This window comes from Rattus norvegicus, chromosome 6 (assembly GCF_021556685.1).
Source record: "Rattus norvegicus strain SHRSP/BbbUtx chromosome 6, alternate assembly SHRSP_T2T, whole genome shotgun sequence".
In the NCBI taxonomy this organism is placed as follows: Eukaryota; Metazoa; Chordata; class Mammalia; order Rodentia; family Muridae; genus Rattus; species Rattus norvegicus.
In genome coordinates, this window is record NC_141539.1 from 13,210,509 (window position 1) to 13,281,568 (window position 71,060).

Below are 71,060 nucleotides of genomic sequence, written 5' to 3' on the forward strand. Positions count from 1 at the left end.
GATGGCACCACCTGCAATGGACCTCCCCCCTCACTAATCACCAATTAAGAAAATGCCCTGTAGTCTTGCCTACAGCCTAATCTTATGGAGGTGTTTTCCTAATTCTGGTTCCCTCCTCTCAAATGACTTAGTTTGTGCTAACACCAAACTATGTAGCACACAGTGGACACAAAAACAGCACAGTCTGTCAGGCACCACCGGGAGGCACAGACGGATGACAGCTCCTTCCTAAATGTGGCAAGAATATTTACTGCTCTGCAGATTGATCGGAGTGATTGGGTCCATGGAGCATAGGGATGAACTAAAATCAAACCAGGAGAAGCAGGCCTGAGAACTCCCAGACCACAGCAGAAGGAAGTGTAGAGCTTGTTACCTACAGCCCAGCAAAAGGAGGCATCTGCACACTGTTGCAGTGATGTCACCACCGTGTCTCTTGACTACATGGTCAACAAGCAGAGACCTTTGGCTGTCCCAGGAACTTCAGCGTGGCTTGGTCCCCACCCCTTATGTGACCTGCTTGAATTACTGTCTGTCTAGCTACTCCTCTGTCCAAGCCTTCTGTTCCTTTCTTCGGTCTGGACCCAACTTACCCTTTACTTCTACAGCCTTCATGGTTCCATACCTGGCTTTGCAGCTGGACTGCACCTTAATGTCAGCTCAAACCTATGACCCAGTGGCTCAACTCACCACAGTGTCTCCAAGTTAGAGGACTAACTCCCAGATCTCTATCCCAGAGGCAGTCTTTACATGGAATTAGCTTCTCAGTGCATGCCCCCCACGGCTTCCTCAGAACTCCTTAAACCTTGTCTGCTGGGGTCTCTTTAATGCTACACACACACACACACACACACACAGATATGTTTACCCATTGATGTGTGATCTCTGAGTTGATATTAGTAATTAAGATTGGAACAAAAGAACCCGTGTTTTCCAACAGCTAGCTGTCAGGGGAATTGGCACAACTCAGCAAATTGTAGACAACAAAATTGATTTACTGTCAGACAACACATTCCGACACTGTGGAGAGAGACACATGTGTTCGCCTATGTTTCTGGCATAGCATACTCCCAACGGTTTGTTTGTTTGTGTTTTCCTTTTGTTTGCGGTTTGTTTGTTTGTTTGTTTGTTTGTTTTCCGGAGCTGGGGACCGAACCCAGGGCCTTGTGCTTGCTAGGCAAGCGCTCTACCACTGAGCTAAATCCCCAACCCCTGTTCGTGTTTTCCTAAAGGCACAGTGTTGGTGTCTGCTGTTGTATTTGACCAGGGCTGACGTCGTAGCTCCAACCTTTATGATTCGTTCATACAGTTATACATCAGAGCGAGAGTTTATCTGTCCATTTATAAAGATATTTTGTAACTGAGCTTTCTACGCCTGTGGTTGGGCACATAATTTGTTAAAAGTGCAAGGAAAGAAAAACCTTCTCTCTTGGCCTCCCAGGCTCTGTCTGGGGCCATGGATTCCATGACCAAAGACGGATTAACAGAAATTTAACAGAAGTGAGCAGGTATACAGTCTAACCGACGTTTTAAGTTTTATGAGCAAGAACTACACAGAAAATAGGTGAAATTCTAAAGAGGTAGTTAGGGTCTGGCTTTCATACCATTTTAGCAAAGGACTAGACAAGGGGCCCTGAGAGATGGCTCGGCAATAAAGGTACCCGTTACTGAGCCTGACACCTCAGACTTGATCCCAGGGACCCACACCGTGGAAGGAAAGAACTGAATCTTGCAAGACGCCTTTTTACTTCCACAGGCACACCATGGTGTATTTGAAAACACCTGCCACACCCACAAACACAATAAATATATATTTGTAATTGTAAGGAAAAATAAGGGGGTGGGCTAGGGCGATGGCTTGGTAGCTAAGAACAGGCACTGCTCATGCCAAGGGCATGAATTAGATCCCCAGCACCCACATTCAACAGCTCATGAGTGCTCGTAACTAAACGGGGCTCAATTATTATCCTCTAACTAGTGCTTTTCTGTGCACATGCCACCCACACACAGGCACACACACAGATAAATATGTTTTTTAAAGGAAAAGAGTTCGGGCTATGAAAGGCACTAATTCAGGGAATGTATATATGGGGCATATATAAAGGCATGTACGGCTGTTTTATAAGGTTTGTATTGGAGACTCAAGTCCCCACTGGGGAAAACAGTCTCAGGTCCCCAAGGGGAAAGGGAGAACTAGGAAAGAGATGAATGGGAATGAATGTTTCTTTTTTTTTGTTTGTTTTTTTTTGTTTTAAAGATTTATTTTATTTATTTTATGTACAGCATTCTGCCTGCATATGTGACTGTAGGCCAGAAGAGGGCACCAGATCTCATTAGAGATGGTTGTGAGCCACCATGTGGTTGCTGGGATTTGAACTCAGGACCTCTGGAAGAGCAGTCAGTGCTCTTAACCGCTGAGCCATCTCTCCAGCCCATGAATGTTTCTTTTACAAAGTAAAACGCACTGACTTTACAATGTAGGCAAAGTCTATAGTGTGCCTGCAGTCTGTCTCATCTTAATCACATTCATCTCCAAATAAGTCGGCTGCCACAGTGGCGGTGTTCATGTTCAGCGTGGTGCATTCTGGCCTGTGGGATCCGCCCGTTTGTTCTCGAGGGGAGAAAAGGAAATGCGAACAGGAAATGACTTTGGTCGTTTGTAGTCTGTTCTTTAAAGTACTTAGAGCTTGCCTTAATCAGGATGGGAGACAAACAGCAGGAAGGGTTGTGGAGAAGGAAGGGTATGTTCACAGACCTCTAGCAACAGGAGGCAAGGGGTGTTACAGAGCCCCATGGGAAAGCATCAGGAGGCAGGCGGAGACTCCAGACCAGCCATTTGCTGGGGTCTTCACAGGCAGGGATGGGTATGCAGGTTGGAAACATTCAGTCAGTTTAGGATTAGATGGAAGAACCCAGGAGGGGCCTCTGGGGTTGAGGAATGGTACCTGGTTGTCCCATACCTGACCTTAGAGTGATTTATGGCAGAAGGGACAGTGGCAAGAACATGAGGGTTGATGAAGGGCACGTGTGTGTTACTGGAATCCAAGTATCTCAATGGATTAGGCTTAGCCAACTGTCCCATTATGCAACCAAAGGGACAATCACTGGTAAGCAAGAGAAAGAGGTTTTCATAACTGTGACCATATCAGGAAGACGGGACAGCAGTTCAGTCTTCAGGGGCTGACAGAATTTCAGCATTTCCTTCCAAAGATGACCAAAGGAGATAACTGGGATACACGTGTCCCACAGGGAGCACACATGTCCCACAGAGGGTCACGCATGTTCCACAGGGCAGCTGGCCTCGCTCAGGCCAGTGAGTCTCATGCATCATTTCCTCAATCTGGGCCTGAGAGGCGCTTCTGGAGAAGTGGGTACCGCTGTCATCACTTGAAGGGAGCAGCCTGGTTCTCCTGAGGTGATGGCGGCTGCTCTGGAGTACAACCTCCGCTCCATCCTCGATGACTAGCTAGCTCTTGTTTTTCGTAGTCTCACTGCATGACCTGGTCACGTTGGGGTAGTTCCAGTTCCTTGTCATAAAGATGTGCATACATCAGTCCTAAAAGCCAAGCTGACTATTGGAGAAATATAAGGAAACCGTTCGAGGCAAAGTTGAGCCAAATGACGGGGTTCTCTGTTCCTTGGGGGTTTGGGATCTGAGTGGATTAGTTTGCATATCCCAGGCTCAGTTATGGGGAGTTGTTGCTCTCTAGAAACTACTGAGGCCTAGAAGGAGAAATCTTTCCTATATCAAAGCCCCAGATGCCAGAGAACTGAGTGTATAGAACATGAGGAGCTGGGCGTGTAGCTCAGAGCTGGTCTAGCTTTGGAGTCAAGCCCTGGCAGGATAGGGGGAAAGGGAACCTTACAAATGAAAATGAAGTGTGAGAGGCTGGAGGGGTGGCTCAGTGGTTAGGAGTGCCCTCTTCACTTGTCTGAAAAAACAAAAACAAAAACAAAAACAAAAAAAGAGGAGGAGGAAGAGGAGGGAGAGAAAGAAGAAGAGGAGGAAGAACAGGAAAAGGAAGAAGAGTAAAAGGAAGAAGAGGGGGAAGAGAAGGAAGAGGAGAAGGGGGAGAGGAAGAGGAGGAGGGAGGAGGAAGAGGGGAGGAGGAGGAGGTAGAGGAGGATGAGGAGGGGGAGGGGGAGGAAGAGGAGGAGAAGGAGGAGGAGGAGGAGGAGGAGGAGGAGGAGGAGGAGGAGGAGGAGGAGGAGGAGGAAGAGACAGCCCTCAGCACACCAGGAAGTGTTCTTACCAAAGACCAAATGTGTAGGCACTCTGGTTGTTTTCTTCCCAGCCACTTAAACTATCAACACCTAGGTCGTAGCATTCTTTGTTAGAGCAATACAAAATGAGTAAGCAATTAGAAACATCAATAATGATTAGACTCAGTATAAATAAACCCAATGTCTATCAACTAATGAAAGGAAAAAACAAAATGTGGCTATTTGTATAATGGAGCCCTCTTCACCAATAAAAAAAAAAAAAACTGGAGTAACACTTTACACCACGTGTGAATGAGCCTGGAAAACATGTTATATGAAAGACTGCAAAATACATGGTTGTTTCTGCATGACGTGTTCAGAACAGGCAAATCTCTAGAGATGGAAAGTGGATTTGGGGTTGTCAGGGACTGAGGAAGGGAGGACTGAGAAGACATGGCTAATGGTGTGGTGGGGTTTGGGGTGGCGGTGGAAGTGTGAAAGAATGTTCCAGAATTAGCAATGGTGGCCACACAGCTCTACTGATGTCACCACAGGGCACATTTTATTTGTTCATTTGTACTTTTTGTTTTTGTGGGTCAGAGTCTTATTATATGTCCTAGAACTTGCTGTGTAGACCAGGCTGGCCTTGAACTTGTGTTATCCTCCTGCTTCTGCCCCAGAGCCCTCAGATTACAGGCAATTACCACCATGTCTAGCTCCTACCTGATGATAGACTTTAATTTTGTTGTTGTTGTTGTTGTTGTTGTTGTTGTTAAGTTTGCCAAGGACCAGCCTCGACTTGGAGAGGGGTTCTGAGGAAGGGGTGTCTGGAGCGGCAAAAACAAACAACTTGAAGTCAAATCATGGGTCCAAGCTGGCGGCCTGTGCTCTGCTGGAGACAGCTTTCCAGCCTGTTTTGCTTTCTCTGGAGATCTCTAGATAGCGCTCTCTCTCTCTCTCTCTCTCTCTCTCTCTCTCTCTCTCTCTCTCTCTCTCTCTGTGTGTGTGTGTATGTGTGTGTTGTGTGTTGTGTGTTGTGTGTGTGTGTGTGTGTGTGTGTGTGTGTTCTACTTAAGACAGTTCTCTAAGCAGTTCTCTCTTGCTATTCTAAAACACTCTATGGATAGCTCATTTTTTGCAGATTTATTTTATTTTACATATCCATCCAGTCTTTTACTTCAGGTTTCCTTTCAATTATCCTAAGAATCAGCATCCGCTGATCCCAGCCCCTTAACTGTTAGGAGACAGCAAGCACACATTTTCTCATAACATTGCAAAAGAGTTCAGAGCTCTCGCTGCCACTGTTAATCACAGACGAGCTGGGAGAGGCCCTGTCCTGACATTACCACACCCGGGTTTGGAGCAGTGTCCCACACCGACCTTGAACTCAGGAATCTGCCTGCCTTTGTATCTTTCTGACAAGATGACTCACAGTGTAGCCACCACTGTTCCTTTAGGTCCAGGAAGCCCCTCATAATTCATATTGCGTCCTTATATTTTGCTTAGTTGGGAAATTATATGTATTTTGAGCTCATTTTTAAGAGTTCCTTTCCACAGCCTTAATGGAAGGACTGAAGGTCCCAGCGTTTACGATTTTGCTGAGATCTTAGCCTCACCTTCAGCTCCTGGACTCAGGCTGTCTCCTTATCATGGAGTTATTAACCTTAACTGGAAGGACACTCCTTAAAGAAGGAGCATAAAATATGTGCATTATTGTACACATACACTTATGCCCAGGGCAGCCATCAGGAGTCTTGGAGACCCAGCCTGCTGACCCTATCCTGGGGGCAACAACTGTGTTACTTTGACCCACCAAGGCCAAGCTGAATTGGCAACATTTATTTATTCTCTCTCTGTCTGTTCTCTCTCTCTCTCTCTCTCTCTCTCTCTCTCTCTCTCTCTCTCTCTCTGTGCCCCCTTCTCTCTGTCTTTATCTCTTTCTGTCTCTGTGTCTCTGTCTGTGTCTCTGTCTGTCTGTGTCTCTGTCTGTCTGTCTCTGTCTCTGTCTCTGTCTCTGTCTCTCTCTAATGGCATGCATGTGGAGATCATAGGATAACTTTTAGGAGTAGGAGTTGGTTCAGTCCTTCCATATCCAATCATTTGAGTCTATGGGAACACTTAACCATCTCAGTCAGCTGCAATGTAATTGCGTGGCAACTCCCTTCTGAAACCCCAACACAAACCCCAAAGGCTGGCTGCAACACTGCAAAGGAACTTAGCGCACCTCTCTGCAGAAGGTCCGGAGGAATGGCAGCAATTACACAATACACTGAGAACAGACAGTCCGAGTAGGATTCAGACCCAACCCTCAGGGCAAAAAGGGGACAGGCCATGATGGCAGTTTGTCAATCAGGAATGCACGGAGCTCAATTTCCTGAGGTACCAGAGAATAGCTCGGATGGGGTGAGTCTTCTCTGAAAGCCAGATTCCTATCGTCCCGGTGTGAATCTGACCCCTGAGGGAAGGACTGGCATCTTCCATGATGAACTCACAGTCCAGCCATCACGTTTCCATGTGCTCCTTGACGGTCCACCTAGGTGCGGCACCTGTCCTAGAGGTGCCACATGTACAGTTTCTCTCCTGACACCTTGTCCTTGTCCTGCTGGGGTCCCTGGAGGCCTCATTAGGACAAAGCTGCTGGAGGAATCTGGATGACTCCGCCCTGCAGCTGTACCCTCCAAGCTTGTTTCTTCAGTTAGGTTTGGTTCTGAGCTCTCCTGGGGGTGCGGAGCTCACAAAGTAGGGGGTGCGGGAGTGGGGGTATCATGGCAGTGAGGGTGGGAGGGGCACGGCGGAGGGGGGCTGGCTAACCAGGCAACAGCAGCATAAAGATCTAGCTCAGCTTTGGGGTGGGGGCTGAATCTCCCTCTTTCGTATGACTGTAACTTAAAGAGCCTAGTGTCACAAGGGGACATGCGACACTCTGGGCTTGTGGGCTTATCTATATGGTCCTCGACTCCACTCTTCTTGCACCACAGATGTGGCAGAAAAATTTTACCAACTGTGGTTGAGTGCTGTGTTCATGTTTGGGATAAATACACTGATTTGGAGATGTGACTTCAGAACAGAAGAGAATGGGGGTGGGCGGGGGTAGGGGTGAGCCCTCATTTTCCCCAGAGCTTTCGGACTTTTTCCATCCTGTGATTCCAGGTGCTGGCCTGCACCTTATGTCTGCATTGGGCTTGCTTGATCCTTGAGGTGCTGGGGTCTCAGCGCCTCTGGAAAGGTCAGAAGAAAGTCCTGGGCTTGGCAGCACATGCTTAGAAACCCAGCATTTGGGAGGCAGAGGCGGGAGGAGTACAAGTTCCAGGGCCCGCCTGGGCTATATATCAATGTCTTATTCAAAAAGTGGAAGGAAGGACAGAAAGAAGGAAGGGAAGAGTGGAGGAGAGGAAGGAAGGAAAAGATGGAGGCAGGAAGGACAGTTCTAAGTTCCAGTCCTGCTTCCTCTGCAAACCTGAGCAGACTTCTCTCTCAGCAGGAGGTAGGGTAGACTCACTGGGTCGGGTGTGGATGTATCGCTCTCTCTCTCTCTCTCTCTCTCTCTCTCTCTCTCTCTCTCTCTCTCTCTCTCTCTCTCTTTCTCTCTCTCTCTCTCTCTTACCAGGTAAGGATGAGTCAAGCCGCCAAGGCTGCAGCTGTGTATCTCGGAGTCATATCCCTCTCGATGGGAAGAACTGTCTGTGTCTGCCACCTGCCAGAGCAATGGCTGTAAGTCACAGGCAGCTAGCATGGCTGCATCCAGGATCTGTGAAGCATGGGCTATGGAGCGTACACATCTGGGGATGTCTTCTGTAAGGAAAAGGTTGTGACTGTGTGGCTTGTGTGTCTCCAAGAAGGACTCTTAGAGTTCTTTAGCTTCTTGGTGATTCTGTCTTTGGCATCTGGACTTAATTCCAGCCTGGGCCCAGAGAATCTCTGAGGGCAGACGAGCATCCAGGCAACGTTCCTTCCCCTGCAGTTTTCACAGGAGTTAATAGGTCCCACAGAGAGGCACGCTGAGCTGCCCTTGCCTGAGGGCTCCTTGTCTCACTGTAGGCTTCATCTTCTCTAGCAGTGAGGACACAAGCACTCTAGCCTAGAGGCCTCAAGCAAAAGCTCTCATTTCATATAGAGGAAATGGGCCCAGAAAGAGGAAGTGACTTACCTGAGGTCACACAGCCTGTGAAAGGCAGAGTTCCCAGAGGAATGTGGAACTCTTGAGTTCCACCCCTAGTCTCTCCTCTTGTAAGTAAAGTCTTCTTGAAGCCACCCTGCCTCACCCCATGTTGTCCACCACAGGTCTCTATGGCTGATCACCATACTCTATGGTATGATCACCATACAATGATCCCTTACTCACCCCACTGTCGGCTATAGGGTTCTATCGTTGTGATAAAAACACTGACCAAAACAACTTAGGGAGGATAGGGTTGATTTCAGTTTACATGGAAGTCAGGTCAGGAGCTCCAGGCAGGGACCTGGAGGCAGGAGCTGATGCAGAGCCCACGGAGGGGTGCTGCTGATTGGCTTGCTCCCCATAGCTTGCTCAGACTACTCTTTTGTACCACCCAGGACCACCCAGTGCGCCGGGCCCTCCCACAACAATCACTAATGACGAGGATTTCCTACAGTTGGCCATGGTGGCCTATACCCTTGATCCAGAGGCAGAGGAAAGCAAGCCTGAGTTTGGGGCCATCCTGGTCTACAGGGTGAGTTCAAGAACTACAAGAGAAACCTTGTCTGAAAACAAACAGAAAGAAAGAAAGACAAACAGACAGACAAACAGATGTACAGGCAGTCTGATGGAGGTGTTTTAACCAACAAACCAGGATGTTGTCCATCAGGAAGCCACTGTTTAGACAGCGATTCTCAGCCTTCCTAACGCTATGACCCTTTAATACAGTTTCTCCCTCATGTTGTGGTGACCCACCCCCAGCCATCAAATTTTTCCTTGCTACTTTGTGATCATAATTTTACTACTGTTATGAATCATAATATAAACATCTGTGTTTTCCAATGGTCTTAGGCAACCCCCATGAATTGATCACATACAGCAGTTTTTGCTTCTAACCAGAGAATGGTGGAATTTTCGTTGGCTTAGGAGGTCGGTCTTGTGTTTGACCAGATATGAACTCTTCTGGGTCAAGAGGACTGTAGTTGCTTGCTAGCTCCTCCAGGTCACCTCAGACTCAGCCAGGGGCTATGGTCCTTTCACTCCCGGGGCAGCTCCAGCTGCTGATACCACAGCTGCTGATACCACAGCTGCTGACACCGGTTCTGCGATGCCAACCCTCCCCACTCTTCCTGTTGCTGCTCCCCAGTGCTCTCGACCTCGAGTCAGGGCTTCAATACCTGGCCCCACATATCTCCAGTAAGTTCTGTCTCCCAGGTGACCCCATGCCTGCCTCTGAGCCCCAGCTAGATTCAGCCAAGACAGAAACTCTATAGCTCTCACAGGACTGTCCATTGAGGAACAGGGACATGGGTGAATGTGCACCTTAGTGGCTAGAACACCCATTGTCTGTCCCCTGCACAGGCTCAACTCTGCCCAGGCTATCTTAATGGCCCTAGGCTGTAGGAAAGTCAGGGTCCTCAAACACATTAGTGTTCAGGCATACTCAAACACCGCTGAATGACTTCAGTTATACAAAGGGTTATACAGACTTCTTTTGGTGACCCAGGGGGATTAGTTCCAGGATTCTTAGACACCAAAATCCAGGGGTGCTTACATAAAAAGGGATAGTATTTGTATGTGACATACAACCCTTCCATATATATTAAAGCTTCTCTATGTTATTTAGAATACCCAGGGCAGTGTAGAGGCTATGCAGACAGTGATACTGTGTTACTTAGGCAGACACAGGCAAGAAGAGAGCTATAGCTCTATAGGGAATTGAATCAGGGACCTCTGGGAGAGCAGCCAGTGCTCTTAACTGCCGAGCCATCCCTCCAGCTCCTCGATTTCTTCCTCTTGATGGACTGTGATTAAAACACATCCACAAAAGCAACTAAGAGAGAGTGAGTTTATTTTGGCTCATGGTTCAAGGGTCACGGTCCATGATGATGGGAAGGAAGTTCGAGAGGCAGGAGCTCGAGGTAACTGGTCACAGTGATCCACAGTGGCAGAGAACAACGGGCCCAGAGAACACAAACGGGCCCAGTCCAGTTAGCTTCTGTTTTCTTTCTTTCTGTTTAGAAACAGGGTCTCCCTATATATCCCTGCCTGTCCTGGAACTCACAATGTAGACCAGGTTGGCCTGGAACTCACAGCGATCCACCTGCCTGTCTCTGGAATGAGCTACCACGCCCTGCCTTCCTTTCCATGTGGCCTAAGACTGGAGGGCAGGGAAAGTACAGTCTACTGTTTTTGTTTTGTTTTGTTTTTCTTTTTTTTTTTTTTCCGGAGCTGGGGACCGAACCCATGGCCTTGCGCTTGCTAGGCAAGCGCTCTACCACTGAGCTAAATCCCCAACCCTACTGTTTTATTTTTCAAGCAGGGTTTTTCTGTGTGCCCCCAGGCTGTCCTGAACTTACTCTATAGACCAGACTGGCCTTGAACTCAGAGATTCTCCTGCCCCTTCCTCTCAAGTGCTAGGACTAAAGGTATGCACCACCTCCTGGCTTAATGTAGTTTACTTTTTTTTTTTTGGTTCTTTTTTTCGAAGCTGGGGACCGAACCCAGGGCCTTGTGCTTCCTAGGTAAGCGCTCTACCACTGAGCTAAATCCCCAGCCCCAATGTAGTTTACTTTTAAGGTAGGTCTTCCTACCTCAATTAGTGGAATCCAGACCATCTCTCTGGTAAGGGCCAGAGACTAACAGAATCAAGACAGTCCATTCAGCTGAAGAGATGGCTCAGTGGTTAAGACTGACTGCTCTTCCAGAGGTCCTGAGTTCAAATCCCAGCAACCACATGGTGGCTCACAACCATCTGTGATGAGATCTGATGCCCTCTTCTGGTGTGTCTGAAGACAGCTACAGTGTACTTATATATAATAAATAAATCTTAAAAAGAAAAAAAAAAGCAGTCCTTCATAGGTGCACCCAGAGGCTACCCTAGTGAAGAAAATTCCTCACAGATATGCCCAGAGATTTGTCTCCTAGGTGATTCAAGACCCTGTTAACATTGGCAATATTAACTCTCAGACTAAGACCTTGATATCCAATATTGGTTGAGTCCATGGGTGATGAACCTACATTTGGCTGGACTGAAATATGTCCTGTCAGTGGGTGCATGGCTGTCACCTACATCCTGGACACTATCTGTTGGTAGTTTTAAACCTTCGACCGACCATGAGGATTTTTCCTTTCTATTGTCTTCAAAGGGCTTCATGGTTTTCTTTACATTTGCATATGAGTCCATTATATAAAGTACTAAGAGGATTCAGTCAGAGTGACGGTCACCAGTGAGTGTGTGAGTGTGTGTGTGTGAGGGGGGGGGATGGAGAGTTATCATATTGATGAGTATGCAGCTTCAGTCCGGTATAATGAAAAGCTCTAGATCTGTCCTTCAGGAGCGCCCATACAACACGGTAAATGTGCTTACTGCCAATGGACTAACATGTCTCGAGTGGCAAATTGTATCACTTCAGAATGTCTGTTTAGGGATTCTCCTGTGAACTGTTTGCAACATGTTTCTAGATCACTCATTAATTGATGGGTTAAAGGCAGTCACTGACAGGTGCTCATTTGATATCTGCATAAGATTTATGATTTTTCCCTTTTAATAAGTGGTTAGGAGCTAAAGTATCTGCTGCTTAAGCTGAAAGAACAGATCAAAGGAAGGAGGGAAAGAAGCGAGCAGGGGCGGGGGTGGGGTAGAAGAAGCGGAGATAGGACAGGAAAGCCAAGAGGGTGGGATGGGAAGCGGGTGGACGAGCAGAAAGTGCAGAGAAAAGCTGGAGGGAGGGGCCGGGAGGAAGTGGGAGGGCTTCCCTTCTGACCCATACATGTGTCAATCCTCTCCCTTGGCTTGAAGGAGTCTCTATTTTGACTCTGCTTCGAATAACCCTCTCTGTCCCTCAGTCCGAGAATGAAGAAATTATTTTCTGCCTCTGCCGTTTCCCAGGTCACCAGTTATATTAAGCCGAAGTCCCTTGGTGGCTGCTGTCTATAATTTTCCACTCCACACCCTTTTGAGTCAGATTGCAAAATAAGGCCATTTTGAAACTTGGTTTCCTCCTGGTCAGGGCAGGGAAGATGTGACACAGGACTTTTGTGACCCTCTGCAGCTCAGGCAGGAACTTAGATTAGCAACTGGAAGAAGGGTAGGAGGAGGCAGCAGGTTGCTGGGACCCCAGTCAGACCACCCAGAGGTGCTCTATACAATTTCTAGCCTTTGGGGGTGGGAGGAGGGCATGGACCTGACGGGGGCATGGGCGGGGACTGGCGAGATGAGACGACACACCAGAAACGAAGGAGGCTCTTGGCGTCGTGGAGAACGGAGGAAATCAGCCACCATTCTTACAAATCTCTCAGAATCCAAAGTGCTCCCCGCGGTCCCCATCTCCCATTTGGGCTGCGGTGGAGCCGGCCTCCTGGCCACTCCCTGTTCTCCGGGTTGGAGCGCCTTCCCCTCTCCCCACCCATCACTTTGACTCACACTTTCTTTTTATTTCCTAATGGTTTACATCCTCCCTTGAGCACTCACGTGTACTTTATCTCTGAGCTGGCCACTCTGGCTCGTACTTCCCAGTGTGCTGCAGGGCCGGAGCCCAGGCTGATTTCTGTCTTAGTTAAGGAACAGCAGGGTAGACAAAGTGACCAGAGAGATGTGGGTGGTGGCCGCAGCAGGAGGCTCATAGGTGTTGTGGGTAGCCTTCAGTTCTGGCTTTTCTTGTGAGGGAAATGGGGAGCCATTGCAGGGGATGAGGAGAGGAGAGACTAGAGAGGTTTAAAGTCCCCATGATCTTAAGTGACATCCGGATATTTTCAGAGAGCAAACCGTTCGGGGCTCAGATTTCGGGGTACTCACAAAGATCTTCGGGAACATGGGACCAAATTCGCAGGGAACTTGAGGATGGTGGGAGTTTCTCCTTGACTGGTCAGGAAATGGGATGCTCTTTGTGTCTGTGTCTTCTCCTCCCTAGATATCAGCCGCGCACTGATAGGGCTTTCTGCCCCTGGACACAGAATAGGCTTAGAGTCTTTCAGGAAAAAAACTCATCAAAAATAGGCAGAGAACCCTGACCTACCAAACTGAGACACTGACACTGGCTGTAACAGAGGCTCAGGAAGAATAAGGCGGACTTCCAGGAGGAGGGAGGCTCCACTACCTAGAGATAAAAGACAGGCAGGAGAAAACCTTTCCTTGCAGCCCTCCCCCGGGCACAACTGTTGGCTCTGAGTCCCCTTCAGGCTTGCCCAGGCACACGAGCGCTAATTTAAAAGCCTCGCTAAGAGAAGTGAATGACTTCTTCAGTCGATGACATTTTCCAGGCTCTTTCCCCCAGCTCGCCCAGAAAACGCACAGCATTAATAACCAATAAAAGTTAAGAACGTCACCTCCCCACCCCTCGGTAATTCTTAAGGGTGAAATTTCTGGTCTGGGGACGTCCCGGGTTGTCCCCTCAGGTAGGGAACTTCCGGAAACGCCTCCACTCCCTAAACAACCGAAGGTTCCCCCCCCCCCACCTCCCACCTCCTCTCCTGGGAGGCGAGCGGCCGCAGGTGCGGAGGGCGGGGCGGCGGCGCGTGGAGTGCGGCCCATGGCCGGCAGGGGGCGCAGGGGAGCCGATGAATCCGGGGAGGGCTCCAGGCCCTCCGCCGTCGCCTGCCCAGCCCCCCACTGCAGCTATAGGTGTATTTACCGGAAGGTCACCCTAGTCCCTTCTCTCCGGCCCACCCTTTCCTCTCAGGTGTGGCCGCGGGAGAGGGATTCCTCCTGAGATCCTGCGGACGATTGTCAGGACCGTGAGGATCAGCGGCTTTGTGGCAGGAGAGATGCCAGAGCCTCCTTCGCCCCCCCTGCCCTACCATTAATAGCCTCAAAGTCCTGGGACTAAGCAAGAGGCTAAGGACCCCCGAAGTAGGACTCGGGCCCTATTTACTCCTGCAGAGCCTGGAGCGTGATAGGAACCTGTCCTGTTTGGGTTAAACGAAAGGACTTTTTTTGCCTAGGGGCTTCTTCTGCCATCCTCCTGTTCATCCAGCTGCTTACCTGTGTCACATAGTCCCGTTCCCCCTCCCTCCACCTCCACTCCCCCACATTCACCCACCCCTGCCCCAGGCCAGGTCTTCCCAGGCCTTACCTCGGGCTCTTTCACTGCTCCAAGGGCTCACTAGGTGGTCGGCCTAAGTCCCTTACATAGCCTTGAAGCTGTGCCCATCCTATTGAAGGGTAGCGAAACACACCACCCAGACACGGGCCACTTTAGCATAAGGATTATTTTGAGCAAAGGCAGCTGAAAAGGAACAGAAGCAAGAGGAACCCTCCCTCCCCCGTTTGCCTAAAAGCTGGATGGAAATGTACACGGATGTCCCTGTTCTCCGCTTTACCCGGAAGGTGGTATCATGGAAGACACTTGAGACCTTCGTCCGCCAGAAGTGGCACGCAGCAAGCAGAGATTGAAGAGTCTTTGTCTCCTGTTTTTTTTCCTCTCTCTGATTTGCCTTTCACAGTCGATACCTCTGGGGAGTGTAGTTCTTGTTTCTTCCGCCTTCCCCTTTCCTAAAATTGTACTGCTCTTTGTGGAAGTGTCATTCCTTCCTTTATCTCCCATGCGCCACACTTTTAATAAACTATTTTCCTCTTGTTAATCTTTGTTTAGAGATTCGGGCCAAGAACTCCCCACCACCACCCTATTTTAAGGCACTTGGCACATTGTTTTGATACATCTACTTGAGAGAACATAGTTTGATCTGTCCTTCCTGGGAGCTGCCTCTCCCACCTTTTCCCTCTCAGGCTTGAGACCAGATGGGCGGCAGCTTCGAATCCTTCAGGAAGCGTCCTTTGTTGGCCATCCTTGAGTTTTCTCAGCTCTGACCTGAAGCACATGCTCCTTGGATCTGTTTCTTGCATTTGTACCCTCGTGATTCTGGGGAAAATCAGTGTTCCCTTTTAGGATTCTTGGTCTCATTAACAAAAGAATTAAAGAATGGATTCAAATTGCAGGTTGAAGTTAATTTTTCTTAGAATTTAAAAGGAAAACATCCCAAGGCACACAAGCTGTAAACGCCAGGAGCTGCATAGAGAAGGAGGTAAGATGGAGACAGTCAGGCCACTCGAGCTGGCTTGGAGGTCAGCCACATGGGGGAGGGGAGCGGGGCATTATAGAAAGAGCAGGGATGACCACCCACAGTATCAGAAAAAGCTCTCTTGGTTCTGGCCAGTGTCAAAAGAGGGGTTTGTGGAGAGGAAGAAAATGGGAAGTTGTACTTTCTGGCTTACACCTCAGAAGGGTAGGCAGACCCAGAAAAGACTTATGGGTCAGCATTAGGGGAAAGAATTCTGGGAAGGAAAAGTACGGTGTCTCGTTAAAGGGAAAAACGTTCTGCCTATTTATCTAACATGGTTTAAGGTAAAGCTGTCTTCTCACCGGTGGTCTCTTGGCCCGGTGATTGAAACAGAGACTGGAATATCTGGAAAGTTAGGTCTTTACCCGTCACTAGTTCTCTTCACTTCCTCCCTCTGCATCCTGGTTTTGTTTGTTTGTTTGGTTGGTTTGTTTTGTTTGTTTGTTTGTTTTGTTTTGTTTTTCTTTTTTCTTTTTTTTGGAGCTGGGGACCGAACCCAGTACCACTGAGCTAAATCCCCAACCCCTGCATCCTGGTTTTTTGAGACAGGGTCTCTCTGTGTATCCCTGGCTGTCCTGGAACTCACTCTGTAGACCAGGCTGGTCTCACACTCAGAGATCCACCTGCCTCTGCCTTCTAAGTTCTGGGATTAACGGCGTGTGCCACCACACCAGGCTACTGATTCTATTCTCTTGACCTCAAAGAGTTGTTCCTTAGTGGATTCCATTGCAGTGTGATTTGACACATGTACATGGCTGTTATCATCATCTACTCGTTGTGAACATGGGCCAGTAGCATGGCTTACCTGCCACCAAGCCTGACCACCTGAGTTTGACCCCTCGGCCTCCCCATGTAATGGAAGGAAAGAGCAAACTCCCTCTACTGTGTGCACGTGTGCCATGACATACACGGGTTCCACTTCTACACGCATGTGTCCATGTACACACTTACAAATAAATAAATAGAATGAAAATTAAACTGTAAGCATGGGGGGTTCTACACACTGTTTTCTTTCTGTCTCTCTTTTTTTTTCTATTTTTTCTATTTTTTTTTTTTCCGGAGCTGGGGACCGAACCCAGGGCCTTGCGCTTGCTAGGCAAGCGCTCTACCACTGAGCTAAATCCCCAACCTCCCCTTTCTGTCTCTCTTGTTCACCACACTGCCTGCTATATTCCAGGTAGAAAGTTTAGCATGTGGGGTTTGCAAAGTCCCACAGTTAAGGGAAGGGAGGAGAGGTGGGAGGTGAGGGGGCTTGAGGAAAGGTGCATGTGGTCTCCTCATGGAATACTCTCCAGGGAGAGGCTCTCAGAGCCAGGTGACATCCTGGAATCACCGGGTGTCCAGGACTAGGAAGTGTTCTCATGCTCTGAGGCTGGGCTGCCCGTGCATTCACCAGCCGCTTCACTCTCTCCTTCATCTGATAAAGAGCTTACAGATATATGATTTATATTTCATTGTCATTGGTGTTTTGTCTGTACATGTGTCTGTATAAGGGTGTCCGATCTCCTGGAACTGGAGTTACAGACAGGTATGATCCGCCATGTGGGTGTTGGGAATTGAACTCAGGTCCTCTGGAAGAGCAGCCAGTGCTCTTAACCACTGAGCCAACTGCCCAACCCCATCTGATAAATATTTGATGATTCCTACTTTATCTAGGTGACTTATGAGATGGCTCATGCTATACCAGGGCTGACCAGCGTGCGTGCGTGTGTGTGTGTGTGTGTGTGTGTGTGTGTGTGTGCATGCATGCATGTGCATGTATGTGTTGGGGTACCAGGATCCTGGAAAGCTGGTGGTGAGTTGCTTCTTTGTCACTTCCTGTTCAGACGAGTAGCTTTTTCTGGAAATGGTCTAAAGGGAAATGGTGTGTTACCAGAGAGGCAGGTATTCTTGGAGGGCAGGAAGACGCCGGCTTCACCTGAGGTCAGAGAATGATCTCTGTGTGTCACTTCAGAGTATCATCCTCGGGTAAACATCATATTCACTTTGAAGTTATTCTTTCTGTGATCATTTGGGGTTTTCCAAATAGTCTTGGGAGGTCTTCGATGTATGTTTTAGATGGAGATTTGTGATTTCTTGGGCATCCTTATGAGAAGGGCTGGCCTAGACCTGGTATCCCCAGCCTCATCTAACAGACAACGCTTAGATACCTTTGGGACCCTGAATGCCATAATTGGCACATGAGATATGAGTCCACATATCCAGACCACCAGGCCTGCTGAAGAACCTGACACAGATGGACGTGATCTTTGGCTCCCCGTGCTGAGAGGGGTCCCTAGAATACAATGTTTTGTGTTTCAGATCTAACTTCTGTTGGCCTCCACTCCTCTGGCCCCTAGAAACTCCCATTCAGAAGTTTAGCTAACTAACTTCCAAATCTTAACTCCTAGTGTTTCCATGTGCTATTTTAAAAATATTTTTATTTTTGGGGACAGGCTCTCCTGCAGCCCAGGCAAGTCTTGAACTTGAAATCTTGACTCAATGTCTTAAGTGTTGTTATTAAAGGAAGCACCATCATGCTTGGCTCTAAACTCTAATATCGTTGCCCCAATTTTAACTTCATTTAAAGAATCCATTCCTTACTTCTAACTGGAGTATATCGCTCCTAAGGACAAATTGCCTCTCCCAAATTCTTATGGGGGAGGGACCTACACCTCTCTCTCTTATGCTTTGTACAACCAATGCGGTTTCAAGCATCACTAAGGAAGGGGGAAGGACTGAAGTGGGGGTACAGACAGCAATCCTTTCCCCTCTCCAGGCCCTTCTGGAAGGAAGGGGCAGGGGGAGACATTGTGTGACTTTTCTGGGTATTTTCTTGAGAGGCCTCCACAGACAAGTTTTTCCAGACAGAGGAAGTCCTCATGGAGACCTGTTCGGGACACAAGCATCCATTTATACAAGGAATATTACGTGAGCAAGCTGGGGGAATCAAATATGTACTTCCTACTGTCCATGTAGGGCAGCTGGCTTGTTCTGTTTTGTTTGTTTGTTGGGCATCTGCAGTGGCTAGGTTCTCAGGTAAAGTGCTTTTCCAGGTTATATTATATTGAATTGCTCTTACTCTAGGGTAGTGGATCTCAACCTGTGGATTGTGACTCCGGGGGTTGAAGTTGGAAAACACAGATACTTACAATTCATAACACTAGCAAAATTGCAGTTATGAAGTAGTAATGAAAAAAACTATGCCTGGGGTCACTCTGGCGTTAGGATCTGTTTTAAAGGGTCGCAGTGTTAAGAAGTTCGTGAACCACTCACTGCTCTAGAGAAAATGGGTCCGTTTTGTAGATAAAGTATCTTAAGTTCTGAGATTGGGAATGACAAAATTAACAAGTAACCACTCAGGTTCCTCTGCCCCACAGCATCTGGGTGGGCAGGGGAGTTTTCCTTACCCCTGAAGTCTGCTTTTGAACAAAGTTGCCAAGGCACATCTCAGTCCAGGAACAAGTTGAAGGGCTAGAGGATTGGTTTTATTTTCTCCAAGGCCCGCCCAGTAGGGCAAGCCTCCCTCTCAGGTTCTAAGACTGGGGTGGAGCTGTTAGCAGCCCCACCTGGCATGACAGGGCAGAGCAGTGGCTCCTGGAGGCTCCTGGTTAGTTTCTGTTCTTTTCTCAGGTGTCTTGGTGTCTTTCATGTGGACCACTGGAGTTCTGAGTCACAGTCAGGTCCTGGTGTTACCATGGTTTGTTCACAAAGCACAAAGCCGCCAATAAGCAATCCTGCTTCCTCTTCATGGTCCTTGACTTGTAAGTCAGGTAAGGAAGGAAACATTAAGATACACGGTGGTCATAAAAGAGGACCTAATAAATATAACACATGGCATCTGTAACAATAACAGCAGTCTGCGCGTTGACTTTTTAAAAGACAAAGTATGTCATTTAATTAAAAGCCATAACCTACTTTTATTTTAAGTACATCGGTATTACTTAAAATATTAATTATTATAATGTTAAGATATTAGCACGCCTGTGTGATATGGACACAGTATGTCTGTGTGCAACTGTCAGATCCCACAGAGCTGGGGTTAGAGACACAACTATCTACATGGTAAGTAGCCACACCCTTGTAGGTGCTGGGAATTGAACCCGGGGCCTACAAGGAAGAACAGCCTGTGTTCTTAACCGCTGGGCCATTTCCGAGTCATCTCTCCAGCTGCCCAGAAGACCTCATTTAATGCAGAACAGTATCTAGGCAATTTTCCTCTTGCAATAAGGGTTGGGAGGAGCTAGGGAGAAGGCTCGTTGACTTTTTTTTTTTAAGATTTATTTATTTATTATATATAAGTACACTGTAGCTGTCTTCAAACACACCAGAAGAGGGCACCAGATCCCATTACAGATGGTTGTGAGCCACCATGTGGTTGCTGGGATTTGAACTCAGGACCTCTGGAAGAGCAGTCAGTGCTCTTAACCACTGAGCCATCTCTCCAGCCTGATTAATTCATTTTAAAGAGGTGAATTTGTTTACTCTATCTTGGTACCGTCTTGGTCAAGCAGGGACCTGCTTGTGTTGTGGGTAGTGAAACAAAGGCCGCAAGATAAGCTAATGTGGTCAATGTGTGTGCAACGAAGTCTTATCCACATACTGGTCTTCTGTTGCCAACTTATTTATTCCCTCTCTCCCTCTCTGTCTGCCTCTCTCTCTCTCTGTCTGCCTCTCTCTCTCTCTGTCTGCCTCTCTCTCTCTCTCTCTCTCTCTTTCTCTCTCTCTCTCTCTCTCTCTCTCTCTCTCTCTCTCTCTCTCTCTCTCTCAGGGGCTCTGAGACTCCCAGAACAAGTTCCTATAGAGAACTCATGGAGGCTCCAGCCACTCCCATCCTTGGTGCCATCAACACAGGGGACGCTGAATGCTGAGAACGGGGACAACGCCCTCTGCAAGTGTAGACTCAGAGGGTGGGTCCTTGTTCCAGGGAAGTCGAGGCGCTGAGAAGTAAGTAGGGATGAGCTCGCCCTCTCAATGTTCCCATCACACACCTCAGCACCGAGAATCCACCCACTTGGGATTCTTTCCCTCCTACACTTTTCATATCCCTCCTTCCAAACTTACCCTGACTGAGAGCCTGCTGGGTTCTGTGCAGGGTGGGAAGAGCGGTAGGGATTGATGTACATGATCAGCAGGGGCTATAGCTGGTCTGTAATAAAGCCAGCCTGCAGTTCCATTAGCAGGCAAGTGAACTGGTCCCCAGCAAGTCAACCAACAGGCAAAGATGGTGTGCACGCGTAGTCACCACTCAAGAGTTAGCTCAGTACTCATGAGCAACTGTTAGGTCCCCAGTTCAATCCCAACCAGACCCACATGCATCACTTCACCCCACACATATCAAAGATGAAATGTCAAGCAATGGAGGGGTCATAGAATGAAATTTTTACTCTCTCTGCTCTGCAAATATATTAGGTGCCCATTAATAACTTTACTATAAGTAAAATAACCCAGGGAAACACCTCGCTTTGTTATCAGTGAAGAAAAGTTGGCCAGAATATAAGAGAAGGCCTCAAGAAGAGGAGGCTAGACCAGCTCTCTGCTCCACCCCCACACCATGGCCTCTTTGTCAGGGTCACCTCTCAACACCCGCCAGGGTTTCCTACTATTCCAGACTCTATCTTTTTCTCCCTGGTGTCCCCTCTTGGCACAGAGTTCTTGAGTGCAGTACTTAAGTCCGACAGGAGAAGGGTGTCTTAGAAGTCGTGGGCTTCCCTCTGAGACTTAGCCAGTGCTTTTGCAAAAGCTGCTCTGGTTAAACAAACCACTTCGTCCCTGTCTACCCCACCCCCAGCCCCCACCCCAGCTCCCACTCTCTCGGCTCAGTCATCAGTGCCTGTAGGAAGGCTTCCTGACTTCCAGGCTAGCCTCCCGCTGGCCCGCCTTCCCAGCGCCAACCACACACTTCCTTCTGCCGTTATTATTTTGCATTTATTTCCGTGATTGCCGGATGAGCGTCTTTCTCTATCCGTGCTGTCTCCCACCAGGATGGCAAGCCTGTCCTCTGTCGATGCTCCCTGTGCTATCTCTACCACCCGGCAGGCTCCTTGCCAGGGAACTCTTGACAAATACATGTTGATGTACAGATAGGTGAGTGGCAGATGAGCCTGCAGGGTGTAGCAGGCCCTGCAGGAGGGGGGTGATTACAACAGCCTTGCCTCTGAGGTAGAATAGGACTCTGAATCAGGGCAGGCTCTCTCTGTGTGGCTGCCTTGGTGTGATTTCAGGGTCACTAGAAAGGCTCTCCCCCACCTCCACTCCAGCCTGACAGAAGACAGGCCTTGTTGGCTAAAGCATCAGAGCTCTGGGCCTGAATCCCACGGTTTGGAGGGGCTGTGAGGCTTGGGTGCATTCACTTGTGCTAAGGCAGCCGGATAGAGGCTTTTCTCAGAGCAGATGATGGTGGGGGAAGGAGAAAGGAGGAGATGGAGTGGGGAGCTAGGATGGGGAAGAGACACAGAAAGGAAAGTCTCAGGGTCCAAGGCCAACCTTGAACTATAATGTTATTTTGTTTCTTGCACCCACCCCATTCCTAATGAATGTCAACAGCCGTTTGGGTAAATCTGATTCTGTAATGTTTTACATCTGGAAAACTTTCAACAAAGATGGCGTTCTGAAGCCTGGCTCGGAGGCCCCAGGATGACAACCTAATTACGTTCCTTTTAATAGCTCCTTCCCAAGTGCTCAGTCAGGGACATCTGCTGCGCTGCGACTGCACCTTCGGGGAGGAATATTTTTAACAGCACCATGCCACAAAGGGAAACTTCTGAAGGCCAGATGAAAATGGCCTCTGTGTTCCTGCCCAAGGCCCAGGTAGGGCCTGCTGTACCTTCGGCCCATCCCCCAACGGAGGCAGGCTCCTCTACATAGACAAGCAGGCACAGGGCTGTTAGAAAATGGTTGTTTTTCTCTTTTCAGTTTTCAGAAGTAAATTTAACATTCCGGGCAGCCTCACCCAGGTTTCTGCACAAGCAAGCCGGGTTTTTAAACTAACCTCCAAGGACAGAGGAAATCTTGAGCCCCCTCCTCCATCCCCTCATGTGTTCTCTGGAGCCCAGCCCCTCTAGGCCACATGATCTTACCTTGTAGCTGAGGGTGCCCACTCAGGCTCTTGTGTCAGAGCAGGAAAGAAATGTAAAATGTAGGAACTGAAGGACTTTAATAAATCTGCTTGCTAGGGAGGTCAAGGGCTGAAGGACTGAAGGAGGTGTGCCTTCATTTTGTCTGGATTTTATTTCTCAGACAGGAGGCCACTATGTAGCTGTGGCTGTCCTGTGTAGACGATCCTATGTAGACCAGGTTGTCATGGAACTCACAGAGCCCTGCCTGCCTCTGCCTCCCCAGGGCTAGGGTTAGAGGCATGTGTCACTGTGCAGTGCTCAGGACAAGGTCTTGCTATACATCACAAGCTGGTTTTGAACTAACAATCCTCCCTTCTGAGTGTTGGAGTTCCAGGGTGTTTGCCACCATGCCTAAGGGTAGAAGAATGTGTCTTGAGAAGCCTTGGGATCAGTAGTAACCGTGCAGGCAGCTGGAGAGACACGCCATTCCACATCTTCTCTTTCTTAGACCAGATGCTTGGGGGGGGGGGGGCAGAGAGGGCGAGATGCCTGCTCAGAGACTTGGGTCTTAGCAGTGCTCACACTTGTTTCAGCCACATGGTTCACTAGTTATTCCAACGTACTGGCAGACCCTTGGCTGAACAGTGACCTGGTTCTGTAGGAAGCTAATTTTCTTGACATGAATACCTGAGGTGCACTGGGGAACACCTAAGTTGATGGTCCCTGGTCCCAGATGGCCACATGCCCTTCAGGAGGGAGCGCCTACAGGATGAGAGAGCCGAGTTGTATGGCCACTGAGACCTTCCACTCACCCACCCTCCCACCCACCCTCCCACTGATTACTTTAAAGATAGTTCTGCTGCTGCTGCTGCTCCTCTCTACCTCCTCCTCCCCCTCCCCCTCTCCCTCCTCCTTCTTCTCCCCCTCCTCCCCCTCCTCCCCCTCCCCTCCCCCTCCCCCTCCTTCTCCCCCTCCTCCCCCTCCCCTCCCCCTCCTCCTTCTTCTCCCCCTCCTCCCCCCTCCCCCTCCCCCTCCCCTCCCCCTCCTCCTTCTTCTCCCCCTCCTCCCCCTCCCCTCCCCCTCCCCTCTCCCTCCTCCTTCTTCTCCCGCTCCTCCCCCTCCCCTCCCCCTCCCCTCCCCCTCCCCCTCCTCCTTCTTCTCCCCCTCCTCCCCCTCCCCCTCCCCCTCCCCTCCCCCTCCTCCTTCTTCTCCCCCTCCTCGCCCTCCTCTTCTTCCTCCCCCTCCCCCTCCTCTCCCTCCCCCCTCCTCCTCCCCCCTTCCCCCCTCCTCCCCCTCCTCCTCCTCTCCTGAGGTTTTATTGTGTCCCACGGGCTGTAGAACTAAGAGTGAGATCTGCTTTATGAGTTGTTCTGCTTCCAGCCAAAAGACCTGCATCTGACTCAACACAGTTTGCTTCATTCGGTGCATGTTGCTACCTCCTGGGCGATACACGGTCACCGTAGTCATTACTAACACCCTCACCTTCAGCTCCCAAGGCTATACTGCACATTCGAATCCTGGAGCAGGTCTCTAACGGGCTCGCTTTGCCTCTGGCTTCCCATGCCCAGCTGTTGGGTCAGGTGGACCTTTGGGACCAAACTTGTTCATCTCGAAAGAGCCTATGGTGCCTCCCCAAGGGAGCCCTGAGCTCCCCCAGACAATTCTACCGCTGTACCTGGGTGGCATTTGGGAACTTCAGGTGCAGGCCGCAAGATGGCTACCCTGGTGACCGCTGCCACACTAGCTCTCCCTGGGTCCATACCGGACTCCAGTCTAAGCACCACCCAGCCATTATCTCACGTTATTTTTTTTTTAAGATTTTATTTTATTTTCTATTCACCTGTGTGTGTGTATGTGCATGTAAGTGCACACGCATGCAGAGTCACAGAGGATATCATAGCTCCTAGATCTGGCATTGTAGGACCTGTGGGTCACCCCATATGGGCGCTAGGAACTGAACTCCAGTCCTCTGTAAGAGCGGCGAGTGTCATTAACTGCTGAGCCATCTCTCCATGTTCCGTTGGCATTCTGCTGTTTGTTTATCAAACATGGGACACATATGTACCTAAGGACCTCTTTACCCTCCTGTCTCTACCTCCCAAGTGCCGGGATTATGGGCGCACACTTTATCAAGCAGTGGGGATTGAACCCACGACTTTATGCATGTTGGACAAGCACTTTACTGAACTTTACCTGTCTCCAGCCCAGGGCAGCTCCTAGTTCAGTTGGTTGGCTTTTGTACTTTTGACGCAACACTGGTCTCCTGAGGAACGCCTAAGCTGATGGTCCCTGGACCCATGCAACCCAGGCTGGCCCCAAAGTCATTATTTCGTTGAGGGTGACCTTGAACTGTGTTCCTCCTCCTTCCTTCCAGATGCTGGGACCTCGGACAACCTTGTGCCACCATGCAATCTCTGCTCGCTTCTATTTTACACATTTTAATTTTTTTAATCTTTAAAAATGTATACTTATTTGCTTTCTGCGTGCTTTCTGACACAGGGTTTTGCTGCATAGGCTGCCTTGTACTTCAGCCTTCCTGATTCTACCTCCTACGTGCTGAGACGGAGTATGACCCACAGTGCCCACTGACAGTGAAGTTCCTGAGCTCTCCTTAGCATACATATCCTTCGAAGACGATGCTGTAGTCACCATCTGCCCAGACTACAGCTCTGGGAGAACACACTGGAGACCATGCTGTCAGGCTGGTAGGTTTCACTCACTCAGGGTCTATAAATCTAGAGGTTTTCAGGTGAGGTGGGTGGGAACCTCCGGTGTCCATCCATCTGTCTTTGATTTGCCTCAGCACTGTGCCACACACTAAACTCCCTCAGAGGACATAGTTAGTCATGGCCCCTGCCTGAGGGAAAAGTTTCAGCCATTCCCAGTCTATTTCATTTGTTCCTTACAGCAAGCAGCCCACAAATGGAGACAGAATTGATTCCTGTTTCCATTTTAGAAGTAGGAACATGGAGGCTTACAGAAGCGCTCATAAAGGGGTGAGTGTTCAAAGACAGCCCAAATCTTGTACCTGGGACTGACCCATGGCTGTCTGGCCTCACTCAGAACCTTTCCCTGCCCTGGTATCATTCCACCACCTGCCCTCACAGTGTGTCTTCCCTTGGACTTCCATTCTTTTTATTCAAATATTATCTCGATCAGTATTTAATATAGCCCAGTTGCTATTCAACGCCTCAATACACATGGCTTCCCCTATACGGACCAGCTGAACTGTCTTCCAGTCTGCCAGTCTCCACCCACTTGGGGTCCTGCCGCAGACCCCAGGAGACAGACTGGGAAGGAAGCAGCCCTCCATCCTGGCCACTGGGGGAGCCTGCACCCCAGCCCCGCTGACACCCTGATCTCAGCTCTATCCTGGTTTTCCATGGGCATCACAGGCTTGTCTTCTGGTGTCTGGAATTTAACACCAACCTCGCTCATTGGTTCCCCTGAATGCCAGTGACCTGCCTCTGCCCCTCAGGGCCCCACTCAAGTTTCCCATATCCCTGATCAGCACGGTTCACTCAGCTGCCCACATCAGTGGACTCGCTGGCATGGAGCCTGCCCTCCCGGATACATACTGTCCCTCCAGCAGCTTAGGGTCTGTGACAACAATTAGCAAGTCCAGGCTAGGTGGCTTTGGGACGTTAATGAGGCCTCCTGCAGTCTCCATCTGGGCTGGGGTGGGATAAGGTCAGTAACAGTGACTCTGCACTGACTGCTGGATGAGGGGAGGAGGGAGGGCGTCAAGCAGAGAGGGCCTTCAGGATCTCCCTGTCCCTCCAATCAGAGAACCCATTGTAGAGATGTTAATGAACTAGACGACCTTTTGTTTTTATTAACATATTTTAATTACATATAATAATATATTCTGATCCCAAGTACCCCATGATCCTTTGCTTCCTTCCTATGCTCATGGATCCCCTTCCTCGCCCTAACTAGGCCACCTTCTACTCACCGGCCTCTGTGTGGCGTGTGTGTGTGTGTGTGTGTGTGTGTGTGTGTGTGTGTTCCTGTGTGTGCATGTGTGTGTATGTATGCATGTGTGTTCCTGTGTGCACGTGTGTGTATGTGTATGTGTGCTCATGTGTGTGTACATGTGTGTATGCATGCATGTGTGTGCATGCATGTGTGTTCATGTGTGTACATGCATGTGTGTACATGTGTGTGTGCCTGTGTGTCCAATGAGTTGCTCATTGGTGATACTTAATTAGAATTTAATTAGAGTTGTTTGCAGGAACATGGGCATCATACCAGCAGTTACCCCAATGAAGAAAATGTCGGGGCTGGGGATTTAGCTCAGTGGTAGAGCGCTTACCTAGGAAGCGCAAGGCCCTGGGTTCGGTCCCCAGCTCCGAAAAAAAGAACCAAAAAAAAAAAAAAAAAAGAAAATGTCTTCCTCCTCTTGCAGCCATTAATGGCTTCAAGATCCTCAGGGTGGGTGGGGGTGGGAACCCTGTGAGCCTCTCCTCTTATTCATTGTGTGTGTGTGTGTGTGTGTGTGTGTGTGTGTGTGTGTGTGTGTGTGTTGAGCATGTATTAGAGCTGAAAGTGCATGTCTCAGCACATGCTTAGAGCTCAGAGGACAACTGTTAGGAGTTGGTTCTCTCCTTCTGCTGTGTGTTCTGGGAACTCACATGAGGCCTACATGACAATCGGTTTTTACCGTCTGAGCCCGCTCATCTGCCCCTTGTTTATTTGTTTATATTACATTTTAATTTTGAGACCAGAGTCTTGCTGTGTAGCACAGGATGACTTTACACACACACACACACACACACACACACACCACCCTTCACGCTAATAATAAATAAAATAAAAATACTCTTTTTTAAAAAGATACCATGGAATACAGAGGCCAGAGAGCTGGGCTAAATGAGGGGTGGGTAGAAAAGGGTGGCTCCCAGCCAGAAGCCATGGACAGCCCACAGCTCACAGCACGCAGCAAAGCTGGCTTGGCTTTGACCCCTGATATCTTATCTGCAGGGTCGGAGTGAGTAGCTGGGGAGACAGAACAGAGCTCACCCTACACTCATGACTCCTCTTTCCTCCTCTTGAACTGCTCACGTCTTCTTCAGCTGCCCAAAGAGTCTGAAGCTAGGAAGGGGGACCCCACAAACCAGCAAGCAGCTCGGCGGAGAAACATCCCCACCCTAGGGACTGGGGACCCAATATGAAGCTGCTCTCAAATGTTTCCTATGTCTCCAGGGAATCGGGAGAGAATTCCCAAGCCAGAGGCCATGTGTGGATCAAAGAGCACAGAGATCCAGTCTTGAAGGCGATGCGTTCAGGCAGGAGTGGGTCTCAGTGGGATCTCCAACCCCCAAGCCCTACCATTATGTACACAGCCGTGTATACGGAAGTTTGTCTGCGTCCTATGCCCAGCATTCCTGTTCAGCCCATTCTCCTCCTGACCAGCATCATTTCTGAGTCCCGTCTCCCAGTTACCATCATTTCTCTTCTCTCCTGTCTGACATCTGATCCTAAGTAAACAAGACACTAATATAACAATGATAGACTCAAATTATTTCAAGTAATGTGTGCACCGAGACGGTGTACACTGAAACTGTGTATACAGGGATACTGAAATTGTGCAAACCGAGTGTTGTGCTTTGTAAAAAGATAAGGAAGGAAGGAATGTGTTTGGTGGATGTGTAATTAGGTGTGGGGGAGGGGTGCCTCTGCAGGCCCATGCTGAAGCATCCTTCTCCCTGAGGGACCAGACACACGAAGATATAGTATAGAATAGAGTTTATTCTATTCTAGAGTTGAGAAGATAGTAGAGACAGAGAAAGGCAGAGAGAGAGAGACAGAGAGAGAGAGAGACAGAGAGAGAGAGAGAGAGAGAGAGAGAGGTAGAGGTAGAGGCCAGCCATGAGCACATTGGAGAGAGAGGGGAAGGGAATGGGGAGAGAGGTGGGGGAGTGGGAGAGAGGACAGAGTGAGAGCAGGAAGGTAAGAGAGAATAGTGTGGGCAAGGAGACTGTGTCCACTGAGTGTACAGGGATGTGGATACCATGCAATAGAGATCGATATACTTCATTTTTAAAGTCTTATGTTTCATATTTGTTTTTATGTGTATAAGTGAGTGTTTTTATGTATGTATGTGTGTATGTATGTGCACCACATGCATGGCTAGTGCCCTCAGAGGCCGGAAGTGTGTGTCAGATCTGGAGTCATAGGTAGGTAGGAACCACTGTGCAGGCACTTGGAAACAGACTCCGGTCCTCTGCAGGGCAGCGAGCATTTCTAACGGCTGAGCCAGAACGACCACAGCCCCTCTGTTCGTTTGTTTGTTTGTTTGCTTGTTTGTTTTGAAACAGGATTTCAGAATGCCCAGGCTGGTTTTGAAGTGACTCTGTAGCTGGGACCAGCTTACTCTTCCTGTCTCTCCTTTCCAGGTGCTGGGTGACCAGTGGCATGTGACCAGTGGCATGTGACATGTGACATGTGGCATGTGCCATGTGGCATGTGCCGCCACAATCAGCTTGCTATACTTAAGTCTTACAACAGCCATGGCTGGTCAACACCCATGCTTCGAAGTAACTCTGTCCTCCAAAGCAAAAGCACTGGAGGTGAAGCCCAGGGGAAATAAAGCACTTAACCTGGCTGGGTATTAATCAGTGAGGCCCTGGGTTCAGTCCACAAAGAGAAGGGGAGGGGAGGGGAAGGGAAGGGGGAAGGGAGGGGAGGGAGAGGGAGAAGGGGAGGGAAAGGAGAGGGGGAGGGGAGGAAGAAGGAGAGGGGGAGGGGAAGGGAGAAGGAGAAGGGGAAGGAAAGGACAGGGGGAGGGGGAGTGGAAGGGTATGGGGGAGGGAGAGAGAGAGAATGCTCTGGAAAAGAGGCTCACTTCAAAACATAGCCGGCTGGTGGCAGAGCTGGAATTTAAATCCAGGCCGTTTATCTGCTGCATACATTCCTTTTTGTTACTTGGTTTTATTTCCTTTAAATATTTTATTTGTATTTATGCGCATGTGTGTGCTGGAAGCTGGGCACAGGTTCTCTGGTGGTCATCTTTGCAGTCCTATGGTTTGCTTGAGTCAGGGTCCCATGTAGTTAGGGCTGGACTCTAGGTCTCACATCCTCAATGACGCTCAAGCTGAGTTTCTGCCGCCATCTGCCCCATTGGCTTCTGGGAAATGTGAGAATACACAGGGGTGTCCAGGACACGCTTGCAGATCAAAGGCCTTCCCAGCTACCTATCTGGAACTGTCTCCCCATGGTTTGGAAACCAGCCAGTACCACCTGGTCTTGAGACAGGCTGTGTTACTCCACCAGCTCCTGAAAGGCCTGGGGTCCCAGCTTACAGTGAACTAAACACTGTCTTAGCCCCTCTGGACAAGTGAATTCTCCAGAGGATCTGGTTGTGGGGAGGAAAATGAGAAACGATAGTTCTGACCTAGGGCAGGATGGAGTTTCATAGGCAGTTATAAATACAGAATTCCCATAAAGTAACTTTCAGGAGGTAGGGCCTATTCATCCTGCATTAAACTGTGTGTCTCTTGGCCTCAACTTGACATTTGAGCCCAGGCTTCGGGAGATTCAGACACTGCTGAGAGGACCAGAGGTCTAGCACAGGGCAAGAAGGAATGCCATCTCACAGGGCAAGGGTTTAACACCTGTCCCTTTCACATGACGCTGGGCCTTGCCACAGTCTTGGGGAGGGTCCTGTCAAAAGTTGGGCTTGGGGGGCTGGAGAGATGGCTCAGTGGTTAAGAGCACTGACTGCTCTTCCAGAGGTCCTGAGTTCAATTCCCAGCAACCACATGGTGGCTCACAACCATCTGTAATGGGATCCGATGCCCTCTTCTGCTGTGTATGAAGACAGCTACAGTGTACTTATATATAATAAATAAATAAATCTTTAAAAAAAAAGTTGGGCTTGGTAGCTATAATGGACCATAAACTGTTATAGAGCCTGCAAGAGCTTTGGATCAAAAACTTGACATGAAAAAATTGTTTTCTTGGAGTCTTGCACGAGACTTAGATCCTAGTATCCTAGTAGGATCAGATGGAGAACTTTCCAGAACCTTTACCCAGTCCAATTTAAATGAACAAAGACTGACTCAGCCTCTCCTGAGTGGTGGCACTGTTTCTGGAGACACCTCACTGTCCTCTGACCTTCTACCCATGCTGATAGCTGCCACGTTTCCTCAGAGGCTTGCAGGAAGACAGCCTTGACTCAGATTCCTCAGTGCTTCCGAATCTCATGAGAGTCACCATTCGCAAACCTCCATCTCTGAATCATAAGCTCTCAGCTTCCTAACGCTGGCTGTGAGAATTAAGTAAAACTGAATGTGAGTTTGAACCAGGGTCCATGGTCCAGGCCAGACTTTGCCCATGGTGACAATCAAACCAACAAGCCAACAAAACCTAAAGCCTCTTCTTTCCCCATCGAAATATTCTTTTCCTGGTACTTCCCAGAATCCCCTACCTCTCAAAGGTCAAAGCCTCGTCTTCTATAATTGGTATTCAAGGCCTTCCATGTAGAGGGCCTTGACAAGGCATGTAGAGGGCATGTGACAAGGGTTCAGTAGGCACCTATGGCTGCCATGTTGGGCAGCACAGAGCATTCTGTCTCCGGTGCAACAAGAAGCCTTCTGGCAGCCCACCACGGGAACAGCATGCCCAGAGCCTTTCTTATCAGACTTCACCGAGGGTGTGTGTAGGGAGGGGAAGGATGCCACGCCAAGCACAGGCAGTTCAGAATGCAGGAGTGGGCACTAAAGGCCAGGAAAGGAGTAAACAGAACTCAGAGGCCCAGCCTCAGCGCCCAAGGGTAGCCACCAACATCCTGCCCACAATACAGCACAACCTCTAAGTGACTCTTTCTCCCCTTCCCTAGTTTGTGCCCTCTCTCCCACCGGCTGGATGGAGTGCACTGTGCGAGCAGGCCTGGGACTTTGCGTGCCTCCCTAATTACTACACGAGGCCTTTCTGCCATCCCTAGTTTTCCTAACTTCTCCAAGTGTCGGGGTGAGTAAATAACACCATGTTCCTGCCCGGGCACATCAGGAGAGTCTAATAAAGAGACATTTCCCCCATTTTGGAATTAACCTTGTGCATGACAATGATCTGTGTCTGATAGAGAATAAAGAATTTTTATAAAAGAAAAACCCAATAAGATGTTAGTAGATTTTTCCTTTAGAAAGGGTGTTACATTGGGAGGACATTTTTCTGACCTTCCAGACAGCTTGGGAGAATGGGAGAAACGTTTAGCGTAAATTGATATATTGTTTTTTTTTTTTAAACTTATTAATTTTGAAACAGGGACTCAATGGCTCAGGCTGTCTTTGAAGTTGCTATGTAACTGTAAACTAGGGAGGATGGCCTTTAATTTGCCGTTTCCTTCCGAGTCACAGGGAGTGCCATCATACCCAGTGAACCCACAATTCGATACCAGAGAAGCCCTCTACCCACTGAGTTATATCGCCGGCCCAAAGTTAATTGTAAAAGTTCATTAGAGCCTTTTCATACATATATGTCATCACACACGAGTCTAATTTATTCCTTCTTAGTCCTCTGTGCATCATGAAGTAGTAAGTCTCGGAGCCCAGCTGAGGTAAAACGAGGATCCATGGTTCTCTCCTTACATGCCGATACACTTCACAACAACGACAACAAAAACTAAGGGGAAAAAAGCCCACTTTCCCACTGGGATACCCAAGTGGACCCCCGGGCCTCGAGCTTCTAGGGAGATCCCTTTCTGTAATATGAGGTGCGCTGCTCTTGATGAGGGGGGCAGTGAATGTGGGGAGTGTCTGGATGACCGACCGTTCAGCCTGATTCCATCCTGGAGTCTGCTTTACAGGGAATGTGAGCCTCTGGCGCCTCGGGTACTGCTGCCTATTTCTGATGAAGGGATCTGGGACTTGGGCCTTGGGGTTCAGGTGTCCTGGCCCCCTTTCCCAGTCACTTCTTGGTCTCCACTCCCTTTGGACTGGCCTGGGCCGAGAGCCACCCAGTCCCTCCTGGGTGCTCAGCTTCACAGCCTCTCAGCCTGCTTCTTCCTTTCTCTCTGCTAGGGCTTACCCCACTCACGACACCCACCGCCCTCCTCAGCCTGGCTGGCCCTCACTTTGCTGCCTTTGCAGGACACCTCCGTCTTCCGGGGCTTTTCTCGCTCCGCCCCCTGCCCCAGCCACAAAAGGTGCTCTAAGAGCTTGGATATCGCTGAAGAAACCCACTCTTTTCGGGTGCTTTGAGCTTAACGTTCTGCAGTAGTTCTCTCAGGTTCGGTTTGCTCTCTCTGGCTATCATGCCAATCCCAGGGCGCCTGACCTCAACCTCCTCATTTATGTTCACAGTATGATCATAAGGTTAGATAAACACTGACGGGAAAGGAATACACGGAACAGACGAATGAATAAGTGAATGGATGAATAAATGAATGGGTCTGAGGGGCAGTGAGCACCAGTTTTTCTTATTTGCATTCCTCTACCCTAACCAGGGATTCTGCGCTAACTTGGCTCAGAGGATGGATTCCCATTCAATTCAGGTAGGCTTGTGATCCAGACAGCAGGCAGCCAGTAACCCTGGCGTTCCTGCCTTCTGCCCGGGTGCCTGCCAGGTTGGGGGGCAGGGCAATAGTGGGAACCTGAACGACTGCAGGCTGTGGAAGGGCAGTGAGGATGTTCTCTCAGGCTGGGGGGTGGGGTGGGATAGCGAAAGAGGACCGGAAGAGAAACGGGGAGGGAGGCAGAGGGAGTGGGGAAGCCCAGGAAAGAGCGTGAGAGTGAAGGAGAAGAGGTCTCAAGAGATGCTTGCTTTGTACAGCTCCAAGCTTCTGACGTGGCTGGGCCGATATCCCCGACACTAATTGATTCAATTAATAATACTGCTCTATAAAATTTCAGCGGCCAAGAGCAAGCACAAGGAACGATGACATAACGCATTAATAATGCAGGCCGGGAGATGGGGTTGGGGAGCTCCATTAAGGAACGCTGCAGTGGCAGTGTGCATGGCTGAGAGGCCTGCAGCAGGGCAGCGTTTGCCCTTGGCTTGTGCAGACCACGGAACCGCGGAGCGTTGGGCCAATGGATAGAGAAGCTGGGGAAGGGGCTTACCTTCTCTAGAAAGCGCGGGTCCCATTTGGTAGGAACAACTGATGCGCTTTCCTCTGTAAACACTGCGCACCGCTCTGTGCCTTACCCCTCTCAGGGAGCCCCTATCGGATTAGCGGCCCCTCCCCCACCCTGCTGGTTCCTGACCGTTTTCGAATCCGTTTGAGCCGTTCTCTCCAGTGTTTCTGCCTTTTCGTGTGACTCTCTAGGTCCTTAAGCACTTTAGGGAGGAAAGCCTCTCTTTTGGGACAAAGATCATGGACCCACAACACGTGGAGCAGCGTCCTTCCAAGTCACCACCACCACCACCATCACCACCACCACCGTCATGCCTGCACAAGCATCTGTGTACACTCATTCTGTGCCCTGAACAACTCCTGACTCTGATGCAGAGCAAAAACAAAGGGGGAAGCAGCCAACGGTTCCATCCAGAAGCTGCAGGAAATCTATGCAAAACCACTCTGTTGTCATTTGCCTGCAGAAGCCTGCCAGTCAAGCTCCCTACAGTAGGCTTTCTCCAGTAGGTGATGCTTCTGAGTGCTGGGGTACGGGAATCCCCTCACAAACCACACAAACACCGATCTCAGTCAGACAGAGATAATTTACTGAGCGTACGCCCCAGGACTGATTGACCAGGGCTGTGGCCCAGATTCGGGAACTGAACCATGACACTGAATTAAGATTCTACGGGGTGTTTAAGCTCCAAATTCACAAATATCTGTGCCAAGTTATTTCACCAATCAGGATTTTGGAAATAAGGATTTCCTTAGGAACATGTCTCTGTTAAACATTTATCCTGCTCTCATTGGTGAAGATAGTCAACTGTAATATTCATGTTTTAACTTGTCTTCCAGGATGGGACTTGTCTAACATTCATGTCCTAACTTGCCAACCAGGATGTCACTTACCCATGTGCATGTCTTTTTTCACCAAGTAGGATGTCCGTTCCCAGGGAGGTCTTGGGAACTTAAAGTTTATTTGACCACCACTCAAAACGGAAGTCTTATTCCACATGGCTTCTTATTTTGGTGCAGGTTCTCTCTTCTGTTGGGGTCCATCCCAGGGGCAGGTGCAGGAAGTGCTGTTGGGTGGTTGGTTTGGGTCCAAGCTTAGTGTGGGTAACTACACAAAACAGTTCAGCTGACCTCTATTGTGATTGGTTTCCAAGGGCACGGAACAGAACAGAACATGTAGTCCATCGAAGTTTCCTAATAACAGTAGAAACATATGAGGGAATTTCCTTACAATGGCAGGATATCGGGGTAACAGTCACCTAGGCCTTAACATTTCTTTAGGCTTTAATATTTATCTAGGTCCTAACATGAGTAGCTTCTGGGGACTATATGTAGTCCTTTTATACTTCTGAGAAATTCTCCACTAAGGAGGTCCACAACATTCTCTAGTGTCCGTCTTTGCTCTCCTTGGGCATTTCTAGATGACAGGGCACGTAGATGGACCCTCTTTTGGAGTCCATGTGACCTTCCTATTTCACCCACAGTCAAAGTTTATGCTAACAGGAGTTAAAATCTTGAAACTGAGAAGGTAAGGGAAAACCCCATGTTCCTCCAAGACTCCAGTCACAATGAAAATGCATGCTCCAGTTTTGGTATCCATGCCCAGGCTTCTGAAGTTTGTGCAGACTCCCAAACAGGGTAGGGTGTTCTTGATCACATTCTAGGCACACAGCACCATAGAAGACCCAAAAGGACAGAATAGGGGTGTGAATCCAGGCCTTTTGCCATCAAAGTCCAAGTTCTAAGTCCTTCATTTCCTAGAGTTTGCTGGAGGCAAACAGTAGCTTTTGGAAGGCTTGTCTTCCTGCTACGTTCTTGATGTGTTCTCTGCTGGAGCAAGGAGAGCCAGGCTTGCTCCAGAGAAGGCTGCTCAGACATGGTTTAAGCCAATAGAAAGCCTTTATTATCTGGTTGGCAACAACACTGGGTGTTTAGGATCTCAGTGTGGCCTTTTGCCTTTCTCAGGGTGAACTTTCAAGCACGAAAACCACGTTCTGGCTTGACATACTTCAGTTAACAAGAACAGTTAGCCAGAAGGGGAACTACAGAAGCCTAACAGCAACACAGTATATTTAGAGACTTTCCCAGAAGTACATGGCCTTTGATGGAGTAGGTCTTTGTTTTAGTTTTGGCAGGTGGTGCTGTCTACATGCTGAGTCTTTACAGCCTGAATAGTCCTTCCATCATGGAGTTAGCTGGGCTAAGGTCTGGGACCTGTTGCAAAAGATGGCAGAAGGCATAGAAAGTGCTCCTTGAATTGCTGAACTGAACACTTCCCTCAACACTGCCCCTCCGCTATGACACAATCAGTTCCTTTGCTGTTGATGCTTATGTGGGTTCCAGAGTTTGCTACCTTCTGACAAAAACATCTCGGGCTGATAAATTCTCTCCTTAACACGAATCATCTGCCCTGCCCTTGAGCTTACCATATGGGGCCTCTTATCTCTTTTTTACTGTCACATGATGTTATTTTATATCTTGCCTACAAGGGATACACCGGCTCTCCAAACTCACATCAATGCTCTCTAAATCTTCATAGAGCTTCCAAGTAGCAACTAAGGAATATTGACTGAGTCCTATTATGTGCAAAGACATCAGCTAGAGCCATGAGCAGGGAAGATGCAGTGTGAGGGGCCCTCACAACAGCCTGTGTGGGAATGAGGGACTCAGATGTAGATCAGATAACCTGAGAAAGGAATCTGGAATGACAATGGGGAGGAGTTAGGAACCGAAGCTCCCAGCTCTGTGCCAGGGCACAGGAGAAAGACCTGTTGCCATCTAGGATTAGGTCATGTGTCCCAGAGAAAATGGAATCTGAAGGTTGCACAGGGACAAGCTGTGTGAAAAGCAGAGACCACAAATGCCAGTTGGCAAGAACGGCTTCTCTTCTCTCTCCCAGAAGCCCCTGCTTAGCTCAGGCCCCTACGGCTTCTGCTGTGGGCAATCTCTGTTGCTTCCCACCTCTTCTTCTTCTTCTTTTTTTTTTTTTTTTTGGAGCTGGGGACCGAACCCAGGGCCTTGCGCTTCCTAGGTAAGCGCTCTACCACTGAGCTAAATCCCCAGCCCCAGCCCCACCTCTTCTTCTTGTCCTGTTCTCCTCCATTCCTCTTCCTCCAAGTCCCGAGAGTTACCAAGAAGACCACTTTGGTGGCTTTGAACATCTGTCATAATGAGGGGCTCACTTTCCTTTTGGGGCTCTGTGTGATCCAGTCAGTCAGCCTTCTTTTCTACCCCTGAGAACTCCCTGCTATCCTTACCAATCACAGGAGACCTCTCCATGCTTCTGCCTCCCTCACATTGCAAGTTTCTTAGGACGATTGTGACTCAAATCCCAGTTCTGCCATTGCTGCGATCGGGCTCAGTGACTTTCCTAACAAGGATAATTCTCCAGCTAGAACCGGGTATTTCCAGTATAGGGACTGTGGGCAATTTATTTATTTTCATTAAAAAAGAAAAATCTTGTACCCTGTGAAGTAGTTTATCTCAGGAATCGTTTGTTACCCAGTTCTTCCACACTTCTTGTCAGACCGCATAATATGTGTGGTTCATTCTGTAATCCATGTTACTAGATTCTACTATTGACACCCCCCCGTGTGTGTGTGTGCGTGTGCGTGTGCGTATGTGTGTGTGTGTGTGTGTGTGTGTGTGTGTGCTTGCGCATGCGTGCTGCCATCTACTAGAACATGGAGAATCTGGGCAGCCAGGGCATTCCCAGCAACCTATCTCCTCTTGAGCCCCATGTTTGCGCCCTCAGGCAGGGATCTTGCTTTCTTAGGGAAGAAAGGCAATTCTCTCTTCCTCAGCCCGGCTGGATCTACTTTGCTGGAGGCCAGACAAGTCCTATGGGTCTCAGCATGACATCATCACAGCTCTGTGCATAGCTGGTCCCTCAGTAAGTAGTGAATTAATGAAGGGATAAATGCATGAATGGATGGATGCTGTTAAATGAAGAGCTCAACAGGTGGCTTCTCCTTCTGAGGAGGAACTTCTGCCGCCTGATCCTTGCAGGCAGGCCTGAGCAAACCAGGTATCCTGGGCCTCCTAAGCCTATTCCATTCTCCAGAACAAAGGGGAGAATAACAGGGGACTAAGGAGGTCCTTAGTAGCCTAACTTTTCTGGCTGGAAGGACCAGCTAGATCCGCAAGGCTTGCCCTCTAAGTAACTCAGAGATTATACCCAGACTCCCTTTTCTTCGGCAGTGGCGGCTTCTTCAGACCTCAGACTTGATCTGGAAGGCTGTCCCTGTAGGTCTGCACACTCTGGAAGCCTTGAGAGAGACAGATGTCTAGAGAAAGTATACAAGCTGCTTTGCTCACTTCTGGGATCTAAACTTCTGGGAAGCACTGAGCAGGCCTGATTTGAGGGAGTCCAGACAGCAGGGAGTAGGTATGTGGAGGGTTTGCTAAGTGGGCTGTACTACACCCAGGCCCCGGGAGGGAGGCAGGCCAGGAGGAGGAGCTGAGGGAGGGAGCAAATGAGTGCTCCCCGAGGTGGTTTCCTTAAAAACAAATCATCCAGGCCTATTTGCAGGTGGAGATGAGGCTGGCCGGGTGCTGGATGTGGAGAGAAGGCACCACCTGTGGCTGCCAAAGAGCCTGCATCCAGCTTTGCTTGGGCTTGAAAACTGACCCCTTAGTCAACCTCAAATGTGACTTGGGCTGCTCCTTATTGGCTCTGAAGCTCAAAGTGCCACAAGGGGGTGGGACTACCTATATTATTTTGAGGTCTCCTGTTCAAATAATTAGGAATTCCAGTATGCCAACATAATAGCGTTAAACCGAGCGTAACACCCATCTAAACTGTAGGATCACACGGGCTGTGGTTCTAGCCCGAGTGTGGGGAGCTCTAGCCAGGAGAGTGTGGGGAAGGGCATGGTTTGCCTCGATTGCATCCATGTTCCTTACTCTTCCTCTGTAGGGGACAAAAAGCTTTTCATCCATCACAACGGTCACAGTTGATCCTTCTGAAACAAAAGATTGATAAAAGAAAAAAAAAGGGATTTAACCAAAACTGTGTGTGACACTGAAGCCTTCAAAAATGAAGGCTTGGGGCTGGGGAGATAGCTCAGCGGGAAAAACTGTTGCTCTGTAACCTGATTGCTTGAGTTTGATTCCCCAGAGTCATGAAGTACAACAGCTGGATTGGCCGCACATCTGTAATCCTGGCACTCCTAGGTGTGATGGGAGAGAGAGAGAGGAGGATCAGCCAGCCTCACACATGCACTACAGCAGCAGAAACAGCAAGAGAAACTGTGCCTCAGTACAGTGGAAAGAGAGAGCCAGCTCCTGAAAGCTGTCCTGTGAGCCCTGCATGTATACCATGGTGCTTGTATGCACACACAAACACACATGTGTGAGTGCACATATAGTTTCCCATGTAGGTGCATTCATACATAAATTTCATAAGCACATGTGTGCATATACATGGATATACACATACCCACATGCATGCACACACATGCACGCATTTGCATAAGCACATGTCCATGTACATACAGTTACCTATGTATGTGCATGTGAACACACACTCAGATGTGTAAATGTAATAACAGTAAGACCCTGTTTTGAAGAAACAAAAATAAAACGAGAAGAGCCAAAGACCCAGGGAAAATTATTTTTATGCTTAGGTAAAAGACTGAACAAAAGGACTCTGCTTTACTGACAAGGATCTGGGACATTTCTGAATCTGGACTCCTTTTCTCTGAGCATAGGACCAGCAGTCTGTCACAGGAGAATCTTTAGAGGGAGGAGGGAGAGACGGGAGGTCAGAGTGGCTTCCTGCTTATGCTGAAGGATCACGTACATCTCTTGCTATCACCGTGTACGCCCTGGTCCTTCCTTCCTTGCTCAGCTCTCACTCACTGCTGACTGGATAAAACCGAGAGTTCTGGGTTGGTCAGTCTCGAATAGAGATTGCCTTCCTGTGCATGGAGACGCTAGGACTTGGAGTGTAAGTTGAGATCACAGTAGCCGGTTGTGTTATTGCTTCTGAGTTAAGGTATCTAGGAAGCTTCCTCTCAAAATGTTGATAATCAACAAAGAGAAAGCTACCACCACAGCAGGTAAGGTACCTGTGTTTGAGGCAATTTCTTTTAAGTTTAGACTGACTTTGAACTTCCGACTCCCCTACCTCTGCTTTCGGAATACTAGGGTTTCAGGCTAGTGCCACCATGCTTCAAATACAGTAAACCTTATGTTTTGTTTGCTCTTTGTTTGGGGGTTTTTGTTTTATGTTTTTGGCAAATAAACCTCCAAGGGAAGAAGTTAAGAACCGATCTAGAGCCAGGTGTGGTAGCATTTTCCTTTAATCCCAGCACTCAGGAGGCAGAGGCAGGAGGATCTCTGTGAGTTGGAGGCTGGCCTGGTCTGTAAAGAGTGAATTTCAGGACATCAAAACATGTCCCCAAAACAAACAAACAAAAAAGAACTAAAGTGGACAAGGGCGGCCTCAGCTATATAAAAGACTGTCTATAGAAGACTCTGCCTAGCCTGAGCTACATAAGATGCTATCTGTAAAGACTCTGCCTAGCCTGAGCTACATAAGATGCTATCTGTAAAGACTCTGCCTAGCCTGAGCTACATAAGAGGCTGTCTCTAAAGACTCTGCCTAGCCTGAGCTACATAAGAGGCTGTCTCTAAAGACTCTGCCTAGCCTGAGCTACATAAGAGGCTGTCTCTAAAGACTCTGTCTAGCCTGAGCTACATAAGAGGTTGTCTCAGGGGGCTGGGGATTTAGCTCAGTGGTAGAGCGCTTACCTAGGAAGCGCAAGGCCCTGGGTTCGGTCCCCAGCTCCGAAAAAAAGAACCAAAAAAAAAAAAAAAAAAAAAAAAAAAAAGAGGTTGTCTCAGTGGAATTTATGAAGGCTCAATTTTGTAAAGATTGAAGGGTAGAAGTATATTCACCCTCAAATATTCCACGTTGATAGAAGAATGATTATGAATTAAAAGCAAAAAAAACATTGGACGTAAGAAGGATTCCGATGCTGCATTTCCTTCCTGAAGGGAAGAGCCAACACTCCCATCAGAGGACCCTCTCCTGTGCTGGTCAAGCATGCGCTCTAAGACACAATCAAGGCTGAAAGAAACCTGTATGAAACCCAGCCACAAAAAGTACCCCTCACCCAGAATTGGCTCCCCCAGCCCACTACCCCTTGCCCTGGCACAGTTCCACAATCTACATAGAATCTTTGCCCAACCTGTTCCCAGCTTTCCCAGTGCCCTCTGCCTTTTCCTTGCGGGGTGTGGGCTCCGATGTCATGCAAGCCATCCTAAATATCGTTGTATGCCCTGCTTCAGTTCAGGTAATTTAATTCTCAGGCTCGGCTGAAATCCCTATGGGAGTAGAAGTAACAATTTTGTGTCCTCTGCAGAAGGAAGAATTTCCTGTGGGCTAATCTATTAATTGAGTGCAGCCCTAGCCAACTAGCAACAGGATTATCTTTGTTTTGAGCCTGGCAGAAATGGTAACAAAGTGGATTTGGAGGACTGGGCACGGTGTCACAAATCTGCAACCTCAGTGTGGGAGGCGGACTCCAGCCTGGGCTGTGCTGTGAAGACCAAGCAAATACAACTGGCAGAGGATTGCCTCTGAAATATACACAGAGAGGAAGAGAAGAAAACTTACAAGTCAAACCAATAAGGTATTTTGTTTGGTTTTGATTCATATTTTTTGAGACAGGGTCTCTCTCCATTTAGCCTTGACTGTCCTGGGACTCATTACATAGGCCAAACTGACCTCGGACTCACAGAGATCCTCCAGCCTTTGCTTCTGGAGTGCTAGGATAAAAGGTGTGTACCCCCATGCTCAGCTCAATAAGAATTTAAGGGGTTGGGGTTAAGGGTGAAGGGCTAGGAAGACAGTTCAATTGGTAAAGTCCAAAATTCAATCCCCAGATCCATGTTTGCTAAAAAGCCGTGCATAACCGCATGTGTAATTCCCAAGCTGGGGAGTCAGAGACAGGCAGATCCCTGGGGCTCATTGGTCAGCCAGTCTAGTGACCTGTCTCGAAACACAGGATGAACAGCTCACAGGGAACAACGCCCGAGGTTGGCCTCTGACCTCCCTGTTCATCTGCGTACGTGTGCACACGTATAAAAATAATAAAATAAGGAGGTGGGTTCGTAAAGTTGAAAAGGCATTCTGAAATGTTTGAAAGAATGTTCGGAACTTTCTAGACAACAAGCAAGTGGTGTCAGTTCAATGTGGGGGAGGGGCTTCACTTCCACTTCTCTGGGTGAAGTTCGCAGGCTGAATTCTATCCATCTTTGGGCATTTTTCAACGTCACTAACAGGGCAGAGAATGGGAAGGCAGTCTCCATTGTCCACATCGGGCTATGTCAGACCAAAGCACAACATTTTCTCCTAGTAGTTATTATCCTTGGCCTTTGTCTGGCTTGAATCTTCTATCCCAAATCCGAACCATGGATGTAGAGGGCAGGGAACAATTAGGATCAAAATTTGCTTAAGGGGCTAGAACACTAGCTGGTTGATAGAGTAAGTGCTTGCCTAGCACACATGGAGCCCTGGGCTCGATCCCCAAGGCCTCACAAACACAGCATGATGGCACAGACTGCCGTCCTACTAGCACTTGAGAAGTTGAAGGCAGGAGGACCAGAAGTTCAAGGCCATCCTCCACGACATAGCCAGTGTGAGGCCATCCTGGGATACATAAGAACCTATTTCAAAAACAAAACAAAACAAAAACCCTCCTTTTAGAGAAAGGCTGAAATGGGGGTGGGGGGTGAGGGTGAGGGGATGGGCGTGGGGTGTTGGGGAGGGGATACTGGCTTCAATGTCTCATGGGGTGCTGGCGACAGGAATCTTAACCTCTCCCCAACTTTTATCATCCCCACGGATGGAGAGTGAGACCCTTTCCAGAAAGCTATGGGGACTCCAGCCATGTGGACATTTTATCTCTACCACAGCCTTTCCCTGCCCTGGGCTCCATTCCCACCGTGGGCAGCTGTTTCCTCTGTGCCTCTGTGAATTTGTGTTAGGGGAAAATGGAGAGTTTGAAGCTACAGCACACTACAGTGCTTTTTGTTTGTGTTGGTTTTTTTTCTCCCCCGCAGAAGCTTCTTGGTTTTACCAGACACTGAGTACGTGAAACAAATGACTTTTTGTCTCACCTGGGAGCGGAGACCCTGTTGGACCTAAGGTGGGCTTCTAATCTTTTCCTGGCTCTGGGCTGACAACCCTGGTCATGGATTACAGGGGATTAGGAGAGAAAAACAACAAAACGTGTGTGCCCATCCAGTGGGGTCTGCTGTGTCAGCACCAGGGATGGAGACAGAGCAGTCTCTGCAGACCGCCGTCCTTATTTTAATTCTGCAGCAGGAAGTGAAACGCAGGCTCTCGCAGCTCCGAGGGGGCAGGGTTGGAGCTCAGAGCCTAGCTGGCTCTTAACGGGTTCTTAGGCTAGCCCAGGTTGACTTCCTAGGAGTGGGAGAGCTGGGGGCTTGCGGTGGGGGCTTGCAGTGGCCTTCCACCACCCCGCCCCCAGCAGCCCTCCTCCACCTTGCCCGCTGCTGTGCACCACTGATTTAGTGAAGACATCCACACCCCCTTCCCGGAGCTGCTGGCTGCTCTGCTCTGACAATTACTCTGGCTGCTGCAGAGAAGGGCCCATACCCGCCGACATACGGCTTTTTAAAGTGATAAATTGCATTAGCAAATTTCTTATTACTCTGCTGTCAGGAGGGAGCTCCTGCCACATTAGCTGACGCAGAGGCTGATGTAGAGCTTCCTGGCCATTAATTACCATGCCAAGGACTAAAGGGACACAGGGGCTCTTCGTGAATGGGTGGAGGTCCCTATTCCCTACCCTGTCCCCCTCCCCCCACTTAGTGAGAGAAAGATCTAGAAAGACCTGGCTTGGTGACCCTTGAGTTATCTTAGGTCTGGTTCTGCATTGGCTACGTATCTTGGGCTCCTGGTATCTGTGGGTGGGGCACAGGATGCCCAGAGACCTTCCAGGCTGCTTGGAGCTGGCTGTCCCTAGGGCCACTAAGATCTGGCAGCCCAGAATCTGCACTGCACCTCATTTGAAGCTTTGTTTTCAAAGCAGAGGCTGGACTGCAGCCCAGAAAGGTGTTCTGGCCTCTCCTTGAGGTTTGAGGCCAGCAGTTCTTCTCCTTTGTCCTCACTCCCTGCTCCAGACAGCTGAAAAGTCTCCTCCCTGAAGGTGACATCATGTCTTCTGCTTCAGTCCCCTCTTGGTGGCTATCCAGGGAACTGCATATTCTGGATGCTCAACCCGGATTTCCACCAACTCAGGCTTCCCACTCACACGAGAATTACATAAAGCTCAAACATACTGAGGAGCAACAGTAAGAGGAAACACAGCCCAGCTTCTCAGTGTGTTTACTCTCCCAGATTGATAAACAGTGCTAGGGGCTCTGACAGAAGAAGCTGCTTCAGGAGAGGTGCACAGAAGAAGCAGCTTCAGGAGAGATGCACGGCTGGTCCAAGGGGAGTGGGCCCCTCACGCCCCGGCCATACAAGGCAGCAGCTCTGCTCTGATCTAAGATTGTCTGGGTAGAGGACACCAGACATAATCGAATTGTTTCTCTGGTTACATGGAAAGGCAGAGAATAGGTCTGGAGCTGCAAGAACTTTGTGGGTCAGGTCTGTCAGCTTCTCATTCTGAGGAACTGTGCCCGGAGGCTCCTGCAGTCATATTTCTGTGTTCCCACATTCTCCGGCTCAAAGGGAGGTGGGGGAGGAGAAGGAGGCAGAGGCAGAGGGCTCTGCAGTGGGTAGAAGGAAGGTGTGTGTGGAGAAGAGGGTTCGAGGCAAGCTCTGAGTTCTTCACCATACAGCTGGAGGCTGCCTAGATGAAATCTCTGAAAGATCTGATTTGCACAAATGTAGCCTCAGATCCTGTATCATCTTGAACCTGAAATTGAAGTAATTTCTGCTCTGTGAAATCAGAGAAGTGTTCCTCTTTCTTGTCACTTCTCTGAAGTCTAACCTCCATGATATGCCCAAAGGATAGACCCATGAACAAGTCCCTCAAGGTTTCATGGCTGCCAATTTATTCTTCCGGTACCCAGGCTGTCCCCATGATTTCTATCCTGGGTTCTTTTGAGAATTAGGAGACACAGATCACCAAGCTGGCATCAATCAGTCCCTCTTGGGGCTTGAGGGGTGTGTCTAGACTTTTGTCCAGGGTTCAAAGACAGGTTTTCAAGCATGCTTCTGGTCTGGTCCCACCTGACCCTCCCCCACCCTCTTGGTGGGTGCAAGCCTGGGGCTTGGCTCATCTTGGTTAGTGTCCCAGGATCCTTCTGGGGCAGGTACTACACATCCCATCTCCTTGTCTTCCCCTTTAAGGATGTTGGCCAGGGTCCAGCATCTCAGCCTCAGTCCTAATGCTTGGCTCACTTTAGGGTAAGCCGTTTCCTGGGGCTCGTATCCTAAACCTCCACAACTCTCTCTGCTTGTTTCCCTCCCTCTGCCCATCACTGAAGGACACACACATACACACACAAATACACAGACGCATACACAGACACGTATATACACATAGACACACATGAATACACACACACATATATACACATACACATACACACACAGACACATATATACACATACACACACAGACACATACATAGACACACACATGCAGACACACATGCAGACACACACAGACACACACAGATACACACAGACACACACAGATACACACAGACATCACATACATAGATACACACAGACACACATACACAGACATACACAGAGAGACATACATACACACACAGACACCCACACAGATACACACACACACAGACACACAGAGAGATACATAGATAAACACACACAGACACACAGACACACACATATATAAACACACACAGACACACACACTCACAGAGACACACACAGATAGACACACACAGACACACACAGAGATACATAGATAAACACACACAGACACAGACACACACAGACACATAATACACAGACATACACCCAGAGACAGACAGACAGACGCACGCACACACACACAGAGACAGACACACACGCATACACATGCACACACACACACACACACACAGAGAGAGAGAGAGAGAGAGAGAGAGAGAGAGAGAGAGAGAGAGAGAGTCTGAAAAGTATGGGGTTGCTTGCCTATCTCACTACTCTGGAGACTGAAGGAGAATTTGGGGCCAGTCTGGACTACATAATAAGTCCCTCTCTTTGACCATTTGTCCCTCCAAACTAAACTAAACTAAACTAAACTAAACTAAACTAAACTAAACTAAACTAAAACTAAAGCAACCTCAAAGAACCTTAACTCCAAGCTGGAGAGGAGCGGACAGGGGCTGGCTCGTGACCCTGAGGACCTATCAGTCTCTGGATGCAGGACCAGGATTCATTGTTCTCCCCATGATGGAGCACCAGGAGGTGAGTTCCGGGAAGCAGGATCTTTGGGGCTGACAAGAGGAGGAACATCTGCTCAGTGGCTTGTCAGCAACCCCTGTACTTTCTCCTTTCCAGTACCTGCCTCTGGGTCAGCTCCTGCTGTGGTCCCAGCCTGTCCCCTTCACTGACTGTCGGAACCAGCCTGGGCTCTGTCTGCAGTAAGGGCCTTTGTCCTGTAAGATGATACAACACTCAGGTCACAGATGGTGATGGCAGGAAACAAGGCAAGGACTTAACCTCCCTCCTGGAAAGGCTTGAAATGGGGAAGTTGAATGTACTCCAGCTCTCTGCATGGGGCCTTTGTGCCCCTACCAGCCACAGCTCCATAGAGAAGAACTCAGAGAAGTGATCATGAAAACCCATGCCCGTCCAAGATTTGGTTCCCAGGGCCTGTGCTGTCTGCTGCAGGGCCTGCCTGTGCTGTACCCTGCAGGGCCTGTCTGCTGCAGGGCCTGCCTGCACTGTACCCTGCAGGACCTGTGCTGTCTGCTGCATTATCAGGGTTCTCCTGGCAGACCTGCCTCTTCTCCCACCATGGCCAAACTTCTTTTGACATGCTCAGAAACACATATCTGCTTGCTAAAGCTTGTGCGCGCGCACATGCGTGCGTGCGTGCGTGTGCGTGTGTGTGTGTGTGTGTGTGTGTTCTTTGATGACAAAGGAAGAACTTAACACAGAAAGACATAGGCACGTCTGCTTCTGTCCAGAAAGGACCTTGCCCTGCTGTCTCCAGGGTGGGCATGCGCTCTGTGAAAATGGCAGGCTGAAGAACCACCTCTCAGGATAACAAGGCCTCTGTTGGACACCAAGTTCACTCAGGGCTTCTTTCAGCCTAAGAACAGCACTGGTCTCTGTCATCAGGCTTTTCCCACTCTTCCACAGCCCATCTGGTCACTGGGACTCTCAGACCGCTGCCCTCCCAGGCCTCACATCCTCCAGTGAGAGGAAGGACAGACTTCTCTTCTGTCTCACGTCAAGTGCAAAGGCATCTTAGTGGTGTCATCCATTCCGTGACTTCCTGAAGCAGACTGAAGTTGTGCAGCCCTAATCCCAAGGCCAGTTCCAGGGCTGTCCTTCATTGTTCTGAACCCATGAAGGCCAAGAAGAGACTGGAAATAGGGGGAGTGGGGTCATTTCCTCGGGAGTTCATGGAGAAGCAGGCTCAGCAGGAGGCACAGAAAGAGCTGGGAATTGGCTGAGGGACATCTCAGCGGCAAGAAACTCCTTTGATGTGGAAGAAAGGCTTTGGGGCAGGGTTGGGGGATTGTGAGCTGCAGGCTAGAGAATGAGACTCACCCTGAGCCTGTAGGTATTGATACCTGAGCTATACACCTCCACCTCCACCTCTACCTCCTCCACCTCCTCCTCCACCACCATCACCTCCACCTCCTCCTCTACCATCACCTCCACCTCCTCCACCTCCTCCTCCACCACCTCCACCTTCTCCTCCACCTCCACCTCCTCCACCTCCTTCACCTCCTCCACCTCCACCACCTCCACCTCCTCCTCCACCTCCTCCATCTCCACCTTTTCCACCTCCACCTCCACCTCCTCCACCACCACCTCCACCACCACCTCCACCGACAGCAACGACAACAACCATCCTGTGCTGTATTACTGTCACAGCATCTGTCCTCATTGGCACTGATCTCTGTCACTTCTGTACTGGTTACTAGAGTCTTGCTCATCTCCTCCACTACCCTCTCCCCAGTGCTCCAGGCCAGTAACTTCTGTCCCATTCCTTGCTGTCTCCTCAAGGCGCATGATGGTGCCTGGCTCACAGTGGAGATGTGCCCTCGGTGGTTAAGCTGATGCACTGTGACTAGGTCACACAGAAGTCGGGACAGAGAGGCCAGTGAGGGAGAAAGACGGAGATCATTGGATGCCGCCCTTTTCACTGCTGTTTGGAGGCTTTCCCAGGCTAAGTGGCTAAGCATCCTTCACGACCTGAGTTCTGCACATAGAACGAATCCTTTTGCAGCCATTCCCACCTGGAATGCCTGTGTCTATGGAATTGGAAGCTGCCATCTTCTTGGAGTCCCATCTGTTGGGAGGTAGAATAAGCTCACAGATCCTGCCAGAAGCTGGCCCTCATTTGGTGTCTGGCAGCAGCTTGCTTTCCTCTTGGTCTGGGGCTTCCTCAGCGTGGGGTATCTCCTCCGCAAAGCTCAGGCCCAGGTGGCTGCCTTAACCAGTGCTCTCCACTGTGCTCTGAGGGTTCCACAGAAGGAGACTCATTAGTAAGTCTGTTTCCCCTAGCCATCTCCCGGGGCAGTGGCGCCCATGGTCCCTTTGTTCTTAACTTAGGGTTGCCACGCAATGGGTCTGAACATTGTGTCTGCACTTTGGTACCCTGCGGCGTTGGGAGCTGGCTGGGTGGGGCTGGGGGTAGGACTCACTCATCTTCTCAGACACAGAGCACAAGCACAGGTGACCTCCCTGGGAAGAGAAGGCATCTCCTGTCCACAGCCAAGAAGCAAGGAGGGAGACAGACTCTCTCCTGTGGCCTGATCAGCTGTCTGGTATGCTGACCGTGAAACGAGAATCCCCATCCCGAGTGAGCAAGCCCTCCACTCCACACCCCCAATCCAATTTTCCATTAATGAAATATTCAGAGGTTCTGCAGCCTCCTCAGCCCTGTCCTGAAGGGAGGGATCCCTTCCAATCACCCCAGCTGGAAGCATCCCTCAGTCTCCCGTCAGGTCCTTGTCCTCCCACCTGGGCGATTTTAATAGCACAACGTGTCCCTCATCCTCCACATCAGGAATATCACCCCCTTCCTCCCCACTAGATATCCCCGACCCCTGGGCCCCAGTGCTTACAGCCGCAGCAAGGAAGAATCATTTCTCAGCAGTGACCAGCCTGTCACAGGGGATGGAGACCTTCGACCTGAGGCAATGGCTAGTTTGCTGATGTTGGTTTCCCTCGTGACAGCTACAGTCCTGAGTGGGAAGTAGGAATGGAAATCTCCAATGACCAAGCCATGGGGTGGAGGTGGCTGGTGGCTCCGTAATCCCAGCATGCAGGAGGCTAAAGCTAGAGGCTCTCCAGTTCCAGGAAAAATACACAAAGCCAAAGATTCTACACGATTGATTGGTTATTGATTAAGCTTGGTTATTGAGTTGAAATGCTGCATATTTGAAGCCATGTTATTTTGGCTATCGTTAGTCTCCTTGGTAGTCATTTATCAGTCATCTGTGGCCGACATAGAAGATCCCCTCCACTGTCGGATAAAAGCCTCAGAATATATTGATGTAACGACCACCGGCTTCTACCCACACCAAGGCAAAGAGTCAGCTCATGTCTAGAACCTGCAGCAGAAGCCCCCTGCTTTGCCATAGCACGCCTACCTGAGGTTGTCACCAATCTTTAGGAAATGCGCTGATTTAAAACTTTCTTTTATTCGGTGACTTTAAAAGTACATGTAACTGCTTCCATATTCGTGCTATTCAGAATAATCTGGATCCCAGGATCCTGGGCCATGTGATGAACCAGCCAGCCTGCCCCCATCTTGGGCTTATAACCATCTTACGGCAAAGACAAACTATGCCTACCTATGATTACATTTATGCCTACCTACGATTACATTTGTTTCTCAAGGATTGGGCTCTGCCCCCACCTGTAACCTTACCTACAAATGGTTCTGCACGGTCTGTTCAAGAAGCAGTAAATATGCCTTTGTTTCAAAAGGTTGTAATGACCATCTTGCAAGCCTACCTTTGTTTCAAATGTTTACATGCCCACCGATGACGACCTCGCTCTGCCCGCCTTGCCACTGTGTCTTCATTTCAGGAGGTCACTAACTCCTTATGCTTAGATTATGAAAGCCTTGTCTTCTCACATCCAATACTGACCTCGCAATCTCCTTAGGGGAGGGCAACCCACGTACACAAATTTTAAAAGTTTGCTTTAATTAGTGGCCATTAATATTTGATTCAAAATAAGCTCTCTCTTACTTCCTTTGAGGGTAGCCTGAGCTACATGACAGACATGGCTGAACCCATCTCAAAATAAAAGATAGGAATGGGGCTGGAGGTATAGCTTGTAGCTGAGTGCCTGTCAAGCATCATGAGGCCTTGGGTTCTATCCCTAGAAAGAGAGAAAGGAAGGGAGACGAGAGGGAAGAGATGAGCCAACAAGGGTTTTCCAGAGACCCCTACATGTCCTGAACTCTAAAGTCATTCAGTTTTAACCAAGGACCATTCTGTCTCTGGTCTAGGGTATGGGCACGCACAGCAAGGGGGAGGCATGCTCGAGGTTATACAGCAGTATCTAGCTCGTGTGCCTGCTGGACGTGTGGTAACGGATGTCCCACGTGATGCTGATTCTCAAGCAACACAGCAACAGTGAGCCAAGGGGTCTGGGAGATAGGGTCTGGGTGAGGGACCCAAGGGCCAACCTTGTCCAACGAATGCAGTGGAGGTTAACTTCATACATCTTGAAATTACGGGTAAGTAAGATGAAGTCTAATTTCTGTACACACCGTTCAGATGATTTGGATAAAGGTGGTACTGACCTGATGGTGTGCAGACCATGGTCAGATGACTCAGAGTAGGGGGCCAGTAGATAGCGCTTTGGATCTGAGCTCTATTGGGAATGCAGACCGGTAACCACAGGCTACACCATGACCTTCCTAAACATTTGCACTGATATGTAAATGCTGACTATGCATGTGCACATATGTTCATGTATGTGCTTAGCTCCCCGCTAGCACTTTTCAGTTTTGAATGTTTTATATGATAATCACAATACCAAGCATGTCCTGTTTCTCTTTTCTTCTTTTCCCCCCCTCCCTAGCTTTCTTACTCGGTGCTGGGGACCAAACCCAGGGCTATTTAGTCATTTATGCCCCTAGGAACCAAGCATTTTCCCTTCAATGTTTCTATTTAGTGCTCAGAACATCTATGGGAGGAAAGCACTATCATTTCATCCTACAGGCGCGGAGACAGGCGAAGTTAAGTTGTTTGCTGTAAAGCACTTACTAACGGTGCGTTGGAGATCCAACTTCAGAGAGCCCGAGCTCAGTGCGAGTCTGCACTCATTCCAGCAGGGGAAAAAAAAAGTCTCCCTCGGGAGCTGAGTGAATAAACAAGGTAATCTGCAGAGAAAAGTCTTGAAAACTGTATTACAGTCTCTTCTAAAAGAGAAGACTTCGTTCTCTCCCTGAAAGACTCTTAAAGTTTATCAAGTTGTCAGTAAGTGTTACATGGTCCTTAGGTCGGGGACCAACTGTGGGGATATAGTGTTTTCCTCAGCTAACTGACCCAGCTCAGTATCACCGCTGGTGGCACAAAAATCTATAGTGTCTCTGGACACAGTACACACCATGGGATGGCAGGACATCACCTTTGTAGTGAACGGTAAGCCCCTCAAGGCGTGGGAATGGTAGGGGCCGTCCCCTAGAATACTTTAAGGGCCAAGCCAAGCCCTTTGGGGCACAAAACAAGCTAAGTCTCACAGCTGAGGGCCTCCAACTGCCCCTATCTACCCCAGAACACTCTAAGAGCCCTAATGACTGGACCCAACCCCTCTAATGCAGGAGGCCAACCACTACCCTACAGAGTAAAAACTCAAGACCAAGTCACAAAACCCAACCAATCCTAGGCTACCCTAGAAAGCTCCACCCACGAGAAGTCCTACACAAAGCCTGTCTCCTGCTGAGTTCCCCCCCATCCCTACCCTGCGCACACGGAGGCGGCCACCCTCCTCTATTCTCCCTGTTTCTCTTGTGTGAGGTTTCTTGCCTGTTATGACTTCGTGGTATTCCTTGGCTCCCAACTGCCAGGATACCTTTCCCCTTAGATCTGTAACACTTACAGGATATTCTTGGCCACGCATTTTTAATCAGAATAAAAAAACCCAAGCACTGATTATGAGATATTTTATGAAAAACTCACTTGGACTCTTCAAAAATGTCAATGTTATAGAAACCAGAACACTGTTCTAGAAAGATCTAAGGAGACTGCTAAAAACACCATGCAAAACCTGATTGTGGTCTGCGTTTCCAAAATGCCATAAAGGATATTTTTGGAGAATCAGGGAAATTTAAGTCTATCTTCTAGGTTAACTAATATTACTGTACCAATGTCAAATTTATTGTGTGGGACAATGACATCATAGTTATAACAGGAGTTATAGGATGCACGTTTCTGTTCTTAATATTTAAGTGTCCTCAGACCTGTGGCTTTCAAGGTGATTAAGCAAAACAAATAACCTCTCCCCACATACATCAACAAATACATAAATGTCATATATATAGGTACACGAGTATATCGAGAGCACGTATGCATACAAATAATAGTGTGAATAATAGATAACAGGTGGTGAATCCAAAAGAATAAAAAGAAAAGGAAAGGCCAGGTGGTAGTGGAGTACACTATGTGAGTTCAAGGCTACCCTGGTCTACAGAGCTAGTTTCAGGGCAGCCAGGAGTACCCAGAAAAAGCTTGTCTTAAAACAGGAAAGAAAAGGTGAGTGTGGATGAAGGATTCCTTTTCTTATTCAGTGATTTACCTCTTTTAACCTAACAGACATTGGTGTTTTGGTTGCATGTACATCTGTGTGAGAGCTTGGGGTCCTCTGAGACGGGAGTAACAGACAGCTGTGAGCTACCATGTGGGTGCTGGGAATCGGAACCTGGGTCTTTCGGAAGAGCAGCCAGTATTCTTAACCGCTAAGCCATCTCTCCATCCCCATAGATGAGGGATTTCTAAGTTTTCTGTACTGTCCTTTCAACTTTGTCCCATGTTTGAAATTTTCCCAGGAAAAAATCAAAATGTTGTACAACGAGATTTTTTTTTCTTTTTTCTTTTTTTTCGGAGCTGGGACCGAACCCAAGGCCTTGCGCTTGCTAGGCAAGTGCTCTACCACTGAGCTAAATCCCCAACCACCCCCCCTTTTTTTTTTTTTTTGGTTCTTTTTTTTCGGAGCTGGGACCGAACCCAGGGCCTTGCGCTTCCTAGGTAAGCGCGCTACCACTGAGCTAAATCCCCAGCCCCGTGCAATGAGATTTAATTGAAAGAAAAAACAAAAACAAAAAACAACCAGCAAGAAACGTACCATAGAGCAGATTTATTGAAGGTCAGGTCTGGGATTCAGTGAACATTCTAGTGCCAAGGGAAGAACCATTTAAGGGAACCTACAGATGAGCAATTTCAAAATCTAAACCAGAGTCCACCATCTTCTGTTCACTATGCCTTTAGCAAGCAGGAGAGAGGGCCTGAGGACCCAGGAGAGAGGCAGCTCAGCAGGGTTACCTTAGGACTACTTCCCTTTCAGCTATGGTACAGTCAAAATAGCTCCCTGCCCTAGGCTCCAGGTTCCTAGGAGACAAAGTCAGCATCTGGTGCTGGGATTTCCATGGTGTAAGTACAGTCCAAGCGCTGCCCACAGGCCACGCCCACATACCCACAGGCCACGCCCACCATGCCACAGGCCACGCCTGCTATGCCCACAGGCTCTAAGAGGGCAAGAAAAGGACCTTCAGCAAATGCAGCACGTGGGAGTCACACCAGTCCCCTTGCTTAAAGGCCCCTGTGTCATTACAGGGCTTGGGTACAGAGAACCTCCCTTGTTATTGTTTGAGACCGATCCTTACCATGCATCTCAAATCGGCTTGGAACACACTGTAGTGTAGCCCAGACTAGACTTAAATTCAAAACAATCCACTTGTTTCACTTTCCCAACGGCTGTGATTACAAGTGTGTATGTCCATACCTGGCTAGAACTTTCACATTTTGTTTTGTTTTGTTTTTTGAGACACGATTGACAACCAGGATTGAACCATGATTGTCCTGGAATTCACTCTCTAGACCAGGCCTTGAGCTCACAGAGATTTGCCTGCCCCTGCCTCCTGAGTGCTGAGAATAAAGTTGTCTTAGTTAGGGTTTCCTTGCTGTAAGGAGACACCATGATCAAGGCAACTCTTATAAAGGACAACATTTAATTGGTGCTGGCTTACAGTTTGAGAGGTTCAGTCCATTATCATCATGACAGGAAGCATGGCAGCATCCAGACAGACATGGTGCTGGAGAGAGAGATGAGAGTTCTACATCTTGATCTTCAGGCAGCAGAAGGGGAATCTTTCATACTGGGTGGAGATTGAGCACTAGAAGTCCTCGAAGCCTGCCTACATAGTAACACCTTCCTCCAACAAGGTCACACCTATTTCAACAAGGCCACACCTCCTAGTAGTGCCACTTCTCATAAGCCAAGGATATTCAAACCTCCACAAGAGGCATGAGGCACCACTGCCCAGCTGGACTTTCTCTTTGATCATGTAACTGAGAAGACTGGTCTGATTCCATGACAGGCTTCATATTGGCGGTTAGGAGACTGTGCCTAAGAACTGGACAGGCCCAGGCAAGCTCAGGCAAGTCAGTTACTAGGAAAAAAACCCCAGGCTTCAGGCAACTAATCTGCCCTACCATCATAAACTGCCCTGTCACTTGGCCTGAGGCAAGGACAAAGGGTCAGCAGCAGTTTCCAGACTTCCCCAGCAGCAGTTTCCAGCCCCCAGACTCAACAGATTAACATAGAGGTCGCCTATCCTAGAATTCCCTAATGTGCTTTAAATCAGGCCTACGAGCTCACTTGGTTGTCCCTCGTCTTGGTAGTGGGGAGACCCCGGCTTGCCGGGCAGATGACCCAGGAGGGTACTGGGAAGATAGACTATCTAAGTCTCAAAGTGAGTCTTAACTACCGGGAGAACCCCCAAATGCAACTCGAGGTTGGAGTTCAATACAAACGCTAGAGGCTGATTTTCCCACACGTTGGGGTCGACCTTCAGTCTTCCCCTCGTGACAAGTGACTGGAAGGCTACCCCATCTCAAGGTAAGAATGATGGGGTTACAGGTGCACACCAAAACGTTCTCCCTTTTATGTGGCTTCTGCGGAGTTAATTAAGGCCATGAGGCCTTCCTGTATGTTTGCCCTCTGAACCATCTTATCTGCCCAACTGGTGACACTTTTGACAGCAAGGGTCACATTTCTCTTGCATCCTCTTTACTAAGGCAAAGGCTCAAGTCAGATCTTGGTTAAAGCAAAGAGTGTGCAGGGGGTGAAGGAAGGATTGGCTGTAGCTGTGTGTACAGGGCAAGGATATTCTAGGTACTCTAGGTACTTCAGAACTCTCTGTATTTGGGGGCTGTCTCCTCCCTGCTGTCCCTGCTCCCACAGAATCATTTGCATCCTAAATTTACATGAAGCCTAATCCTTGAGAGAAAAGCCACCTTCCTCCTCTCTGAATTCCTCCTTTGTCATTCAAAGTCCTGCATTGTGACAATGGGGGTGGTGTGGGAAGCTCAGTGAGCAGGATGGTGTGGGCAGTGCCCCTAGAGGTTGCAATTTAAGGAGGGGTCTGGATCTTCCCCGCCTTTGAGTAATGGGTCCTCTACTCAAGATAGTCCCAGTACCCTCCTGGGTCATCTGCCCGGCCGTGCTTGAAGCGGTCGAGAGTGGCAGTGTGGCTGTGTGGGCATGGGAGTACCTCGGATAGCTTCCTTGTAAGATCAGGAAGAGGTCCCACTTGCAGGCTCTTCTTGGGTTTTCTAACACAGTTGCCTCTGGTGGGCAAGGCTTCTTTATTTGGTGGGACATTACTTGACAACGTGCCCAGACAGGGTTGGATTCTGTTTCCTGTTTTGATAGTCCTGCTCTGTCTGCCCAAAGGCTCAATCTCTAGGGAAAATGGAGCCAAGAGAGACGAACATCATAGGCAAAATGAAGACCTGATGTTCCCTCTCTATCCACCTCACTGTGCCAATAAGGCTGGTGACTTCGAACCTCCGCCCTTGCCCCAGGTGGAACGGAACCAGACAGTTCCAGGGGGTGAGCCGGAGCGGCTGGAGAGCGTGCAGAGAGCCCTCCAGATGCTTCCTAGACAAATGATGCACCCCACCCTCTCAGCGAGGGACTGAGTGAGGCGGGACAGCAGTCCACAGAGGGAGGGGCAGGGGAAGGCCAGTGACCTGTGCCATGCATAAGCACAGCAGAAGGGAGAGCCAGGGACTCAGAGCAGTTACTAATGGAAGCAAACAGAAAGAGAAAAATCAATGGTGTGGCCACATCTCCTGTCTTAGAACAGCTGCAGGAGAGAGAGAGGGAGCTTGGAGCTTGGAATAGAGTAGCAGCTTGTTAGTGAGCCCTATCCCCATTACCGAGACTGGTGGAGTCCCTGTGCCCAGCGGCCCTTCAGTAGATGGTAGATAATTCTGTCTGGGTCTCTGGTTTGACTGGACTCTGTTTCAAGGCAAGCAATGGAGTATGTGAAGGTCCCCCTACCTGTCATTGTGTTACTACCACAGTAGTCAGGAGGCTGCCTCGTAAGCATCCGTGATCCATGCTTCCTTTAGCATTAGGAAAACCTAACAGACCTGTGTCCAGTGCTCAGGACTAGAAGCAACCCAGATGACCTTACTACTGACCTTGTTCCCGTCCCTTATTTAAAATGATAATAAAACCTTCAGCCTCCCCCAAACTCTTTTCCGAGTCTTCAAGAGCAGGTTATCTGATTTTTACTGAAAATGCCTGCATTTCGTTCTGGCTGAGAAGGGGTTGGGATACAGATGACACGCAGATCATTCGGATGAGGCTCTTAATCTGAAAAGAATGTGGGAATGAATGCTAGCGTCTTGTCGGAGCCCGAATCGTAGCAGATAGATTTTTTTTTTTGCCCTCTTCTCCTTAATCAATTTCACCCTAATTAATTCCTTCTGTGGCTGAGTCTTGTTACATTATACAGTCTGCTGATTATTTCCACAATCAAGAGACTGGATATCCATGCATTTTTAATAAGGAGCCACTGCATCCGTTTTCATAAGTGATCTCCTTGCTGGCCGCTGAAGCTGCTAACAAAATCATAGAGCAGATTTCTTCCTTCTGCAGCGCTGTTTGCTGGCGTATTCCTCCTGTGTGACGACGATGCAGGAGAACTCTAGAGCCCATTGTAGTCGGGCGGGCGAGAGCTGGTTATTTAACTTGGCAATCTTCAATGTCAAGAGCTGCTTATTCGCAGGTCACTGACTTTTAAAAAATAAACACAGGGGTAATTGTTTTACTGGCTGATGAAGTCTAGTGGGCTAGCCTTGAAGGCCATTCTAATTGTATACTTGGTTTAAAACCTTGACTCGCAGGAGGAACTCCTTCTAAAGGTTGACCCACGTTCCCGCCTCCATCCGAGACTAGCCCAGGCTGGCTGTCCACAGCCGTGTGACCAGCTGCTCTCTCATATTTGACCTTGATACCTCTGGGAGCTTGCAAGCCAGAAGCAAAGCACAGAGTAATTCCAGATCTTCAACTGTTTCCGGTTTGGCACTGGGAGAGGACAACTCTCTAAGGGAGAGAAAATTATTTTGTTTTGGGAAAAGCACTATGTGGTGTGCTGCAGACAACTCCGAAATGGACGGTTTGAGACGAGCAGAATCGGTGGCCGTGCACGAACGCTGGTGTAAAATGTCGCAGGCCTGGGACACAGCTCCCCAGAGAAAGGTGCTCCTCACAGGCCTGACAGTCTGAGTTTGACCCCCAAGACCCATGCAAAAGTGGAAGGAGATTCTAGACTCCGCAAAATTGTCCTCTGGAATTCACACACAGTGCAGCATAGGTGTCTACACATGTTTTGTCCATGAGAGCAAAGCCATACTCACCCACTCGTGCTCAGAGGCAGAGATAATAGATTTTTTTGAAAAGGCCACCTACTCCCTGGCAGAAGGAAGTCATTCTTCTCCTTGCCTCAGGGCGTAGATTGTTGTAACCCGACCTCCAGGTAAGCATGCTAGGGTCAAGGGTCCTCCATCTGGAAGTCAAATTGGGTCTGCAGTTGGGAGACAGGCTCCAGGAGAGTCTGTGTGTGTGTGTGTGTGGGGGGGTATGTAGTGTGTGTGTGGTATGTGTGTGTGTGTGTGTGTGTGTGTGTGTATGGTGTGTGTGTGTGTACATGTATGGTGTGTGTGTGTGTACATGTATGGTGTGTGTGTATAGTGTGTGTGTATAGTATGTGTGTATGGTGTGTGTGTGTATGGTGTGTATGTATAGTGTGTGTGTGTGTGTGGTATGTGTGTGTGTATGATGTGTGTATGGTATGTGTGTGTATGGTGTGTGTGTGTGGTATGTGTGTGTGTATGTGTGTGTGTATGGTGTGTGTGTGGGGGGTGTGTGTATGGTGTGTGTGTATGATATGTGTGTGTGAGTATGTGTGAGTGTGAGTGTGTATGGTGTGTGTGTATGTGTGTATGGTGTGTGTGTATGTGTGTATGGTGTGTGTGTGTATGGTGTGTGTGTGTATGGTGTATGTGTGTATGGTATGTGTGTGAATGTGTATGGTATGTACATGTGTGTGTGAGTGTGTGTGTGTATATGGTGTGTGTGAGTATGTGTGTGAGTGTGTATGGTGTGTGTGTGTATGTGTGTATGGTGTGTGTGTGTATGGTGTGTGTGTATGTGTGTATGGTGTGTGTGTATGGTGTGTGTGTATGTGTATATGGTGTATGGTGTGTGTGTGTGTGTGTGTGTGTGTGTGTGTGAATGTGTACGGTATGTGCATGTGTGTGTGTGACAGAGATTAGGAAGGGAAGACCTGACTCAAGCAATTGACTTTATATGGTAAACATGGCACACTGCGCCAAGGTCCCATGCCAGTCCCCAGCTGCTACTGGGTAGGAGAGCTAGGCCCAGAGAGTCTTGTTCACAGTCACTCAGTTCATCAGGAAAGGACTTGCATCTTAGAGTCTAGCCCTTACCACCCACTCCAACGATCAGAGCATCTCTTGGGTAAATTTCCTGTTGGCCGGGACACCTTGCCAGCTTGTCATGTGTGGTCAGAGCATTTCTTCTGCTTTCTTTGTTCCAGACCCCTCAGGACATCTCTATGGATCAATTTATTGTAATCAAAACTGCATCAGGAATGTTCAGCTTCCTTGTCTGTTCTATGGACATAACAGTAACAGGTTATGGTCTTGACCTAAATCATTGAAAGACCTTAGTACATAGCAGGCTGCACTCAAATGTTATCTCTAAAGGGAATGTGGGTTTTTTGAAGATTTCAAAATGTGAACTAGGCAAGCTGCAGCTGGACATGGTGGTGCATGCTTTAATCCCAGCACTCAGGAAGCAGAGGGAGGCAGCAGGTCTTTGTGAGTTCAAGGCCAGCCTGGGCTACATAGCACATTTCAGGCCAGCCTGGGCTACACTGTGAAACCCTGTCTCACACAAAACAGAAACAAAAACAGAAGTCCTTACCATATCCAAACAAAACAAAAAGGACAAAGATTGCTGAGGTCAAAGTGGATCTTGCAGAGGTATGCTGGGAAGGACCCTGGATCCCAGCGCGTCAACAGGCAGTTAGGAGAGGAGCAGCACAATTCTGGGTCATTCCCCACAGTCCAGGGTAGGCAAGTGGGAAAGAGCCCTAGACATCACTTCCCAGTTGGAATGAAGGGCCATCCGTGCTGTGCCTCAGTGCACAGGGCTGAGAGCTGCAGTCTTCCTTCCACACTCAGGGCTAAGGTGTCTTGGGTGTGTAAAGGACGCCAGCAGAGTTAGAGCACAGCACCAGAGTTGGAGCCCCATTTCCTCAGAACTCTGGGACCTTTATGAGCTCTGTGCAAGGAGTTATTTTGGTTCATTTTTTTCTTTTATTCTTTGGTCCATTTGTTCCCTACATTTTCTTCTTCCTCTAGTGTTTTCCAGCCCCTCAAGCACAGAATTTACCATAGAAAGGAAAACCAGACCAAGGATAGTGGGACAGTGAAGGAGATCCCTCCACCATGTACTCCAGAAGCAGTTTACCCATCCAAGGTACATAAGCTGTGTAACTTACAGGAAGGTCTTCAGAGGAAGCCTGCAGACCTGTATGCCCTCTAGGCTCTCAACACGCCCCCAGAGAACAGGTAGATAAAATGCCATCCTAAGAAACAAACCCCATGGGGTTGGGGATTTAGCTCAGTGGGAGAGTGCTTGCCTAGCAAGCGCAAGGCCCTGGGTTCGGTCCTCAGCTCTGGGAAAAAAAAAAAAAAAAGAAACAAACCCCATGTTCCCTTAGGTAGGCTAAGCCAGCTACAGCCAGCCTGAACTATCCGGGAGAACCAGAGGACTTAGGGAGCCATCTCAGGCATCTGGGTAGGTACTGGGTCACACTGCCATGTAGAGTATGAATTGGGAGAGCTGGGCTGGGTTTGGGGCTTTCCTACCTGTGTGTTGTCTTTGGATTTTGATGTCCTACTTGAAAGGATCATATTACCTCACAGGCTGTGCCAAGGTAACTGTATGGCAACATGTTATGCACGTAGAGGTCAGAGGACAACTTGTAGGTCCTGGGGATCCAACTCAGGTTGTCAGAATTGGCGGCAAGCAACTTTACCGGCTGAGCTGTCTCAACAGCCCCTTCATTATAAAAACAAAGCGAAGCAAAATGAGCGTTCCCACTGCCTTTAGATAGGCAGACTCCATGTGTAACTGGTCACTTAGCACTTCTTTTTTTTTTTTTTTTTTTTTTTTTTCGGAGCTGGGGACTGAACCCAGGGCCTTGCGCTTCCTAGGTAAGCGCTCTACCACTGAGCTAAATCCCCAGCCCCCACTTAGCACTTCTTGCACGAAGTTTTTGTCAGTCAGTTTGGATACAATTTTGTTGTATAATAGACAATCAAAAGCACAAAGGATTACTTCCCACTTATATTACATTGCCCAGCACTATGTGATACCTTCTCCTCCCCAGGCTGAAGAAGCAAGAACTCTCTGGGGAGATGCAGAAGAATATTGTTGTAAAAATATAAAAATAAAAAAAGCATGGTTGTCTTTTACCTCGCTGGGTCCGCACTGCAGTGTCCCAAGATAACTCTTGGCGGAAACACGTCCCAACTCCGAGGCGGCCCAGACCAGTCGCCACACACTCCATTACACGACTTAAATCTACACATTAAAGAACACACAACACAGTAATCTTTGACCCAATTGATAAGATATAATTGCCCACTTAAACGTACAAAGCCCGGTACCATCCATCTCTTAGGAACATTAATAACAACCTGTAAATACACAGAGCAGAATCTTAACGTCACCTGCCATGGCTTCTCACACTCTCCTCCTGTCTCTCCTTTCTGTCCTCCTCTCCTCCTCTTCCTTCAAACTTCTCTCCCACCCATCCTTCCTTCTCCTCCAATGACAGGCCTCCTCCTATCCTGTACCTGCCCCTCACCTGTACTTTACAAATTCAATGGGGAGAAGGTTCTGGTGAAGTCACCTGATTCCTGAGCATGTGACTAGGCAGCTGTCCTTGAGGCAGTAGAATTAGCATCAAAATACAGATAACTCCAGGGCAAACCACAACAGAACAATGAGAACCCTTGTCAAGTGACTCTCAAAACCACTTTCGGGTGTTCTCTCCACATCTCTGGATCGTCATATCATATGGAGTCAAGTAACATATCTGACATCAGTGCTGGCGGGAGCACGCTCTTTTATGAGGATGGGTCATGTGGAAGTACATGGCGAAGTAGAAACTTAAGGGTTCTTTGGAAAGTCAGTTGTGTTGGGTGGTGTTTTGCTGGGACAAACACATGAAGGAGTATTTTCCTGAAGTGCACACAAGCGAAAGGTTAAGGCAGACTCATGAAAGAATGTTGGACTGAAGCAGACACAGGAGGAAAAAAATGTTCTGCTAAAGCAAGCCAAGTGAAAGGACACGTGATGAAGGAGTCTTCCTTAACAACATGCATGTACTGGTCCGCCTTACATCGCGTAGTTGAGCTGCATTTGTCGGGACTCCACAGACAGAAATGCACCAAAAAAAACTTCTGGTGGTGTGCTGCAGTTTCTCGTGCTTCCACAGTCAGGCTGATTGGCAGAGTGATGTCAGCTGAAGCAGAGCTCAGGCTGAGGCAAGACGATCCATGGAGGACACGTGATGTTTGGAGGGTGTAAAGAGAACTGGATGGACAGTGACAGAGGCTCAGCTAGGCTTGCCTATAGAGCTAACTGTGCAATGCTTGTGGGTCTTCGCTTTCCTGAGAGAGGCACAGCCAAGAACTTATGGTCTTTCTGGGTCCCTCCTGCTGACTCCTGCAGAGGGAGGCTGAGGCCTGGCCGTCTCTGCTAGGTAGTGAAATCACTGCTGGTTCCGGTTTGCTCTCCCGACTACCAAACTGGACTGCTAGTGTATTCGTAAGGTGTTTGCGATTAGAACGAGATACCGCCGCTAACCTGTGAACTGGACTGCCAATTTCCAGACAATACAGATGGGAGTTGCTCCTAAGAATCTTTCTAAACAGATCCACTTCCCCATATCCTTTCTTTTCTGGTGGTGGGCTGGAAGAGAGGCTAAAGTCTTTATGAGACATCATTAAATATAGGTTTTGAACGAATTACAGTTACAGTACAGTAGTTGGACCTTTTTGTTACTGTGACAAACACTGAAGAGAAGCAACAGGAGGCTCCATGTTTGTCAGGCCAGGGTTCAGTGCATGGTAAGCCTAGCTCTGTGGTTTCAGGTCTGAGGTGAGGCGAAACTGTGGAACGTGAGGTTGGCTATTCACTTCATGGTGAGTAGAAGCACAGAAAGGGAAGGCCCGGTGTCCTCTCACGAAGCACTGCCCCAGTGACCTATTCCATCCTGAGGTCTACAGTTTTTATCCCCTCCCCACACAGTACCACCTGCTGGGGACCAAGCCTGAACACAGGAGCCAGCCTACAGAGAGACACTGGAGTCCTGAGGAAGATGGCCACATTATGGCTTCCACTGGGGATCTGTTACTTCAGTCTGTCTATTGAACATTTCAGCAAGAAGTTAGGAAGTCGAGTTAAACATCTTGGTATAGGGAGAAGTTCTGTATGCTAATGTGACACTTCCCACATTCCCAACTTACAGATGGGAAAATTGAGGCACCAAAGAAAATGGAAGATGTTCACAGTCAGGAGTGGCCTCCCAGTCCCCTGAGTCCTACTCTCATATTAAATCTTTTTTTGGGAATGTGTGGATACATGTGTGTTCATGTGTGTTCATGTGGGTGTGCAGGTGTCTTGCATGCATGTGCACACACATGTGTGTGGAAATGGAGGGCAACCTCAGGTGTTGTTTTCAGGAATTTCCCACTTTGGTTTTGAGAAAAGTTCTAGCTTTGGTCTGGAGCTTGCTAATTAAACTAGGCTGACTGGGGTTGTACCCACCACACCCGAATATTTTTTTCCTCCCAATGCTTCTGGGGTTTGAACTCAGGGCCTCAGGCTTGGCAAACATCTTATCAGCTAAGCGATATGCCAGCCCCCATTTAATCTTCATGAATCATATCTGAGTTTGTTTCTACCTTTGTATGTGATCTGTATATCTGTAAGACAAGTAGCATCTGCTGGAAGATCAGCTACAGGGAACAGGGGGGTGTTTGGTTAAAGACCCTTTAGTGAGCAACCTAGAAAGGGCAAGATGCTAAACTCTGAACCACAGAGGGTTTAACTTAGCTGTCAGAGAGGTCAGCGTTACTTTTTAAAATTTACTCCTTTTTATTTTATGTCCATTGGTGTTTTTACTGCATATGAGGCTGTCAGATCACCTGGAACAGGAGTTACAGACAGGTGCGAGCTGCCATGTAGGTGCTGGGAATTGAACTCAGGTCCTCTGGTAGAGCAGCCAGTGCTCTTAACTCTTGAGCCACCTATGCTGATAAAAGCTTAGGCTCTGTTGCTGTGATTCTAGAGACATTTTAGCTTCCCTCTCTTGGTAAGGGAATGAAGACTCAGCCAGGCAGTGGTTCACGCCTTCAATCCCAGCTTTCAGAGGCAGAGGCAGGCAGGTCTCTGAGTTAGAGGACAGGCAGGGCTCGCAGGGAAACCCTTCTTAGGGAAAAAAAAAAAACAAGCAAACACCCCGCCCCCCAATAAACCTTTCAAAACCAAAAACCAGACAGAAATGGAGACTCAATTTCAAAACACCAAAAGAGAATGTAATGGAACATTTCCCCTTCCCCTCATGTGCAATTTTGGTTTCCAAGGCAGGGCCATGTCCTTGTCAGCACCGAAACCTTAAGATGAGGTCGTTCTTCCTGGGGCTGACTTCCCTTTGTGGCTGGAGTCCTGCTTTGGACAGTGATCGTCCCCTCCAAGGTTCCCTGTGAAGTTTAGTCCTTCCTGTGGTGGAGTTTAGTCCTTCCTGTGGTGGGTAAGAGGTTAGTGGTTTGGAACATGAAGTGGGTGTTGGAGCACTGCCTGTCTGAATGGATCTGTGGGTTGTAAGAGGACTTGAGTGTGGGGAGGGCTGGATTCTCCCCCTGGCTCTTGCTGTGTGAGGATTTATATATAACACCCCCTTTCTCTGTGCATGTGTGTGTGTGTGTGTGTGTGTGTGTGTGTGTGTGTGTATATATATATATATATATATATATATATATATATATATATATAAAACCTTAAATAGAGAGTCCATACGCAACAGGAAAACAGTATTTGTCTGACTGACTGACTTCACTTAAACACGGTGATCTCCAGCTGCATCCATTTTTCCTGAAAACGTTGTGATTTCATTTTTCTTTGTGGTGGAAAAATTCCACTGTGTGTGGGTACCACATCTCCTTAATCTATTCATCTGTTGAAGGGTAGCTATGTTGGTTTCATATCTTATTGATTACGAGTAGTGTAGCAATAATTCTGGGTGTGGAAGTTTCTCTGTGGAACATAGACTTAGAAGCCTTACGTAACACGGCCAGGAGTGGTGCAGCTGGGTCACGTGGCAATTCTGGTTGGCGTTTTTGAAGGAACTCCCACACTGACTCCAAAGTGCCGGTGCCAGTCAAGTTCCCACGAGTAGGGCAGTGCTTCCTCTCCACATCCTCACCAGCATCTGGTGCCTGCTTTCGGTCTCAGGGAATGGGCTCTCAAGGCAGTGCTAACTTGCATCGCTATTTAACTCGCTAAGGACGTTGAGCGTCTTTAAAGCCAGTGAGCCCCTTGTGTTTCTTCTTTTGAGAAGTGTCTGCTGAGCTCATGCGTAGAGGACGTGGTTCTGGGTGCTTAGTTTTCTTTATAGTTTAAGTATGGATCCCTTGGCTGACAGAGCTGACTGAGAGGGTCTTCTCATTCTACGGTGGCCGTCTCTTGCACTCTGCAGAAGCTTTCGAATTTGATGTGTTACAAGTTTCTCTGTGTGTGGGGTCAGTGCCGTATAACATTATTTGCTAATGTCGGGTTATTTCTGCTGCTATTATGGCCTTTTATGTGTAGTCCTTTCTTTATCCCCATGTCTTTAGGCATTTCCCCTCTGATCCTTTAGCAGTTTGAAGGTTTCAGATCTTACGCTGATGCCTTTGATCCACTTTGAATAGATTTTTATGCAGGGTGGTAGACGGTACCTTTCCTCTACAGGTGAATATTGGCTTTGCTGAACATGGTGTCGAAAGTACTATCTTTCGCCCAAAACCAACGTTTTTGACATCTTTGTTGAAAGTTAGGGGATTATAGGGGTTAGAGTTATAGGGGTCAGTAGTTAAAAGCACTTGCTCCTCTCCCACAGGACCCAAGTTCAATTCCCAGGACCCACATGGCAGCTCACAAAAGTCTCTAACACCAACTTTAAAGGATCTGATGGCCTCTTCTGGTCTCTAAGGGCACTGTGTGCACACAGTGCTTATACATATATAAGGGCAAAAAAATCCAAACACATAAAATAAAAATAAATATTAAAAAGAAAATTAGGGGGTTATAGCTGGGTAGATTTATTTCTGGGTCTCCCGCATGTCTGTTTTTGTACCAATACTATGCTATTTTTTGTTATTAAACAAATTGTGTGTGTTGTTGTTGTGCATATGTAGAAGAGCGTGCCTGTGGACGCCGTCTTCTGACCCCTCTATCTTTTTTTTTTTTTTTTTGGTTCTTTTTTTCGGAGCTGGGGACCGAACCCAGGGCCTTGTGCTTCCTAAGTAAGCGCTCTACCACTGAGCTAAATCCCCAGCCCCGACCCCTCTATCTTTTAAAGACAAGTTTTCTTATAGAGCTGGAAGTTCACGCTGTCGGCTATGCTGACTGGCCAATGAATGCCTGTGATCTGACTGTCTCCGCCCCTCAGCGCTGTTGGCTATGCAGACTGGCCAATGAGCGCCTGTGATCTGTCTGTCTCAGTCCCTCAGCGCTGTTGGCTATGCTGACTGGCCAATGAGCGCCTGTGATCTGTCTGTCTCCGCCCCCCAGCGCTGTTGGCTATGCAGAATGCAGAATGGCCAATGAGCACCTGTGATCTGACTGTCTCCGCCCCTCAGCACTGTTGGCTATGCAGACTGGCCAATGAGAGACTGTGATCTGACTGTCTCCACCCCTCAGCGCTGTCGGCTATGCTGACTGGCCAATGAGCGCCTGTGATCTGACTGTCTCCGCCCCTCAGCGCTGTTAGCTATGCAGACTGGCCAGTGAGCGCCTGTGATCTGACTGTCTCTGCCCCTCAGCGCTTTGTAGCTGATACGTGTAGCCATGTCTCAGTTTTTACAAGGGTTCTGGGTATATTAGATCAGATGCTCTTGGTCACTGAGCTGTCACCCAGCATTAAAACTAGGAGGAGCTCTCTTGCCTTCTACAAAGGTTAAGGACTTCTCAACTGTCACTCCTAGCTCTGCCATTTTCGACTGAGGAAAAACCAGTTACTGCCTGGTCTCTGTGGTTTGACTGCTCTGCCCTGTGGGCCAGAGGCTCTGAGTAAATTTAGGGCCAGCACATTCCTGTCTGTGGACTCGGCTGGGTTCTGGGTGCGTATCCTGGTTTGCAGTTTGCAGTTGTTTGATGGCCTCTCAGAGGTAGATGTTGGGCTGTCACCTCTTAGTCCCCAAGGGAACTTATGCTCTTTGAATTGGAAGAGGACTCACTAGATGGGTAGTCATGGTGTAGCAATGCCATTTTTGGTAATGGCTGAGTTTTTGAATATGACACTTAGCTATTAGGATACAAACTCACAGAGTGGTGGTAGACCTGTGTAGAACTAGTTTTTACTGCTGTTTTGCTTTTGAGACAGGGTTTCATTACGTAGCCCAGCCAGGACTGGGACATCTTTCCTCAGTCTCCTGAGTCCTGGGCTTGCAGCCATGTATCACCATATCCAGCTTTATCATTATTTTACCCCCATTTCACAGGTGGCAAAACTAAGGCTCAGAGACTTGGTTGCTTACCTGCCAACATTAGATGACGAATAAATGTCAGAAGCAGAAGTTGGACTGGGGACTCCACGCTGTGGTTTTGATTGGCAAGCTTTTCCTTCTCATACCTACCTACCCAGCAGGAATAATTTAATTCCCACAATGCTGTAGAGTGTCTTAGTGATTCAGGTTGCCGTGTCTGAGCCTAGAGTCTTCCCAGGAGCATCTGCCTGATTTCCTCTCACCCCTTAACCTTCCTAGAGCCCATGTTAGCAGTGTCTAGCATAAGCCATTCAAGGAGACCTTTGGTTCCAACCTACAGTCCTTTAGAAGAATTATTGCCTCAACGACAGTGTTCTTGCGAGGACTCTGCATCAGGCTGAGTGACATTCTCTGCGTCTGTGTGTTTGCTCTGGATTTACCTCTCTTGGATGTGAGCACTTCCTTATTATGGGCAGTCTGACCTTTCCTGGGGCAGCTGATGTATTGGGCTGGCAGAGCCTGTCTTCCCCAGCCTGTGTCAGGCTGGAGGGACCTGCTTCTTCTCCCTTGTCAGCCTGAGAGCACAGTGTTTACCTAAGTGGAGGAAGGGCTCAGGGGTGGTTCGGGGAGAGATTAGGAGGCCTGAAGAATCCCTGAGACACGTTTCCCAGGGCCCTGGACTGCAGCATCACCTGAGATCACAGGCAGCTGTTAACTGTCTGGGTTCTGTCCAGAGTCTTCACCAAAAATGAGAAAGCAAAGCTGGAGACTGATCTCTCAGGGCTGCGAATCCCTGCTGATGTGGCTGACCAGTGTCAGACAGGGTCTGGGAAGGAATAGGATCCAAAGCTCCCAAGACTAGAGCAGGAAACTCCTACCTTCCTGTATAACAGGTCAAGGACGTTCTACACTTGGACCCGATAAGGCACTGAAAACTCACAGCACGTGAGTGGCTTTAATCTCCCAGAGAGATACAGGCTCTCTCCTGACCAGATTCCAAAGGAAAGAGGAAACAAAGAAGCATAACTTCCAACCTCTGTGTTCTGCTCTTCCAAACCCATCAGCGCTCCCGGGAGCCCCACCCCAGAACCTATCCAGAGATTAGGGAAATCCCGCATATTTGAACAGTCCTCTGGTGCAGAGCAAGGGGGAAGAGGAACAGGGGCACTAAATGTGTAAATGCACACAGTGGGGCTACATTTAACACACAGCTCTGCTAGGGACATGTGTGTTTAGCTGAGGTTCTTTTAATCAGGTCCTGTTCTTCCTTGTAGCACCTAATAGGGACGGAAGCCCTCTCCAGGACGGAGGCGCCACATCTGAACAGTCCCTTCTCTAACTTCTTTTCTTGTCTATGCCTCTGTGAGAACATCCCAGAGACTAGGATTGCCTGGGCCCCCGCTTCCTCTGTGGGTTTACTTGATCCCACAGTGGCTTCCAAGAAAGTTGCTTTCTTCCTGACCGGCTGTCTACCCTCCACGCCACCAATCCGGATGTCCGCCAGGCCTGTCACTGTCTGCTGACCTCACAGCCTCCATGAGTAGCCAGCCACTGGTTTCTGCTGCCCCACTGCTGTTCTGTGGCAGGGACTGAGGCCTGGGGGACTTCTCTGATGACCCAGTGTGTGAACTCAGGAGGGCGGTTAACTGGAAAACCTTAGAGTGCTGAAAAGCTGTCCCTCTGGTGGGTCAGAAAGACCCTCTGTGCAAGAGGGACAGTCACAGCTTACCACTTGGTGAATGCAACCACAGGGTGTTGGCTAGAAGCCTGGGAAGTCCCAGGAGGATCCTTACACAGCACCCACCCACTTCTACCTGGGTTTGTCTGCTTACCTGTCACCCCAGTGGTCTCTAAACCTGGGACTAGTCTCAAGCTGGTCAGGACTTACCACAAAACATCATTCTTTGACATGGTGGGGCTTTTGAGTATTTCAGTCATACATAAATTAGTTTATTTTATTATTTTACTTTTTGTTCAAGACAAGATATCACTTTGTAGCTCTGGCTGTTCTGGAACTTTATAGACCAGGCTGACCTAGAATCCACAGAGATCCACCTCCCTCTGCCTCCCAAGTGTGGGGATTAAAGGTATACACCACTGCACCAGGCATTTATACATATGTGTGTGTGTGTGTGTGTGTACATATATACATACAAATATTTATTTATTTCCTTTTGAGACAAGGTCTTACTGTGTAGTTCAAGTTGGCCCTAAGTTCATGATCCTCCTGCCTCAGCCCCTGGTGCGGTTGTGACACCACGCTAGGCCAGCCTTGACCTTCCAACTTCTCACCTACCCCTTTGTGTCTCCTTTGGTGCTGGCAGCTGGCAGCTGGCAGCTTTGATGGCGGCTCTGGTGGCGATGATGGTGGTTGTGACAGCCAACATGTACCAGGCTTTAGCTCTTCTAAGTACCTTAGGAATACTAGATATTTTGTCTTAACACTACTATTCTTCTCTAACAAATGCAAAAAGCAAGCCTTAGATCGACTCTATGATTTACATAGGTCACACAGCCTGTAAGCAGGTTATGGAGACTGAATCCAAGCCCAGGGAAGCTGCAGAGCCCACATTCTAGCCATGGTCTCTGCCCATCATGGCAGAGTAGGGTGCCCTTCTTCCTTTTGGAAAGGCTTTATTGACTCATAACCAGCAGATAATGTATTTAAAGGACACAATTTAATGGGTTCAGGCATATAAATCACCCGTGAAACCATTTCTGCAAACAAGAGAATGAGTGTGTCCCTCATCCCCGAAGCTTCCTGTGTCCTTGGTAACCCACCCCTCACTGTCTGCCTCATTCTGTTCCTAGGCAAGCCATTGCCTGCTTTCTCACAGTATAGATTAATTTGCATTTTAGAGTTTTATATATGGAAGCAGGCAGCATGCATTCTTTCTCTTTTTTCTTTAAGTCAGCACAGTTATTTCAAGATTCGCCCCTGTTGTGGTGACGTGTAACGATGAAAGATAATAATTGTCTTTCAGCATCCGTCTCTCATTCCACGGAGAGGGTCTTTGTTGCCTTAGTCAAAATACCCAAAACAGTTGGGGTATGAGGGAGGTGCACCCCTTTAATCCCAGCACTGGGCGGAAGCAGGCAGTTCTAGGCCAGCCATGGGTCTACAGAATGAGTTTCAGGATAGCCAGGGCTGAAAGATAAAAGTTTTAAAGTTGCCCCCTAGACACAAAGTTTAGAGCAGAAAAAAAACCAAACAGGTTAGGCCCCAGAATTGTATGTTTCAAGAAGCCTCTCCTAGGGCTATAGAATGGATAATTACATTGGCCAGCTCAACAGCTTTCTCCCAGAAACTAGTTGACCATAAATCTTAGAGAACAATCTTGAGAAGTAGGAGACAGCTTCTCCTAGGAAACAATCTTGGGGGACAGAGTTCTTCCTTGTGATTTTTCACTATTATTCTATGACGCCATCCCTGCCCCCTCGGATTGCGGTTTCTCCCTTTAAATACCTCTTCTCCCAGCCTCTCGGGGTCGAACTCCACTGCCCCTGCGTGGGATACGAGTCTCGACCCCAGTGCACTGGTTGCTATCAATAAACCTCATGTGATTACAACAAGGACGGTCTTGTGGGAGTTCTTGGGGGGTTGCGTCATCCCGAGACTTGAGTGAGGGTCTCCCCATTCCGGGGGTCTTTCAACGATAGCTCATCCCAGGACTCCGATGGCATTTGTATAGCTTACGATATTTGACTACTACAAACAAGGTCACTACGAGCCTTCAAGTAAGGTCTTTCGCACAGACATGCTTTCCTTTTCTTTAGGGAGAGAGAAAATTTGGGCCGTAGCGCACAAATGTGTTAAACCTCCCCGAGACACGGTCAGACTATTTAGCAAAGTGGTTGGGTCTTTCTACGTCTCCAGCTACCATGTAGAAGAGGTTCAGTCACTCTGCTTCCAAAATCTTTGATATAGACTTTAATTTAAGTCATTATGGTAGGCTCATACTGGTTTCTCATTAGCTTTTAATTTGCATTTTTGTATCTAACGACTAGTTATGCAAAGGTCTTTTTGTCT

At 48.6% G+C, this 71,060-nt stretch overlaps 4 long non-coding RNA genes across 5 annotated transcripts; 2 read left to right on the plus strand and 2 right to left on the minus strand.

Annotated features, from left to right (window-relative positions):
• Nucleotides 1-2,242: 2,242 nt before the first annotated feature.
• Nucleotides 2,243-14,581, minus strand: LOC120103462 (uncharacterized). The gene is made up of 3 exons (XR_015622209.1): nt 14,431-14,581; nt 7,805-7,992; nt 2,243-3,524 (listed from the first exon to the last, which is right to left on the minus strand). It is a non-coding gene; the product is annotated as an uncharacterized LOC120103462 (long non-coding RNA).
• Nucleotides 14,582-18,860: 4,279 nt separating this feature from the next.
• Nucleotides 18,861-33,617, minus strand: LOC148005038 (uncharacterized). 2 transcript variants are annotated; one of them, XR_015622207.1, is made up of 3 exons: nt 33,516-33,602; nt 30,571-30,721; nt 29,362-29,581 (listed from the first exon to the last, which is right to left on the minus strand). It is a non-coding gene; the product is annotated as an uncharacterized LOC148005038 (long non-coding RNA). The 2 variants fall into 2 exon arrangements; XR_015622206.1 differs by lacking the exons at nt 29,362-29,581; nt 30,571-30,721 and adding an exon at nt 18,861-19,155 and having other exon boundaries at nt 33,516-33,617.
• On the plus strand, nt 33,117-39,126 carry LOC120103463 (uncharacterized). Its single transcript, XR_015622208.1, has 3 exons — nt 33,117-34,032; nt 37,727-37,913; nt 38,646-39,126. It is a non-coding gene; the product is annotated as an uncharacterized LOC120103463 (long non-coding RNA).
• Nucleotides 39,127-41,053: 1,927 nt separating this feature from the next.
• LOC148005039 (uncharacterized) lies at nt 41,054-45,588 on the plus strand. The gene is made up of 2 exons (XR_015622210.1): nt 41,054-41,166; nt 42,599-45,588. It is a non-coding gene; the product is annotated as an uncharacterized LOC148005039 (long non-coding RNA).
• The last annotated feature ends 25,472 nt before the right edge of the window (nt 45,589-71,060 follow it).